The sequence below is a fragment of the Galleria mellonella genome, unplaced genomic scaffold (assembly GCF_026898425.1).
Source record: "Galleria mellonella isolate WM207_F2 unplaced genomic scaffold, CSIRO_AGI_GalMel_v1 utg117, whole genome shotgun sequence".
In the NCBI taxonomy this organism is placed as follows: Eukaryota; Metazoa; Arthropoda; class Insecta; order Lepidoptera; family Pyralidae; genus Galleria; species Galleria mellonella.
The window spans coordinates 34,109-106,197 of record NW_026441980.1 but is presented as its reverse complement, the minus strand read 5'-3'; the positions used below and the strand labels follow the sequence as shown (position 1 = coordinate 106,197).

The 72,089-nt window shown below is 37.2% G+C and overlaps 3 protein-coding genes across 4 annotated transcripts; 2 read left to right on the top strand and 1 right to left on the bottom strand.

The window, feature by feature from the left end:
• The first annotated feature begins 23,655 nt into the window (after positions 1 to 23,655).
• On the top strand, positions 23,656 to 50,468 carry LOC113521816 (radial spoke head protein 3 homolog B). 2 transcript variants are annotated; one of them, XM_052897303.1, is made up of 9 exons: positions 23,656 to 24,176; positions 38,236 to 38,329; positions 40,529 to 40,684; positions 41,169 to 41,297; positions 41,488 to 41,691; positions 42,436 to 42,598; positions 43,338 to 43,424; positions 43,817 to 43,951; positions 49,278 to 50,468. In XM_052897303.1, the coding sequence occupies exons 1-9, from the start codon at positions 24,049 to 24,051 to the stop codon at positions 49,289 to 49,291; spliced, it is 1,110 nt and encodes a 369-aa protein (XP_052753263.1). In that variant the 5' UTR covers positions 23,656 to 24,048; the 3' UTR covers positions 49,292 to 50,468. The 2 variants fall into 2 exon arrangements, with proteins under 2 accessions (XP_052753263.1, XP_031769523.2); XM_031913663.2 differs by lacking the exon at positions 23,656 to 24,176 and adding an exon at positions 34,874 to 35,946.
• A 124-nt stretch (positions 50,469 to 50,592) lies between these two features.
• On the top strand, positions 50,593 to 56,534 carry LOC128201191 (PR domain zinc finger protein 13). The gene is made up of 3 exons (XM_052897390.1): positions 50,593 to 51,294; positions 54,614 to 54,896; positions 55,119 to 56,534. The coding sequence occupies exons 1-3, from the start codon at positions 51,190 to 51,192 to the stop codon at positions 55,715 to 55,717; spliced, it is 987 nt and encodes a 328-aa protein (XP_052753350.1). The 5' UTR covers positions 50,593 to 51,189; the 3' UTR covers positions 55,718 to 56,534.
• Positions 56,535 to 63,731: 7,197 nt separating this feature from the next.
• Positions 63,732 to 67,870, bottom strand: LOC113516603 (40S ribosomal protein S4). Its single transcript, XM_026901029.3, has 5 exons — positions 67,722 to 67,870; positions 67,135 to 67,393; positions 66,269 to 66,366; positions 65,243 to 65,414; positions 63,732 to 64,029 (listed from the first exon to the last, which is right to left on the bottom strand). Exons 1-5 carry the CDS (start codon positions 67,722 to 67,724, stop codon positions 63,770 to 63,772), a joined length of 792 nt encoding a protein of 263 aa, XP_026756830.1. The 5' UTR covers positions 67,725 to 67,870; the 3' UTR covers positions 63,732 to 63,769.
• Positions 67,871 to 72,089: the final 4,219 nt, after the last annotated feature.

Here is a 72,089-nt window from a genome sequence, read left to right as displayed (position 1 = left end):
GTTATGAATTTCAATACAAACAAAATTATATTTGAAAACAATGAACATGTGACAATCTTATTAGCGATTATATGTGGAATACGATAAATTATATTGTTTCAAAGGTTTCGTGACGACTTAAAAAAATATGCTACTAATTTTACAGTTCGATATTACATCTTAAACTCAAAATGGCAGGAGCCACCATAGGAGAAACTTAATACAAATTCATACAAATTAAGATTCAAAATTATTCTAAGTGTAAATCTATCCTAGATCGTCTACCAGACAATGGTTCATCCATTTAGTTACGAGTATTTCAAGGGTATATTAAGGTTTCTTCAGAATCGGCAACACGCATGTGACACCCTTAGTGTTACAAGCATCCATAGCATAGGTTACAGTACCGTTTACCATCAGATGAACTATATACTTTGAATATGAATTCACTTACTTGCTGGAATAATGTACATTTTTATAGGTGTTACATTACAAGAAAATTAGTCCAATCTTATTCTGCCACACAGCAGGCGTGCAAATATTAAAACCTATTATACAAAAAATAAAAATAATTTCATCATAATAACATATACATAATTGCAATTATATTTTGTCACTTTTTGTACATTTATATACCACTGCTTAGTTGCCATGTTGCTGGTATAAAAAAAGATTTTCGAGAAAATAATTTATAGGTACCTTTTTAAAAAGCCGACAACACACAGGCAACTTCTCTGATATTGCTATTGTTTATGGGTTACAGTAATTGCTTAGTCTTCACATAAAAAAAAATTTTTTTTATTCAATTTAGAATGGCAAACAAGCTGACGGCCCACCTGATGGAAGGTGGTAACCGTCGCCTATAGACATGAGCAGTACCATGGACATAACAGAATATACTGTTTCGCCCATGATAACCCTCATGCGTTGCCATTCCTGAGGACTCAGGTGTTATTCCTCTGTACCCAGTAAATTCACGCCATATCCCACCCTTCAAACCGAAACACAGCCATGCAAACACAACTGCTTCACGGTTGAAACACGAATGAGACAGAGGTACCCAAGCAATCGACTTTTGTACAAAGTCTCCCTCTGGTGTATTGCCAAACATGCTCCAGACCGAAACATTATTTGCAGCGTCAATATCAGCTCTGTGTAGATATTTTGGGGTAGTTAAACACTACTCATATGTCACGGGTGAGGGGCGGGCGGTGCTGCGCGGGGAGGAGAAGGGTGGTGGAGCAGTTAGTGCCTAACTAACTATAAATTACAAGGTCACCAATTAAGATAACACCATCCGACACACCTCGCCACAGAGCAGATTGCGGCCGTCTCGCGTGTCCGGGGCACGAGTCGCCCGGGCCTGTGCCACTATTGTTACTGTGCACACTATTACACTCCTGTGCACTTAGCATAAATCATATTCTATTATGACACAGAGCTCAAGATACTCTGACGATTTACAGCTGTTCAGTCTGCTACTTCTGGTCACAGCCATTAAGGTTCCAACAATCGTTTGTACAAATTGTAATATTATGAATAATTTGTAATTCTGTAGTTAGCCTCATGGGAATATAGATAGATAGATACTCTTTATTGTTTCCTCCAAAAGATCACAATAGTAAACTTATTATAAATATAAACAATTACAAGAATTAATCACAATGAGAAAACAATGAGCGACCTTATCGCTAAAAGCGATCTCTTCGAGGCAACCTTTGGATGGAGAAGTGTAATTATAAACAGTTTGATCGGAGGCACATTTGAAAATTCTATTATTTCTAAATATGGAGACATAATATATGTAATTTTTTTGTACGCATGTAAGATGCGACGTAAGGACAAACCACCTACGCCGGAGATAATGTCTACAGAATTATATTTATTATAATACATTTAAAAAAGAGAATATTCATGACTTGTGTATGGATGATTGGAAGAAGTTGTTCTTGTTAGAGGATGATTTGAACACAAAACGTCTAAATAACTATAAAGGGGCATCCACTCATATTTCCGAGTGTCCAAGACAAGCTGTGCTTGTATGCCTTTCGAAGGTTTTCGAAAGTTGAGATATAGTAATTGAAATAGCAGTACATATCGCCTTATAAAAAGTTCTCAGAAATTGTAACACAGCAAGTACCGTGGGGGGGGGGGGTTGTTAGTAATGCGGACTATCAGTTCGATTGCTAGGAATATACTCCGTCAGGTCAACCTCCACGTGGTCCCCCCTGGAAACCTATCGTAATGAATTCGACAATACAGGTGTACGCTCACTATCGGCTAACCTGCCTTTTCATTCTCACCTATCATCCCTCACTGGTGCCCCGCCAGCGTATCCCGTTAGCGCAGGCGGGGTTACCATTCCATTATCATCCATAAAAAAAGCAAATACCATGGGTATCACAGTATAAAAGCTCTAATTTTCAAAATACTGTTCATGGCTGTAAGTGACAATTTTCTCTAGTCGACCACATAGATTTTCTTTTACACAACTTTGAATGGCAGATAAGCTGGCAGTCACCTTATGAACATTGATAACAGTGATTTCCACATATAGGTGCGGATTTTCATGGACCACTACATATTTTTGCCTTCTGTTTAAGAAATGTATTTTTATATCGAAAATTTTGTTGGAAAATAGATACTAGATGGCGTTGTTGATAATGTAAAATTCGTGTTAAGGTTTTCTTATATTTTGATGACCTGCCTTAGAAAGAATTAATAAAAAATCCAATCATTCCTACTGTATTGTGTTATTTCATTCGACACCATCGGTAGCAGATTTTTGGCTCACGGTACCTAGTTGTTCACCTTCTTTACTCCTATTAAACCGCGGCTACTCTTAATATTATATGTATTTGATTCAAAGAGCATTGAATAGTTATTAGGAATAACGTGGCATGCTAATGCTGCCAGCATTACACGCATGTGAATATCGATAAAGCGCATATAAGAGAATACAATGACGTTTTAAAATATTACCTTGTAAGCTATGAGGGGACAATCGACTACAAAAGTAGCGATACGGTGCGCGCGGCGCGGCGCGGCGCGGCTGAGCGCGCTTGCCGGCGTTGCCAGATGGGGTATTCTTTCGCAATTTCAGGTAAAAATTTTATTATTCGCATAGTTCTGAAGAAATTAAACTGTTAGATTTTTTAAGAAAATACAAGGTTACGAAGAATTTTGGGTAATTTATTTTATAGTTTGGTTTATTCTAACCGTAAAATAATATATAAATCCAAAGAATATACCAAGGAAGGTAGCAACATGAGGTGAAGAAATCGGCGTAGAGAATGACCTTTTTTGTCGTTTGCATATGTGTTCCTAGTACACCTAACTATATTCCATGATTTAATAAAATATAGTTAAAACTGACACAAATGTATGATTGCGTAAAAACGTAGGGTACTGTATCAATTTGAGGAATATATATTTAGAATTTGAGTAGAAATGAGAAATTACATGTGGCAACGCTGGCGGCGGCTCATTGTGGCGCAGCTCCGCGGCTCCGTGGCGGATAAAGCTCGTAGCCATAAGTTACATGCGTATGAGCGTCGGTGAAGAAATAAAAGGAAGCGACGGCGGAACAATAGCGCGGTCAATACGGTAGCCGCGATTTGCATATCGCGCATCGGCTCCCGCGCCGCACCGCCGGCCGCACCGCACCGCACCGCGCCGCACCGCGCCGCACCGCGCCGCCGGCCGCCGCATCGCACCATCTCCCAGCGCCACTCGCGGTACATAGCTACCTCCTATTTTTCTCCGACATTCCGAATTCCCATAGTATTAATTTTCCTAAAAGTCTTCTTATTTTCATTCGTGAAAGAAGCTTATGTCTCCATTATTTACCTATCTTTAGTTAAACAAAATATCCTAGGGATTACAATTGCATTTAAACAGACTTAATTAAATTTTATATTTCATAGCCATTTGACAGCTGTAATCTACTTTTGTTTAACTGATAAATTTATTATCATATTGTAAACGAGGAAAAATCTAAGTTCGGCATAATGAACAAAATTTTTATGCTGCATATATCTACGTGTTGAGACACTAGCACAGAAATCTAAGGTTATTCTTTGTCTCATATGGATATATATATTTCTCCCACTAATAATTTTAAAAGTTTAATAAATCAACATAAATGTACCACAGTAGTAACTTCAATGTCCCTATTTGTCGCGTACCCGTATGCTGCGCTTGGCGAGCGTAGTGGCGTCGATTGCGCGCCGCTCGATGCTCGGCGCGCAAACAAAATAATTTATCCTAGTTTATGGTTGCATGGACGCACTAACCATATTCTCTCCAGCTTTTATCCACTGCACTCCACCGTCGTCATTTTGCTAGAGCCTGCAGACCCTGTGCACTCGATATCGTATCGACTTGACCAAAGAAAGGATTTAAACTTTAAAATTTTAGCTACTTTTTGGAGTTTTATTGTAATGGATTGAAATGTTTCTTAGTCAATAATAAATGTAAGTAAATAAGTAATCTTTACTCTTCATAGATCACACAATAAAGTAGATCGACAGTGCTTAAATATATGCAATAATGTATAAATATAGTATTTTAAACTGACGTTTTTTAGAATGGCAAACAAGCTGACGACCCACCTGATGAAAAATGGTAACCGCGCCTATAGACATGAGCAGTGCCATGGATATAAGAAAGTATACTGTTTCGCCCATGGTTCCCTCCATACGTTGTCATTCCCGAAGACTCAGGTGTTATTCCTCTGTATCCTGTAAATTCACTGCAATATCCCACCATTGAAACCGAAACACAGCCATGCAAACACAACTACTTGGGGGAAAAGGGATTGTTAGCAATGTGAACTATCAGTCCCATTGCAAGCAATATACCCTATAAGGTCGACCTCCACGTGGTCCCCCTGGAAACCATCGTGCTTAATTTCCGGTGTATTCATCACGATGGGCTAACTGGCCTGCCCTTTCATTCTCACCTATCATTTCTCATTGGTACACCGCCAATCTATACCGTTAGCGCAGGCAGGGTTACCATTTTATTATCATCCATTGAAAAAAAAACACAATTGCTTCATGGTAGAAACACGAATGGGACAAAAGTGTCCAAGCATTCGACTTTATACAAAGTTGTACCGTTCCGTTGAAGTAAGTTAACATCCAAAGGCATACGATAGAAGAATAAAAATCACGAATTGCTCCACTTATTTAATAAGTCATAGCATTTATATAATACTAATATTTACTATCATCAAAAACAATAAACAACTAAATACGATGTTGCCAAAAAATCAAAGCTGCTAATAATTATGCCAAATAGAATAACTACTAAGGAATGACAAGAACTTCAACAGCCAGTTTAAACACAGATCGCTAAATACAAGAAAAATATAAAATAAAATGTAGAGATAGCCTGTACGTGGATGGACATGATTGGCACGTATCATGTAGGTACGTAGGTGGTCACGCGGAGACACGTGACTCATTAACATGCATTTGAATTGAGTGACAGCGGTCGATCGCTTGGAGATTTTCCAGAATAATTGAATACGTTCAGGCCGGTCCTTCAGGCGTCCGCCGCGTCCTATTTATAAGAGGCACCTAACACTCACCTTGCCATGTTATCCCTCCCCCCCCCCTATCTAACCTTCTGAACGATTCCCTGAAATTGATATGTCTCTATATATTTTTCCCATTCGTGTTTCTACTGTGAAACAGTTGGGTTTGCATGGCTGTGTTTCGGTTTTAAGAGTGGGATATTGCAGTGAATTTACAGGGTACAGAGGAATAACGCCTGAGTCCTAAGGAATAGCAACGCATGGGGGGTATCATGGGCGAAACAGTATACTCTGTTATGTCCATGGCACTGCTCATGTCTATAGGCGACGGTTACCACTTTCCATTGCTTGTTTGGCATTCTAAGTTGCATAAAAAATGAGATACAGGTTATAGTCATCCTGCTATAAAAATCTAACACTATTTCTTCTTTATTCTATATTTAAAACGAAAAGAACATGGTTGCACAGCAGTTGTTATTTAATGAGTATGTTTAATTGTGCATACCTTTCTGATGACGTCACTTAATCCACATCATTTTTACAGTTATACTTCTTGGTAAAAATGGGTCGGTGATGTTTGAACAGTTCAGCCTATCCAACCATCGCTGACCCAATAATGTGGGAATTTATAAAACTGCTAAATACTCATCTACAGTGTATACTTATATATGAAAATTCTAAGAATTATTTTATGCTGTTTTTTTATGTACTATGGTATAAAACAAGCATACGGCCAGTCTGATGATAAACGGAGTTACCGTAGCCTAGGGATGCCTGTAACACCAGGGATAACCTTTAAGAAACCTTAATACGCCCTTTTCCCTGTTGGAAAAGCCACGACAAGAAGATTATTCCACAATCTGACTGTTCGTGTCATATTATTTCGTCAATGTTCTGGTTTTAAGGTGTGAGGATGGATTCCCTGCCGATGGCAAACTGTATGCAGCAAAAGAGCTCTTTAGACTGTGCTTCTATTCTATCGTACATTGCCTGACAGTCAGTCACAACTAGACAGTAATATTGGTAATGCACTTAACAATTCTCAGGTAGTAAAATTGTCGTATTAGTAAGTGGTGACGGTCGTCAAACAAATAGGTGCCTAAAACAACGAATGGTTTTGTCTCAGTGTCCCGAGCAATTCCCAAAATGGCTCCAGTCTAATGTATAATTCAATGGATTTGATTAGCGAGAGTTTTTCAGTGGTGGTCGGGTCACGATCCATATGTATGGGGTGCTCTAATAAATTGGATGGAGCCGTGTTTTTACTGCACCTCGGAACAGCGCGCGCCGCGCACGAGCTGCGCCGCCTGCCCGCCGTACCAGTACTGCCTGGGATACCTTCGTATGTATTCCTCCATTCATAGTCCTCAATACTGTTTACACTCGAAGATGCATGTATATATGGTACTCAGGCAATTCCTCTTAATTGTACACCGAGTATAATAATTTCTCAAGTTTCTAACGAAGAGAGAAGCACAATTCAAAACAGATTTTTTATGATATTATGTTCAAAATTTTGGACGATTCATACAATGGAAACTTTAAATTTTAAATAACCATATACATAATAATTTTAGAAGTACTTACAACTTTCATATCTAAACAAAAAATAAAAACGCTGTTTTTTTTTTTATTTTAAAGAATATTTCAGTATAAATTACACTGAACTCAGAAATGAATAGAGCTGTATGTAAATTACTTACTTGTAACTGTAGCAATAAAGTATCTTATTTAAATAAATAAAATTATTATTATATACAAAGACACCTACTTTCTACTTTTATTTTATTTATTTTATTCTTTATTGTACTGTAAAACACATACAATTAGCGAGTACAAGGTCTCATGATATTCATTACCAACTTACCATTAGGTAGAAACAGAATGCGATTCATGGGTCACAAGCGATTGATTTAAATTAACAATTCAATTACATTATTGAATTAAATCAATTACTTGTGATCAGTTAAGTACATTTACTTCACTATTACCATTTCATATCATTACTGTATTAAACTTCTTACCGATAATTAATTTCATATAATCAGTCATGAGAGAAAATAAATAATATAGCTTGGAATGGAACATTTGGAGGTAATCCGCCCGCTGAGCTCGGCGGGAGTTCGCGCCCTCACACTACCACGACACCACCGCACCACCGCACCGGCGGACCGGGCTGGGCAGGACCAGGCCGGTCGTGGATTAAAACCATAGATATTTAGGTCACCACACATACCCACAGATCAGGACATCTCGATTTCTAGTATAAAGCATTCCGGACACTCGAATATATTAACCCCTATGAGTATCTGTAAACAAACGTTCATATGGTAACGTTAATTTGGAAGCTCTATAATCTATCTAAGAAACTATGTACTTTATATTCTGTTTTATATTTTTATAAATTACTCATGTTTCCATATACAAAAGCTGTGTGTGAATATGTATATAAACACAAAGGCAATTCTATCTACTCTCCTTTAGCCAAAGGTTGTCTGTAAGAGCGATAAAACCGCCTTTTGTACCAATATATTACAATATATACTTTTGTATATAAAAATATATACAAAAGTATATATTTTAATCTGTATTTTATGCCACTGTATTTCACTTGAATCGTTTATATGTCATTATCCATTTTTATGTTTCTGGTGCAATAGAGAGTTAAATAAATAAATAATAAATAAAGGCAAATGAAAGACAATGGGAGGGAGGGATTGTTAGTAATGTAGACTATCAGTCCCATTGCTAGCAATATACTGTGTCAGGTCGATCTCCACGTAGACCCCCCTGGAAACTATCGTGCTAAATTCCAGGTGTATTCATCACGATGGGCTAACTGAACCTGCGTTTTCATTCTCACCTATCATCTCTCACTGGTGCCTGCCAGCGTATAGCGTTAGGGCAGGCGGGGTTACCATCCCACTATCATCCATTAAAAAATAATAGAAAACAATAGGTATTCATAAATATTTCGCTAACATATAGTTAATTACAAAAATAATTTGAGCGTAAAAATAATTTTTTTTTTTTTGTATAAGTCCCAATTTTTCTTTCTATATATCTGGCAATATTAATGTTAACCAAAGATCCTCCACTATTAGTATATGACACACACGGGTCACAGCCAGTCATCAGCGCACGGTCGACCCCCTACCAACAACCGTCGTACTTTAATCAAAATTCTTTCTCTCCAATACTCGTTATGTATCAATAATCATTTTGTAAGTAAACAAATTGTAAATTAAAATGTAAAGACTAAGTTTTATGCTTATGACTGTAAAATAGTGTTCGTATATATTTTACTTCTATTACATGAAGTACTTACTTTGTAATTTCTTATGTAGTAAAACCGAAATCATCAAACCCTTTCAAAGAAATATCCTGAAACGTGAACGTAAAAGCGAAATTGTACATCGACTATATGTATAATATTGTTCAAAATTACCCTCCCTTAACCAATTTTTATTTCTTCTAAATTGCGTCAATTACATTTAGGTATCCAGATATTATGTTCCCATGTTCTCAATATCTAATGCAATAAACCCCTCACTAGCTTGATTGATTTCGCGCGTTTTATTTTTATTTCACGGCTGAAATAAAACGCATATAAACCACGGACACTAACCACAAATACCTACATAGAAAGATATTAACAGACTGTCTATCTATGACTATCTAGTTAGTTTTACCTAACTAGATAGTCTTAGATATTCTATATTATTTTTAAACGATATCACGAAGTATGCATGCGATAACAAAAACTATATATACGATATAGGAAATGAATACAGCAATAAATCAAGTCTCGTGGAAGCAAATGAGTCATTAATGTACATATCTCGTGAAGGTTAGGGCCCGCCGTACGCGAAATGCGTAAAAAACGAGCGCGCGCGTGCACTAGTCTCGTCGCGCGCCGTGCCCCCCTCACGGGATCTTTTCCGGAACATTCGACAGACAACAACAGGGATTTAAATATATTATTCTCTACTGTTATATATAATTGTAGCTATCCATAGGCTTAATAAATAAAAAAAGTTACGGTAAAGCGCTTTATTAAAATTAGCTCGAATTGAATTGAACATTTACGTCATACCAAGAAGCAAACAGATATCACTTTTTGTCTCAAATCGGCGTATCCATATGGATCTATTTTTTCTTCAGAATGAATAAAATATTATATGAAAGGACAAAAAACGTTAGATCTTATTATAATTTCAACTAGGGAGGATACGTTATATTTAAATAGCAATATTTAAATAACTGTAATACTGTTTTGACTAGTTTCGACATGGTGAATATGTATGTGTTTTTTCAACAAATCCCGTAACTTCTGTGATGTTTCTCATAAAAAAATATTCGATACAAACATTAAAGCTCGCGAACGGAACACAGCAATCGGCGGGCACGCGGCGGACGCCGCTCGGCGACTTTTTTACGACGACAAAAGAGCACGGAAGTTATGTTTCGAGAGCATTACGCACAGATCATTAAACTCCATTCTCCTCTCCTAAGTGAAAGCACAACTATATTTATTACTGTACGCTTTGACAACCCTGTCCGGCGGCGGTGTTCGCCGTGGAACGCCCCCGCGACCCACTCGCCACCCGAATAGCGACCATAATGTCTGCTGTGAAGCCTCAAATTGAAAGTTATTCGTGATCATTGAAAGACGTATTTATTGAGGGCTGTCGCACGAAAGAATTATCTCGTGGAAAGTTATATTGTCATTATTTTATGACGTCTTCATCGGGACCCCCGCGCTCATCGGACACGCCGCCCGCGCCAACGGCCGGGAAATGTGTAAATTCATACTAGACTTGTTCTAAAGAGGGCAGAATGATGTTATTGCTGTTTGTATTTATGGGATTACTACAAGCAGAAATCGCCCAATACAAACGCCACGAACCATATAATACACAAATGTCGTATAATTATAAAGTAAATATAAATATTTTTATTAACATAAAAATGACAATAAAGTTAAATTACTTTTATATTATACATGTAATGAAATAATCAGGAATAGAGCATGTGAGCGGCGAAAGTCCGTTACAATTAGGCGAGCCATATGCTCGTTCCATATAAGATAATAATAATAAGTATACATATAGGTTGATATCAAAATCATAACGAAACTGAAGAGCTTTCATTACAAACATCAGTCAACTATGCCAATACAATTTTAGTCTGCCATACGGAGACTGCGCGTCTAGCCATCGAGATTCTTAATTTTTGCCGTATTTCGACTCATGTGTATTTCATTCGTCGCCAATGTTATTAGCGTCACATTCTACTGTGTACTGCACCTCTGCCTGTATATCGTCATAGTCGTACAATACTGACGGATCTGACGAATATTACATATAAAGATCCGTCAGTATTCTACGACTATGACGATATGTGACAAAAATATTAAATGTATATTAATATTAAAAAGAGGTAAGGTTTGCCTTTTTGTTTAATTAAAAATACTTAGCCGATTTTTTAATTTCTTTCACATGTAGAAAACTCAACTATCAGGGAGTAATATAAGCTAAGCAGTGGATAAAGACCCCCCCCCCTCACTAGAACGAGTGACGACCTCAAATGCATTGCAGGGAGGCAATGGAAGCATGTGGATCAGGACCGTTCTTTATGGCAGACTATAAAGGAGGCCTATGTCCAGCAGTGGATGAATGGTAGCAGAAATGATAATGATCAATATGAAGCAAAAAACCGATTCAATTGTTTAGGCATGATTAACAAACATTATTGTTTATATTGTTACGATTCAGACCAATTTATTATTGTCCTATTTCTATGTGACATTGTTGATTTGTTAAATCGTGGTATGTTTGTGATTTTGTACTTATATAAACTATATATGTATTTTCGTTTGTATAAATAATATCCGTTATTGGTTGTATTTATAAGAGACTTAGCATGTAAGTTGTTTTTTAAGAGCTTTGGATTTCTGTATAAAAAAAAGTTTATCATTTTCAACACAATGGAATTTTGTTATCGAATTCAATTGAATTCAAATTATTTTAGAGACTTGCATATTCATATTTTTTACACTTTTTTTTTCAAATAAATGATAATGCGATGATAACGCCCAGCACACTGTCGGTATACCCTGGCGGAGCACTAGTGAGAAATGATAAGTGAGGATAAATGCTAATCCTTTGTCGAATTCAATAAGAACTAACCAGGACGGTTTGCAGGAGGAGCCGCATGGAGGTTGACCTGTTAAAGTATATTACTAGTAATGAGATCATTAAACCCTTTTTCCAACAATCCCTTTCCCTCGATAATAAATAAATATGTACGATAACAGTAGGTACATAGTAATATCCAACGTATACCGTTAGTGCAGGCGGGCTTACCGAGCCATTATTATCCGTTAAAAAAATTTAAAAAAAAATTTTCAATAACAAACATATTTTGAATATGGTGAATATGGTACACACACCATTATAAAATCTATACAGTATTTAACACAGAGAATAACTTGATACTTGACAGAGTTAAATCGAGGAAAACATATATTATGGAATTAATTTGCATTCTAAACTTGTGCCTATATAGCATTTTTTTATACAACTTAGAATGGCAAACTAGCTGACGGCCCACCTGATGGAAAGTGGTAACCGTCGCCTATAGACATGAGCAGTACCATGGACATAACAGAGTATACTGTTTCGCCCATAAAACTCGCGTTGCGTTTTCATTCCCGAGGACTTAGGATTTATTCCTCTGTATCCTGTAAATTCACTGCTATTCTCACCTTTCAAAATGAAACACAGCTATGAAAACTCAACTGCTTCACGGTTGAGACACGAATGGGACAGAGGTACCTAAGCAATCGACTTTTGTACAAAGTCTCCCTCTGGTAACGTGAGCGGCGAATTGTAATAACTGTAATAATGTGAGGATGATAGCAGATCTGTTGGTCTATCGTGATCAATTCATTAATAATTAACGATTGTTTCTAGGGGGAACCGCGTGAAGGTCAACCTGTTAAGATATATTGCTAACATCCGGGTTATTAAACTCCATTACTAACAATTCCTTCACCCCTCTCCCTCCCTATAGTGAAAGGAACGCATGTGAGTGACAACATCATCCTTAAAATGATAGTAGAAGATGTCCATGCACCTGTGACAGGGCATTCCGTCAGAACAATGACTAAAACATAAAATAACCATGCCCTGGTCGGTTGTTGTCCTGACCGAATTGATTTATTATATTATAACCTTTTTTACTATATATATTATAATTTTATGTCTAGTTTTAACAAAATAGATCTTGTTGTCTGGCATGAAATGGATTTGAATTTGAATTAAATAAAAATAGGCTACTAGATAATAGATAAATTAAAATCTATAATTGTAATAAATTGTCATCTATCACCAAATGAAAATAATAACATGATTAAATTAACGAAAAATCTTTATTGTTCTCCACAAAGAATGGTACAGATTAAATAAGTTAACAGTAAGTACACAAAAAATCTAAGTTACAAGAAGCAAGTCAAAGAAAAGACAATAGGTGGCCTCAAAGCTAATTAGCCATCTCTTTCAGGCAATCTTAGAATAGAGTGGATTAATAATGTAGAATCTGATTAAGACGTAACAATAGAAAAAAAATAGATTATATTGTTTTGATTTTTATAATATTAATGTAATATTATTTTATTTATAACGTAATTATTTATCCTGTGAACTAGATATTTATCTTCATAAATCAAAGATTTATGTACCGCGCCCTCTAGGATTTTATATTAGAACGACGAATAACCGCTATCGCAACTTCTTTACTCCTCAATGAATTTTTTTGAAATATCATAGATGGCGCTCACTATTTTAAACAAATTTGATAAAATTCAATAAAAATAAATTTAATGTCATTGAATGACATAAAAATTGTATAAAATAATCAAGTGTTCTCAATATTTTAGGATATATTACATGATTGAAAAATAAAATGTTAGAAAATTAATTCAAGTTGTCAATAGCATTTCTAACATGTGTTAATATAATATAGCGTTCATAGATGGCGCTGTTCAAAGAATACTATATTAAAAAATAAAAACGTTTTTATTAAAATTATAAATAGGCATCCAATATACGAGGTCTGTCCGGAAAGTTCGTATAAAAGTGTTCTGGAATGCGAGAAAGAGGAGTGGGGAGGCCAGGTAAGCGCAGGACCCCTTCCTTATGTCCCTAACAATGCTTCAGTTCTGGTCTGACCGCCGTGCGGTGCGAACTGGCTTGTCACGCCATCTGTGAAGTTACCTCTTAACGAAACCCCGTCGGCATGGAGCCCGCTTCCGTTGAAGAGCAGCGCGTCGTAATCAAGTTTCTCTCGAAACTCGGCAAGAATGGCCGTGAAATTTTTGCCGATCTCAGAACAGTTTATGGGGATGATGCTGTGAAGGAACCAACCGTCCACAAGTGGCTAAAAAGATTCAGAGAGGGCCGAGAAAGAGTTCGATGTTCGGGGGATTGTCCATCAAGAATTCGTCCCTCCAGGCCAGACAGTTGATGGAAAATTCTACGTCGATGTGCTCAGACGCCTCAAAGCTCGTGTGGCACGAGTTCGTCCAGAATTGGCGCGAGAGGGGCGTTGGATTCTTCACCACGACAATGCCCCTGCCCACACCTCTCTTGTTGTCCGTGAGTTTTTGAGTAAAAATTCCATTACGGTGACCGAACACCCCCCCTATTCGCCGGATTTGGCCCCGTGTGACTTCTTCTTGTTCCCAAAAACCAAATTGGTACTTCGGGGGCGGCATTTGGGGGACATAAATGAGATAAAAAAAGCTACGACGGGGCAGCTGAGAAACCTACAACCAGAGGACTTTCAAGGAGCCTTCTCACAGTGGAAACGGCGTTGGCACAAGTGCATTATGTCACAGGGGGAGTACTTTGAAGGGGATAAAATTGATTTACCTGAATAATTGTAAAATAAAATTTTTAAAAAACTTTTATACGTACTTTCCGGACAAACCTCGTAATTATATTACGCACCAAAAGTACCTTAGACAAAACAGTGTATTTTATAATATCAATGATGCTGTTTATGTTTAAAGGCGACGCAACGATGGCTTGACACTCAAATTTCATAAAAAAATATATTCAGGCGAGGGATAGGCAGCAGCGTCTCTCTTAAAACATCTCTAAAGCCTAACTGCGGTTGCCAACCCGCTTGCTAAGCGTGGCAAGTACTAGCAACCTCCCCTAAGAGTGAGGCTAATGTTCAACAGTCAGTGAACAGTTAAGGCTGATATGATGATCTAGGGTCATACGGACGCGGTGACAGCTGCGGACGTGTATTTTTAGTTCTCGTATTCATTTATCTTTTAAATTGTTAAAAACAAGTATATTTGGATTTCAAAAGTAATCATTCTGCTCCTTAAAGTGTAACCTTTAAAACTCTATATTCCATTATTCTGGATCTGAAATAGTTTTGATATAGTGATCAAATTAAGTTATTCTAACCGTTAAATTCTACTCGACTTAGTGACCGTGAATTGTGCTTAGTGACCTTGTGAGCTTCAATGTCAATAATTGTTCAGTAATTACTCACAACCGCACTCACTGCGCTGTATATATATTTCATAATTTCGAAAAAGTTTTTAAGTTGTCGCTGGCGCGGAGGTGCAAGCGCAAAGTGCGACATTGACGGAGGTTGCGGGTTCAAGTCTTGAAATTCATCCTTTGATTTTTTTTTATTATTATTGTTGTTATTTTTTTTTTTTTTTTACAATGTCGTCAGACAAAATACAATGTGCTGGATGCCTTAAATTAATTGAAAACAAGAGATATCTTTGTTGTGGTGGATGTAATCAACACTTTGATTTGGATTGCGCAAATATATCCGAGCAGCGCTTTTATAACACCTTAACGAAGGAGCATAGAGACGCTTGGCGGTGTGTGATGTGTAAAAGCAGGCAACCTAAATTCGACAATACGAATACTCCTGTTCGAGCAGCAGTAGATGGTGTTACTGTGCAGCGCGGAGGAGCAGTTCCGGGCTCACCCTTGCATATGGATATTTCTCTGGCAGAGCAGTCAATATTAAATGATACCACTCTAAATACCACCAGCGAAATAACGGATATACAAGCGCTTACTATGGAGATACGTCTTTTTAGAGATGAAATGAAGTCGACACGGGCTCAGTTAAAAACTTTAAATGAGACATTGACTGCAATCTCGAGTAGAGTTAGTGCATGCGAGAGTCGTATGGATAAGATAGACGAATGCATTAATAGCTTGGAGAATCGGATGGGCAATATGTCCGGTGTGCAGCAATGTGACACATCACTTCTCGCTTCTATTAACGAGTTAAAAATGGACATCAACGATAGAGATCAAGATCTTTTATTAAACGATATAGAAATATCTTGTATTTCGGAGCAAAAAGAGGAAAGCCTGTCGCATGTTGTTACGACTCTCGCTGTTAAGCTGGGTGTTAATTTGTCCGATCAGGACATAGTGAGTGCGAGACGTGTGGGACGCATGGCAGAGTCTCTAGAAGTGAGTTCGGAGCGCCCTCGTCCTATTGTGGTACGACTGGCGCGCCGTGCTATCCGTGATCAGCTTCTACAGGCTGCGCGGGTACGCCGCGGTGCCACCACGGAAGGAACGGGACTGCCAGGCGTACCGCGCCGCTTTTATGTAAATGAGAGGTTGACAAAGGTTAACAGACAACTATTTCGACGCGCACGGACTTTTTGTAATCAGTGTAAATGGCGCTACGTGTGGACAAAGGAAGGCAGGATATATGTGCGGCAATATCACGATAAAGGTTCTCCACGTTTGCGTTTGCGGACGGACGATGATTTTGTTCGAGTTTTTGGTCCGGAAGCGGTTCGTTCTATTTTTTAAATCTCTACGTTACACATATTTAGTACTCTGCTGTAATTACATTATATTCGAAATTTCTAAAAATGTACAAAAAACATTATTATTTGTTTATAATCTATATTTTATTGTTATCAGTGTACAAAAGCTTGAGGTAGTGTTAGTTTTATTTCTTTTTTATGGTATTTTGTTACATTTATTGCATGCTTTAGTCAATTTTTTTACAATTTTGGAGTATATTTATTTATTGTTTAATAGCTTGAGTGGTTTTGTATATATTTTCCTTTTTTATACACATTGTACGGCTACTCCGCTATTTACATATAAAAGTAGGGTGAACCAGTGTGTCGCAGTGATAATATTCTATGATCTTGAACCGTTTGTATCGATACTACACATGTACCGATTATTGTTTTTTTACACCTTTTACTTATATTTTAATAACTTACTATTTTCTTTTGTTTACAATTATTTTGAAGTATGTGTTGTGTCTATTTATCTACTACTATTTATTACATTAATTAATACAAATTTACCAAAAATATATTTACAAATGTACAATTATGACTTATATATATATGCATGTGTATATGCGATGCCATGATGATGAAAAGTCAATTTTTTAAGTTAGCGCTATATAATGCGGGATCGTTGAACACGGGTCATGATGATTTCCTTATTGCAATGAATCGTTTCGAACCGGATATTGTGGCGATAAACGAGACATGGTTGCCGGCAGGCCAGGAAGCGCGTGCCCCCACGGTGCCAGGGTACCGGCTAAGGAACACGCCGCGTCCGCAGTACATGCGTGGCGGTAGAGGGGGTGGTGTAGCTTTTTATGTTAAGCAAGGCATGCGCGTGCGCTATGTAAAGCATCCCAATGGAGGTATTGAGCAGATGTGGCTATCGACAATAGTAAATGGTTATCGTGTTATTGTAGGTACGGCATATAGACCACAGTGGTTAAACGTAGACTTATTTATTGATGCATTAACCGAATCGGTAACATATTTTTCAAACTATGATCACGTTGTGCTGCTAGGTGATTTTAATATCAATTTACTCGATAGTTCGAATAACAGTGTAATTAAATTCAACCAATTTTTAAGCTGTATGGATCTGAAACAGATAGTAAATGAACCGACACATTTTTCATTTGGTTCCGATACTTTAATTGATCTTGTATGTACAAATTGTAGGATCCGTGACATTTCTGTCACAAATATTACTGGTTCACTTGGTCATGCGATGATAAATGTTACTCTCACATTAAGGAAATCTAAAATTCCACCTAGATCCGTGACATATAGACCCATAAAAAATATAGACATAAATAAATTTAATGAGGACCTTCTTACACATGATTGGGCGTCTGTTTCGTGTATGAGCACGGTTGATGATATGGTTGATAGATTTAATACGCTTATTATGTCCCTTTTCGACAGGCATGCTCCAATAATAACGAGAAAATTCAAACGTCATCAGTCGCTTCCTTGGATAACTGATACAATTAAGTGCATGATTGACTTACGCAACAAAGCACATAATAAATATCGTAAGTCTAAATTGGAGAGGGACAAAAAATATTATAAAGACCTCAAAAATACAGTGTCTATGAGTATTGCTGCTGAGAAGAAAGCCTATTATAATCATTATATTAACTCTAATACGAGTAATAGTAAAGTGTTTTGGAAGAATTTGAGGGATAGAATATTAATAGATCCTTGTAAAAGTGATTATCTTCCTGACAGCTTTAACGACCCTAACAGTATTAATGAATATTTTCTAAGAGTGCCCGGACCTAAAACAGTCCCTATTTCACAGTTAACCTATTTTGAATTTCATCGGTTTAATGCAACGACGCCTAGTTTTAGATTGGAACCTATCAGTTCAAATGATGTTGCCAAGTATATTTTGTCCATACAATCAAACGCAATTGGGACTGATGGTATTAGTCGGGACATGGTTTTGCTTACCCTACCACATACTCTCTCTATTATTACTGATATAATTAACAAATCAATTGTAACAGGTGTGGTTCCTCATCAGTGGAAAAAGGCATTAATCACTCCTCTTCCTAAAGTTGACCATCCAAAGGAATTTAAAGATCTGAGACCTATTAGTATATTGCCTTTTTTATCTAAAATCTTGGAAAAAGCCATATACTTTCAATTATTAAAATACATTGAAGTCAACAAGATACTGCCGCTTTTCCAGTCGGGGTTTCGAAAGGGCAGAGGCACTGTCACAACATTGCTTGATGTGACAGACAACATATTGGCTGCTCAAGATGATGGTCAAGGCTCTATATTAACTTTACTTGATTTTTCCCGCGCATTTGATAGTCTCAATATTTCATTGTTACTCTCTAAATTGTCATATTATGGGTTTGATCATCACTCGATTAATTGGTTTAGGAGTTATTTAGGAGAGCGATTTCAGGCGGTTAAATTGCTGAAGGATGATGGTACTTGTATGATATCTTCCCCCAGGTTGGTGAAGCGTGGAGTTCCTCAAGGATCTATACTGGGCCCACTTCTATTTATTATATACAGTGCCGACCTCCCTAATGTTATTAAGAACTGTAACTATCATTGTTATGCGGACGATGTACAACTGTATATATCTAGAAATCAAATTGGGATATCTAATGCCGTTCAGAAAATGAATGAAGATTTAGATCGCATCGCTGCATGGTCTAATAATAATGCTCTTGTTCTTAATCCTTTAAAATCAAAATATATGGTAATTGGCTCGAAAAATCAAATTAAGAAGGCATCGAACAATAATCTAGTTGTAAAGATCGGTGATACAAATATTGAACATGTTTGCGAGGCAAAGAACCTTGGTGTGCTTTTTGACAGTAATTTGCGTTTTGAAAACCATGTGTTGGGTTTGGTCCGGAATTGCTTTTATCGACTTAAAATATTATACAAGATACGAAATTTGTTGTCAGAAAGATCACGAATTACACTCTGTGAGTCTCTTGTGTTATCCAGATTAAATTATGGTGATCTGGTCTACGGGCCTCGTCTCCTTTCTTCATCTCGTCGAATGATACAGAGGATTCAGAATGCGTGCTGTCGCTTTTGCTTTGTTATTTCACCTCGTAGTCACATTACACCATATTTGAATGAAGCATCTATGTTGAACATGGACTCACGTAGACGATTGCACCTTGCTGTACTTATGTTTGATCTTCTGAAATTTAAATCCCCTGAATATCTATATAAAAAACTCAAATTTCCGACTTTCAACAATTATTATGGATGTAATGTGTCTCGATCAACGCGGCCCCCGTTGGCGGTTCATAACCATAGAACAGTCGCTTTTACCGGATGTTTTCGCCACCAGGCGACTAAATGCTGGAATAACATACCCCCTCCAATGAGACTAGCTGCATCCAAATCAATTTTTAAAAAGTTGATAAAGCAACATTTATTAAATAAGCAAAAATTTGGATTAGTCGCCTGGTAGCGACTGCTTTTAACATAATTACTGTGGTGAATTATTATTTATATATGTTAAATATTATGTTTAATTAATTAATGAAATATATTATTTATGCATCATCTATATAAGTATGTATCTATATAATATAATTTTACCTTTTGCTATTAAATTGGTTACACAGGTTACACTCTGGGTTTGTTGCACGCGTCCGTGTAGCCTTGCTTCAGGTTGCAGCTGAAAATCAGTGCTTTGCTTTTAAGCAAAAGTATCACTGAGCTGTAGCCTTTTTGGGTCACTGCGACACACTTGGTGAAAACATATCTCCAATATTTATTTTATGTTTTATATGTTGTTTTATATTTGAAAAAATGTAAATAATCAAATTGTACCATTTTATTCATTAATTTACGTGTGTTAAATGGCTCAAATAAAGTGTTTATCTATCTATCTATCTATCTATGATGATTGTTTATTTATTTAGTTTGTGAAAAGTTAGTCTACTCCGTAGATACATACGTACCATACGTGTATTAAGGGGGAGGGGTTAGGTACGCCGTGCCCATCCCAATACTATCCTTTGCATAGTGCCCACCCCAGGATCCGAACGAAGCTAAAACATATCTGATTGTACATGTACACCTTTTACAAGGGGCCCGGACATCCTGCAAAATAATCTTAAGTATGCCAATATAATTACATATTTATTTTAAATTATATTAATTTTCTTAAACATCTTGTGTTAAAATGTGTACCTACATTTATTAATAAAAATCAGACTAACTACTTTAAATATAATAAAACGTTATAATTGTTATTATACCAAATTTGGTCATAAAATATTCTTGTAATGTATATAGAATACTAATTTATATTTTAATCAATTTTATAATTATTTATTGTCATGATACTTGAATAAAAAGTAATGAAATTGTAAGAACACGTGGTCTCGCTGACTTGTTCACTCGAATTCGGCCCTGTAGATATAAAAGGTTGTTATTTGGGTGGGGAGACACTTCTTGTCCAACCGTTGAACAGAGCGGAGCTCCCTGACGTATCAAGAGTGAACAAGTATAGTGAACCACGTGGTCATTATATAAAATATATCACAATTATTGTTGATGGAAGTCCTAAAGAAGCTATATTTAAATAAGTGTCAATGGACTAACAGAAGTTGGGTATTTATGTTATATTATTTGTTATATATCAAATATAAAGTAAAATAAGTAAATATATGATTTAATAGTATGATATCTAAAGTAAATGAACTAAGTGAACTTGTACTTCATTTCTATTTATTGCCAAGAGGCTTATAACCTTTATATTGCTAAAGAATATATTATATACATCTGTATATGTAAAGTTAGTATTACGTAGTACCCCACATATCATTTTATATATGTATTAAATATTATAAATAAAAAAAATGCCTTTTCTAATACCCGCATGTATCTGGCCAGTACAGCAATTTTGATTTATCTCGAAGAAGATTGTCAAAATAATGCTCACATTTCCAAGCATGTTTGAGAAATAGTATTTTTCCAAAGGCACACCACGCACTCGGCTGTCAAGTGAGTTTACATAGGTGGCTATTAATCACGACCCATGTCTCTTGCGGTAAATTATTCAGTTCCACCGATGGAAACAATAAAGGAATCCTAATGATTTTACTCGATATTTAATGCGCAGCACCAGAAGTAACATTAGCAACCAATGAGATTTAAATTATTCACCTACTTTTTATTCGACCTGAAATATAAATGTAAAGCAGTGGATGGTTTCCAATATTGAAGTTTAATTAGCAATAAATATATTGAATACTAACAGTTTCCCGCGACGTTGCCCGCTTCTAACTACTTATGTAGTTCCCGTATAACATTCCCATTGGAACCCTTTATGAATCCAGTATTGTATTATACTAAATGATAATTACATACTTAATAACTTTATAAAGTTTCAGCCAATTCAACTGATCGGTTATTTTATAGCATTTTATTATCCATCAAAAAAATTTGCACATATGATGGAAAGTCCTTGTCAGCCCATTATCAAACTTGTGATACTATCGATGATGTACATCATATTCTATTAGTGTCGTATTAACACGAAGGAAAGATAAGAATTCATGCGCCACTTTAACTTAAATAAATTGAATGTTGGTCTTATTCAATCTATGTTAGCTGAACTTAAACCAGAATTTTTTTAATATCTCTGGAAATTATTGATGCCCATTAATTCTTCTCTTTCCGCGTCTAGGGAAAGTAGATAAAGTTTTGTTTGAGAAATCAGTTCAGGGTACAATAGGACTGATATACCTGAAGAAGGTAAAAGCCCTTAAAATAATATTAAAAAATATATATATATCTAATATATAAAATTCTCGTGTCGCGGTGTTTGTTACCAAACTCCTCCGAAACGGCTTTACCGATATTTATGAAATTTTGTGTGCATATTGTGTAGGTCTGAGAATCGGCCAACATCTATTTTTCATACCCGTCAATGATAAGGGTGACCCACCCCAAAATATATTTTTTTATTTTTTTGACAATTTTTTTTAATTTTATTTTATTATAATTTAGCATTGAAAAATACATACAACTTTAAATTTTCATCGTTTTACGATCAACCCCTGTATTTTAATCGCGATTTTATATTTCGCAATAAGTGGTAAAACGTTTACGGGGTCAGCTAGTAATTATATATATATATAATTATATATACTGTTTGTTATATTTCAATCGGTATATATAATATACCGATTGAAATATAACAAACAGTAAATGTTAAGTGGAGTAAACCGCAACGCATTAGTGAAAACTGAGTTCAAATCGGTTAAGCCGTTTCTAAGATTAGCGTACAAATGTACAGACAGACAAAAAACTTAAAAAAAATCATTGTTTTGGGTTCTATCTTCCATGTACAGACAGCGGTCAGTTACTTTATTATATGTATTGATTAACGCCTAGTGGCTCTAGTGCAATGCTAGCGATTTGTATACGACTGTATTTCACCACAGAGCGCAGTTCTAATTCATGGTATTCCATCGACTCTGCAAATATTTTAAGGTCATCACACTTCGTAATTTCTTTACACCAGGGGTGGCCAACCGGTCGAGCGGGGGGGGGGAGGGATTGTTAGTAATGGGGAGGTTAGTCCCCGTTGCTATCAAAGTATCCTATCAGGTCGACCTCCACGCGGTTCCCCCTGGAAACTATTATGACTAATTTATCGTTCAATTCGTCACGATAGGCTAACTGACCTGCCTTTTCATTCTCACCTATCATCCCTGACTGGTGCCTGCCAGCGTATACCGTTATCGGATATTAGCAGGGGTTACCATTCCATTATCATCCATTCAAAAAACCGGTCGATCGCGACTATTAGTTTAGTCGATCGCAGCAAGGCAAAAATATAATATTTTGCTAATCTAGCGGAAGATGCTCAGACGCAATGCTCACACTAATATAAATAAGTAGTTACTGAGAATAATTTTCAGTTTTATGTTTTCCCTCTTAATAAAATTAAATAAAAATACTACAATACTACATAATAATGTACTGAACTATGTTTTTTCATTTGTGAATTCAAGAAGTATGTAATTAGTAGACCGCACAGTTTCGTCAGTAAATAGTAAATTTTGGGTCTAGTCAAATCGGCCACCCCTGTTCTACACTGACGTCAATTACCAATACTATAATTATTTAATTATGCTTCTAAAAAGTTTCCGACTCGTACAAACAAAGGCCGCGACTCCGAAGGCCGACAGGACAGCGACGTGTCAGAGTTGATGACCGGGAAGGCCTGTGTTTAAGCGTCGCTTAGCAACCGGCGCTTGTTACCGCTGATAGCACAATAACAAGCGACACAGACAACAGGCGCGCACACGGACAGTGACTCCTCGCCCGCATCAACACTAACCACTAAAATAGATATTGTGCTGATAGTGTCTAAAACGACACTAATGTACACAGTACATTAGTGGCGAGTGACAAATCGTCGCATGTCAATGATCGATTGCGTTCAGTGTTTTTCGATTTTCGAATGCGTGCGTGGTGAGCGCGGCGTGACGGCGTGACGGCGCGGCGGCCGCGAGTGTCAGTGTCACACGTCGCTTCTCCTCCGTTTACTCGCAACCATCTATGTGCTGTTTCCTGCTCGCGGCGTGCGAGGAGTGCTACTTGGTGGTGGTGAGCGTGGCGGACAGGTGCTCGCGGCTGCGCGGCCATGAGCGTGTCCGTGCGCTCGGTGCTGGTGGAAGGGCCGCAGGCGGCGAAGGCCAAGGGCCCGTTTACGTATGCTAGCACGCCGCGCGCTCTGTACAACAATGTCAAGCTGAAAAAGGATCCGTCCTGGTGAGTTTTTCTACCAATTTAATATGACAGATATTAAAACGAGTTGATAAGTAACGACCTAGCGAATGTAAAATGTTCATTGCATTGTCATAAAAGAAAAATCAGTCTATGAATGTGTGAATCTATTGACAAGCTCTTAATATCAGGGAAATGGTTCTACAAACATATGGCTTAGGAGATCCAGTTTATTTTCTCTTATATTATATATTTATAACTCTATATAAGATACACATAGTTATGTTACAATATACATAATAGTTTCCCAAGCCCTCGTATAGACTTTATATTATAGGGCATGAAATAAACAAATATGACATTGAACGTCAGAATGGCATGTGAGTGTAGCGATAAGAAGGTACCTGTGGGGCGCGAAAACTATATCTTGCAAATACTAAACACGCATAATTTTCTAATTCCTGTGTTTTAGTATTCCCCAAAAAATATTTTCTGGGCTGTAAGCTGTAAGTTTTAGGTAAGTAAGTAAGCTTTAGGTATCAAGTAAGAACCGGCGACTGTCTACATTCTTTCATTTACCCGTTTAACATTTATCAAAAATATGGACCAATATGGAAAAAATCTAATAAAATATTGAAATGAACTGCGCGTTCACCGCAAAAAAAGACACCGTTTGTCGTATCTCCTCACTTTCGGGGCACTTCCCTTGATAATAAGTCGAGTCTGGGGATTCTTGGCGTCGATATATCTAGCGACGTCCAGTTTTGCGGTCATCTGGAGGAAAAAGCTAAGATAGCTTCCAAAAAGTTGGGGGTGCTCAATAGGGTGAGACGGTATTTCACGCCAGAAAACCGCCTAAAACTGTATAAAGCTCAAGTGAGGCCACACATGGAATACTGTTCTCACCTGTGGGCAGGAGCGCCACAGTACCAACTCCTTCCGTTAGACCGCATTTAAAGTCGGGCAGCTCGAATTGTTGACGATCGGCGTCTTACTGTCCGGCTCGACCCACTAAGGCTGCGTAGAGATGTTGCATCTCTGTGCATCTTCTACCGAATTTATCATGGGGAGTGCTCTGAAGAATTGTTCGGATTGATACCTGCTGCGGATTTTCACCATCGTACAACCCGCCATAAACTAAAATTTTATCCCAACCATCTGGACGAGTGGCGGTCCTCCACCGTGCGTTTTTCAAGGCACTTTCTCCCACGCATAACCATTCTTTGGAATCAACTTCCAGCAGTAGTATTTCCGAACCGATACGACAACATAAGCTTCAAGAAAAGAGCATATTCCTTTTTAAAAGGCCGGCAGCACACCTGCAATGCCGTAGGTGTTGTGGGTGACCATGGGCGGCGGTAGTCACTTACCATCAGGTGAGCCGCATGCTCGTTTGCCCCCTGAGTTGTAAAAAAAAAATAAATCGTCCCAACATACTGACACTAACATACCAACTTTACCCGTTACTTCGTTTGTGCTAAGTACTTACATCAGTTTTTATTAACACAACGTCTTGAGTCATGGGGGGTGGGATTGTTAGTAATGCATAATACTAGTCGCATTGCTAGCAGTATACCCTGTCAGGTTGAACTCCACATGGAAACCATCGTGCTGAATTTCAGGTGTATTCATCACGATGGGTTAATTGACCTGATCTTTCATTTCTTCAAAAACGTCTATAGTCTCTGCCCTTTGTAAAAGACTAGTCGTCATTAGCCTAATATATTAGCAAGAAATATTACGCAGCAATCTGCACACAATAATTTCAAATATAGCTCCTCAAAAAAAGAAAAAAAAACGATCGCATCAAGGGTGACATGAAGACAAACTTCATATAGGAAAAATATGGATTGCTAAAAGAATTGGCAAAGTCAATTAATAATAAACAGAGGTAAAGCGTAACATTAAATATATACAAAAAATACTAACAAATTGGGAATCTACTCCTTTTTTAAGTTTTTATGAAGCATAAAAAAATTAGAGAAGAAAAAAAAACAGAAAAGAGTTCCGTGGTACTTCATTCATATTTTCTATTCTATTTAAATGTACCTTGTAGATCTTATTGTTAAATTGTTCTTTTTATTCCACTCGTTTCTGATTGATGTAAAAGTCACTTGAGAGTACAATCAAATTGAGAATTGCCGTATTGAACTGGATTACTTTTTTGCAATGTTCATCATATCCAATTTCCTTGTTATCGCGACATCAGCTATTAATTTGGTTTTCGTATCCATACTTACTAAATCACTGCAGACAGACGATAAAAAATTAGTACCGTGTTAGTAACTCCGCAGCGATAAGCGCTGGTTTACTTTGACGATACCAAATCCTTCATATTTAATGCTATTTGCATAATAGATCGCAGTGCTGTTTCATTACATGCAATGTGGTCACGCTTCATTTCGTTTCGACTGGGCCCCGCGATGCTTATCATGAACACAGTACACAGAGCTTCTGCAACACATTACATTGACATGATAATGCATTGTGTATCGAATGCAATCAAACGGTGGCATAGAATTAACAAGGATACATTTTATACAGCGCGTCATGCAAGTTGCGTCGTCTGATATCTCGACACAGACGGTTTTGTACAGTCTTCTTGTAATATAAAGATAACCTTGTATTCACAATGTCCTTTGTCCTTGACATTTTAGACTTAATCAGATCAGAAAATTCTTAGTTAAAATCCTTACAAATCTTACTAAGTATATGATATCATATAAAATGAATGGAAAAAAATAACTCATCCGCCATTTTCATCTAAATAGATTACACATTGGATTTTTTGAATCTACATTGACTGATCCCCATTAATTCCTCTCTTTTTGTGAATAGGCAAGATCTTATCTAAAAAATCAAGGCTAGGGCTATTGTTTATTTATTCACATTTCCTCAGGGAAGGTAAAAAAGCTTAGTCTTAAAAAAACACAAGAAGTATTGATTTTTTTTATAACTATATCTTTAGTAGTTTTGAGTGTGCAGTTGCCCAAATATCTATAGAAACAATCGCAGTTATAATATTAGTGAAATACTCGTAGCAGGATTTATAAGAATAACTTGTCGATATATTTGTATATTTGTTACTTAATCGTTGCCGTGTGACAAATATAAAACATTTTTACAAACCGCTATTCGTGGAAGAATAGTTTCAAACTTTCGGTACACAGATGGAAATAATTTATACCTATTAAGATATTATGTCTATGTATGTAATACAAGAGACAGGACGAAATCGTGGGCTAGTGCAAGTATTAATAACAATGAGTGACAGCTATTTCAGCGATAACACCGAGTACATTATAAGTTGTGTACGGTGGATGAAACCTTGAACCCGAGCTATGATCGCGTGCCTCGTCCGCTTGACCCCTCATCAGCCCCAACTCCTCGACGCCTCGCCCTGGAGACGATGAACCCCTCAAGGTTGCCGCTCACTTATTTATGACCAATTACCTAATATTAAAATTTTCATAATCATATTATTGGACGACGTGCGTTGCCGCCTTTTTAGCTGTAAATAACAGTAACAACTAGTCGTACCTACGCAACACTGGAGTTATTCATATTGAAATACTAGACTAGAATTTAGATTATAAAGATAGACTGTCTCCATACAAATTATTTAACATATTAAGAATTATTATTTTAGATTAAGCTAAATAGGTAAAGTTTGTAGCTTAAAATATTATTAGTATGTTTTCAATCCTTTATAATATTTAACTTTATTATTATATTTAATAATATTATTCATTATTATTGCCATATTTCAAAAAATATAGTAAATAAAAATTCATAATTCTTTCATATTGTTTTTTAAACTTAATAAAATTTTGAGGTGAAAATTGAAAATAAATGTTTGTGGATCCAAGTATACTTTAAATATGGACGGATAATGTCAATAATAGTGACGGCCATTTTCTTTTTTTGTACTTAAAAATTGTTTTGATATGAATATCTCAGAATCTTTGTAGACTTAAAACAAGTATTATTGTCAGAATTAATAGAAGTAAACGCTATTTTAATACCTAAGTAAGGATATAGAAATTATAAATTGATTAGTTGACATTCAAAAATTATTAAATTCTATTTTTTTCTTAATTTTAAATTGTTAATGCTTTATTCTACTGCCCTTAATATATACTTTTATAATTGTTAATGTGGAAGTAATCAATGGTGACAAAATAAATGTGGGGGAACTACTATGTGAGTAAAGTATGTCAGTTGCAAAATAATCATCTAAATCGGTTCAAAATTAGTGAAAATATTGCGTACATAAGACATATGCAAGTAAATTGACCTCGTTTTGGAAGCGCGCTTCATTGGCAAGAGAGCTACACGCTGTAGCTACGAGCTGTAGCTACGGGCCGGCCTGTAGCTCGTAGCGTCGTACACTGTAGAAGGATGGTAATCACTATTGTTTAAAGCTACTGCTACAGAATAATATTTACTTTATACTTATATCTTAAGGGCGCCACCGCGTCCGGTGTTACAAGTATTCATAGGTTACGGCAACATCAACAGACGGGCCGTATGCATGTTTTCTGCCATAGTAATATAATTTTTTTTGAGGTAATATAAAATAAAACAACTGTGATACGAGTTGAACTCTCACGCTGAAGTTTCCTAAATATAACGCTCGGTGAAATAAAGTAAGTTTATGTACAAATGTGTTTAATATTGCTATTTGGAATTTCTTTAATTGCCATAATCAGTTAAAAATTAGACTACGTAATTATGTTTTTGGATGATTTTTTGATAATTTCACAAAAATAGCGCTAATTCGAGACTTTGTTTTATTTTATCTGTTAATATTCACATCGCCGTTATCTGTCCACTGCTGAACATAAGTCTCTCCCTATAAGAGGAGCTCTGCCAGTAGTTGCCATGCTTGGCAACTACTGGACCACACGGTAGTATTCATTATATATAGTATTTATTATATATCTTTAAAATCCTATTTCAAATTTTTTGCTTCACAAACTTCAGAACAAAGGTTGAGGAGAGATTTTTTTTAATATTTTCAATTAGAAGTAAAAAATCAAAGGCTATAAAAAATAAATAACGGTTTTCTCTTCTTTATCCTTGAGATAATATTTTTGCTGTGTCAGCAACTACATAAACGTTACTTAAATTATAATGCCATAGATAGATATGGATACATATACCATATATAATATATATACATGGATAGACAAACAAACATAGCTCGAGATCTAAATCATTAAATTAATTTAAAAAAGCTGCTTAAGAAGGTCTTTTGAAGCTTACTTTGAAGGTGAAATTAAAATAACTACGTGTAACATACTCGTGTGTACTCGCATAGATTACAAGTTCAAAGGAATCTTACTATTATGGAACCGATTTTGAAATTAATTATTAAACTACAATAAAATCGATAAATGTAGCTATTGTTATACAGAACCGTGACTTTTAAATTTTATTTTCTCGAAGCATCAAGCACATTAATTTTTTTTAAGTGTATGTAACATACTAGTTCATTTATGATACTATCTATTTATACTTTTACAACTGAATCTGGACAAAAATATGTATACAAAATACTAATAATTTTTATTACATTTACAAATATTTTAAAATGAATTATTTTTTTTAATAAGATTGTAATTTCGGATATAATATTTCGCCATTCTTCAACCAAAAATGATTAATTCTTTTAATTTTTTCTATTAAATTTTTAAATCGAAAGATTTCAATCAAATTGATTTTTTTATTCTCGCACGCTCTCACCCTACCTTCAGTTTATCAATAACAAAATATTCTGCAATTTTAGCAACTCTTCCGTGGCCTTACTACCTTTAAATATGCCCAAATCTGGCCATCGATCACCGCCAGCACATAGCGTGAGGCGATTGTAAAAACAGCGTTTATTCTTCAGAAGAGCAATGCCCTTAACCTTGAGTGCCCCGAGGAGGGTGTGCGGGGCAGCGCTCGTGGCTCGCGCGAGCTGCCCTCCGTAGCCAGCGGTCAGCAGGGGAGCCGCCGTTTGCCCCCCGTCGCCTCGGCAACCACCGCGGGTTTCCGCTCGAAACTCGCATTCAAATTAAAATTACTACTTCTTTTTAACTTTGACGATATATATACTGGAATATTTTACATATATTAATATAAAAATTCAGATGTACTTGTCATTCTCGGTTTACAATTTTATAACCTAATCGCATGCGACTTTACCACGTGCGACGGATGTCAATTTTTGTGTGTGATCATAAGTTATTTACATAGTATAGTAGCAGCGGTCTTAATATTGTACGGTCATTTATCTAAACTGAAAATTGCAATAATATTATGTCACCTATCGTAGTTACACAATATACTCTGTTATGTCCATGGTACTGCTCGTGTCTATAGGCGACGGTTATCACTTTCCATCAGGTGGGCCGTCAGCTTGTTTGCCATTCTAAAATGTATAAAAAAAAAGTTATCAGCACCATAATAGTCTTCAAATTCGTTAAAATGATAACATAATTCGTGACTGTGTCGTCTTCACTCCCCCAATATGGTATATACAGTGGCCTAATACAGGCTGTGTTTAGTTGATATCATTTGTGTAATGGATAGTGCATTAAATTCATACAAACCGGGGAGGACGGCGGCACGGGCGATGGCGGCGCGAGCGTATTATAATTATATGAATGGCATTCGTATTCGTTACACGTACATACACTGACACATTGACACAGGAAAACCCCTACACAAATCTACAGGCACACTTAAGTACATAAAAATTCAACACCTAAAATAGTAAAAAAAATACTCTTCTAGACAAAAATGTATTAATTTTTTATTACAATGCAATATATACTACAAAATAAATATGCTAACGACAGTCCTGTATAGGGGGAAAGGAATTGTTAGTAATGGGGTCTAAGTGCTAACAATATATCCTATCAAGTCGACCTCCACGTGGTTTCCCCTGGAAACCATCATGGTTAATTCTAGTGAAATTCATCACGATGGGCTAACTGACCTGCTTTCATCATCACCTATCATCTCTTACTGGTGCCCCGCCAGTGTAAACCGATAGCGCAGACGGAATGACCATTTTATTATCACCCATTAAGAGAAAAGACAGTCCTGTATAACTGAGTACTGCGACAATGGCCAGCCATATTATTCAGCAAGTTATAATAGCAAAAGCTCTGCTCGCCGCAGTGACGCACGTCCGGGCCCCGGAGCCTCGTGCGTTCGCCGAAACAGCCGACAAGGTCGTCTGACCATATCGTGTGCCATTTACATACAGCACCTATCATTACGTGTAATTGAGGTTGTTCGTATAATCTGTATATAACTATAAAAGCTTAGCGAATTACCACCCTAGCTGGCACACTGGCTTACCTTACACCTTACCTTGATTACCCTTTCACTCCCACGTTGAAGCAAAGATATTACCCCTTCTGTCCTGTGACCACAGCTGACACAACCTACCATCACAATAGTCATCGCTCTCTTGCATTGGTCTTGTTGTATCAGCCTTACCTATCCACTGCTGAATATCACCTCTTCCAGAAGGGGGGGTTTTGTCAGTAGTTGCCACGCTTGGCAGGTGGGTTGGCAACCGCAGTTTGGCTTTTGATGATGTTTTAAGAAGAACGCTGCTACCCAACCCTACACTATAAGCTCCCTTAGCCGGCTCTTAAGACACCCATGAGAAAGGAAGGGGTAGCCCTTTCTATGCCGGGACCTACACGGCACTGATGTATTGCGTTAATTCTTTAATCATCATCATCTTCCTGCCCTTATCCCGATTATTTAAGGTCAGCGACATATAATTTTGCTTATATTACACAAAATTTTGGCTTCTGGTTATACGAGCGACCACCTGCCCTTCTTGGAATACATTTCTTGGTGGTATTCACCATCTTCAATATAAAGGAAAGGATTGAGGAAAATAATGGAGACGTTAAGAGTGAGTAAAATAAAAAAAAAGTAAAGAAAGAAGCAAAGATTTCCGCAAAAGAACCAAAATAACCGACATAGCTTGAAGGATAAGCAAGCTGAACTGGCAATGGGCTGGTCACATAGCTCGAAGAACTGACAACCGATGGGGAAAAAGTAGCGGCCCCATACGGACTAACGAAGCGTAGGACGCCCCTCCTCCTCCGCACTAAATGGAATGACCGTTCTTTATGGCAATCTATGGGGGACACTTATGTTCAGCAGTAGTCAGATAACGGCTAAAATTATGATGAATAAAAAGGCGGTAAAAAGGAATAAAGGATATATGAGGAAAAGGTAAAAGAGGACGCTGCAGTTGCGGAGAAGACACTGATCAGAAACTGCAGGTGCTCGGGAGACTGGGGTCACATTCCCGTGTGCTCTTTCTCTAGAACCGGACAGATAACAAGAGGAAAACTCCTCTGACATTCGCGCCTTGATCCCTTAATCGCCTCATAAAAACGCCAAGGGTGACATTTTCGTATTCTTCCACCAAACGGAAAAAAATAATTAGCTTGAAATGTCGCAAATATTTGATTTACGAATCCAAAATTTAGGGGTCAGATTCCTTATCAAATGTAAATTTCAATTAAGAAAGGCTTTTTTTTAAATGCTCAAGGAAATTTTTAATCATTCTATATTGAAAATAACATTCCTTAATGATTATTGTTACAAAGCGACAATTAATATTTTGTTTCGAATAGATTGTTCTCCATCCAATAAGTATCTATACAAATTTAGTGCCCACAGTTCACCGGTGACACACTTTCACCACGTGACTCATTGTAATCGTCATTAAAACGTTGCCATAATCAATTATACGTTTATATAGTTACCTACTCATGCCCTCGACCATCGATGACAGAAAGATAGATAATGAAATTGTAATTTCATTTTAGTAAAAATGTTTATCACCCCATCCATAAATATTTTCACATAGCACCAAATTAGAAATAGTTTAATTTCTAATTTGATCTTTTTTATAGGAACTCGAATCAGGTGTTCTACAATATGTATGCAGTTGCTTGTCTAAATCGTTTAATAATATATTTTATAATTCCGTTAGTCCCTCCGTGGGTTCGGAGTGCCATCTGCACTCGCCCCATTTTCATTCGGTGAATCTGTAAAGGCCATCTGCGGCCAACAGCAACAAATAGTTCGAAAAAAGGACGCAGCGATGGCCGCGCCGCTTTACCTGCCATACCTACTCGTAGACAGATCCCGCTCATTATGTATTATATTAGTCTACTTGTTACTTCATTTCGTTACTTAACTTAAACTGTGACTGTATGTGAATATCAATATATCAATTTTTATGATTTTGTCATTATTTATTTATTTACATTCTTAGAACATCCTACTCTTGTAAACTAAAATTTACTTTGAAATGAGTTTCTTACTTATTCTTCGCGCCTGAATATCCTTATTAGACGATAGACGTTATAACGAAAAAAAAAATATATTTATAAATAATAATATTAATATTTAAATAAAGAGTAAAATAAAATTGACAATTGATCAGATGGTAACATACGTTCCACTTGTGAGCCCCTGAGAGCAAGCCCTCAGGCGCGCAGTGTGTCAGCGGGAGGAGCAGGTGCCAGTTCCCACGGATGCGGACGGCAGCGCTCTCACAGCAGCTGCCGAGACGGGAGACGAGAGCTCGCATCTAGAGCAATATCTCTCTCTACAGTACTAGCAAAAATGCTAACTTTGTTTACACGACACTATATTATAGGGTATTTTATTTTGTACTATCGTTGTATAATCGTTTCTTTTTTTTTTGTAACTTTATTCTAAATAATAGGTAATATATAGCAGTATGTATAATATTATAATTACAAGATCTATATATTAGCCCAATAAAAATATAATATATAAGTAGCGTTCATTCATTATGATGAGAAATGAAGAATCCAATCGACCTGAATGCAGATATCCGAGCAGTATGGAAATGGATGATGACCTTTTTTCCGCCGTCAATGTCCAGAAAGATTCAATATATCGTATGGGTATCGGGGCGGTATCGATATTTTATTTATTTATTTAAACTTTAATGCATAATAAAATTCTATGTACATTATATGATATTGCCCATGTCTGATTATCTTAATCTATTAACCAATCTGTATATTTCAATTGATAGAAATTGATGGTAACCCTGCCGGCGCTTAGTTTCCGCTAATGGGATATTATATCCAACAATGAAGTCATCTAGTGGTTCTTTTATCTGTCCCATGTAGTTATTCCTTGGTCTTCCTCTTACCCTTTTGTCCTCTATTTTTTCTTTTACTTTAAAAAATTGTCATGTCGTATAAGGTGGCCCAGCATTTTTCCTCTTCTATTCTCTATTGTTTTTATTAATGTTCGTTTCTCCTTCACCCTTTTCAAGACTTCCTTATTGGTTGCTTTTTCTACCCAGCTTATTATTTCCATTCTCTTCCATATATGGGATAGAGTTAGCTGGAAGAAAATGCATGAATTAGTTACACTGACAAGAGGAAACTCAAATAAAAATAGAGAGTCACCATGTTATTCAATTCCAATCCAGTGAATGGAATATATTTACCTGTATTTTCTAACTGGCTAAGACACTATCATCGAATTGTGCTAAACAATGCAAAACCATATAGGTAACCTAGTATTGTAATGTTTACTCAGTTTCGTAATTCCACGTGGGCGCTTGCGCGATTATATATGCCGCATTAGTTGGGCTCAACCATGAAATGTCGTAAGTGTTGAGCGGCGTCGTGGCGTTACCGCCGTGTGGCCACGGCGAGTGCCGGCTGACCAGCGGCCGCCGCCGTCCGCCGTCGGCACGCGCTCAGTGATCGTTAGCCGTCCGCGCGGCCGCCCGCGCCACCACCGCGCCACCTGCCGCCCCACGCACCACGCACCACGCCGCCCGCTCCACCACGAGCACGCGCTAATCAAATAAACCTACATACGAACACCCTGCTGGCCGGACGTTACTATCGCTCCTTTTCATACGCACCAGTAAAACATGTGACAACATGCCACAAGTTAACATCTCTAGCGAGGATTCCAGCGCGTTTACCATCATCAATCACGATGAGAATAAGCACGAAGACGACACAGTGAACGAAAAACGTGTCACCGACTATGGACTACCTCGGAACGTGAACGTGGTGAAACCACTGCAGCACGGCGATGACGACCACGCCACCAGCGACATGGACTCCGCCGCCCCCACCGGACCTCAATCCATTTTAGATCCAAAATTTTCGCGAGCACTCGACTTTAAGCTTCGCAGACTAAAAGAGAAGGAATTTTTGCAGGCTAATCTTCGTAGACCCACTCGGTACCGACCTCGAAATGGCATAATAGCTGCCTCCAATCCAAATATTAGTTCAAAAGACCAAACTTTCCCAGGGAAAATGATTAGCCAATCGAACCCGCGAATAGACATCATCGTCCCCGACGATGAGTACAAGCAAAAGATCTCTCCCAAAATGGATAAATCTCCATCACCGGGGCGCAAAAGTCGGGCCCGCAAAGTATCAGGGTCCAACGAGGGTGAGAAACCCAGGTTCATAACGACAGTAAAGACGGGACAGTTTCTCCTACCCCCGCCTGAAGTAGCCTCTCTTCTTGGGCTGGAGACTTTATATCCGCAACAAGAGAGAGAAAGAATAGTGTACTCATATGCAAGCAAACCTAAACCGGTCGCTACTAGATCGAAGCGATCTTTACCGGACAAAAAAGAAAACATTCCCAATGGGGCATCGACTACTGGGAGCCTGGCCAAGCGACCCAATGCTAGCAACGTATTTAGTGGAGTGCGGGCGCTCGTGGCTGGCGTGGTGGGCATGAAGCACCTCCTCGAGAAAAGCGATAAGTATGTTCACAGATCTCCTCTATGGGCATTTGTATCAACTGATTACAATTATTATTATCATCCCGAAATCGATTCTAAACAAACAAGCACGCAATACCTTACAGATTAATGATAATATTATTATTATGTGATTATTTTATCGCAGTTAATGAATGACCACTAGTGATATGGAGGTTAATAAAGGCTTATCCGTATCAATTAAAATAAGGATCGGTAGAGGTATAGCAATCGGGTGCAGTTTCACTCACATGTCATGCATCGGACGGTCCGATTTGTTTCACAAGTAGCCACTATTCCACCACCCACCACATTTCTAGTAATTCCACCGTGCAATCTTACAGCTTTTTAAAAGTATTTGAACACTCACTTCCTTTATATTAAAAAAAATTCAAAGTAACATTATCAATTATAATTCTATTACTGAATATAGACTACTGATGATGACTAATATACTCACGAGTACTTTAAAATATCGGTCGTTATAGAAAAAATATCTATCGCCTATTTATTTAAAGCCTAACACTTGTCCTGGCCTTGTACAAGTGAATAAGGGAATGTTACTCCCATTTGCCTGGCACAACCTAGTCGCGTCTGCCTGCACGCCTGAAGCTGCTGTTTATTTTTAAGCGTCGTCTAACACTTTACACAAAAACTATACAACTGAATATAATGAAAAATGTTGTCTCCTCTAAATACATAAAAAATGCGAATTAATAAACGACTTCAAGATCGACGTCGAATGACCCCATAGAGTTTAACTCACGCATCTTCCAATGGTTACGGGTTCGCACCCCGCTCTATATAGCATTTTGTCTAGGTGCATTTGAGTAGGTGCATTTGTTTATTTATTAATTTATTTGTTTTATGCACAATTAAAACTTTGTACAAGTGGCAAACTTAATGTTATATGGCATTCTCTATTAACTAACCATTAGTTTAATCAGGTATTTGTAACTGAACTTATAATAAAAAGTATGCTATGTAATATAGGACATGAGCCTAACTTATTATAATTATTGTATTGTTCTGGACATTTTTAATAATATTTATAGAATTCATAGTCACAAGAGTTACAAACTCTGCTTAGTTCGCTACTCTCGGTATCTTAAGATCTATTTTTTACCGTCTACACTATATTTTAACTTTCAAACCATATCGTAATCATGCACGCCCAGACTTTACACAGAAGCCGTTAAACATCTATGCTTACATGGCTATATATCGGTTTGAAGGTACGATATGGCAGTGAAATTACAGGGTACGGAGGAGGCATAACACAATAGTCCTCAGCATTAGCAACACATGAGAGATGTCATGAGCATTACAGTGTATTCTGTGGTGTCCAGAGTATTGTTCATGCCTATAAGCGATGTTTACCACTTTCCACCAGTTTAGCCGATGGCTTGTTTGCCAATTTAAGCAGATATCATAAAAAAAAGAAAAACTAGTGAGGCAGATTCCATACAGGCGATCGCTGTAAAAATCTTCCACTAAATTACAAAAGTAATAAGTTTATTCAAATAAAGATTTTTTTTCTTTTTCATAAGTAGCTATCTCCATGCCACGTACGCCTACACGTGGAATTAAACAAATTGTTACTAATTTTGGTGACGGGAATGAACTCTAGAGAACAGACAGCTGTAGCGATTGGGTATAACAGGTGACACAGTCCAATTCTTGATATCGGGGTCAGGCTGTGACGAACAATTTGTCGGTCCGGTGTCCCATTTCCCACAACCGCCGCACCGGCCGCCACAGTCGCCACCCCCAGAGCCCCCACCACGGCCACCATACGCCCATCGGCCTTCCTAGTTAACACCACTAATTTACTTAAAATCCGATCTCATTTTCGACATACTTTATTAGTTTTTTTTTTCTTTCGAGGTTTTCAACTGGTTGTTGCAACATTTATCACCTTTACTGTATTTATGTATAATACATAGTATAATCAAGAAAATAAATATTAAACTATTCACAATTAATTAAGAATACTTAAAGGAATTGTTATAAAAAAGAATCTAGATAGAAATACCGTCACTAAAATTGTTCACGGAAGGTTCAGTTGAGGATTTCATTAGGAATTAAGGATGAAGTTTGTTTTTGTATTAATAACAATAATAACTAATCTCTTCATTACTAACAATCCTTTCCCTTCAATTGAAAAATTCCTTTTCGCTTGCGCATGAAATGGAAGGATTCTAGAAGAGCAAGCATTTTCTCGCTTATAAAAAATAATTTAATATATATTTTATATATCAATGAGACAAAATATCTTGTGTGTTATTCCAGCGGCAGCATGGCGGCGACAATGCCGTATTCCAACATGATGCACGACAAGCGCGTGGTCCGCGGGAGCACGTTCGCCGCACACCAGCACGCTGCGGTCAGTATACACCATAGAACACGATAAGGAACACTTACTTACTCTCTAGCTACTCACCCACTACCATCCGAGGTGACAGGTAATTCTTGTAATTTCTGATAGTAAATAAATTAATATATGAAAAGACTACCTCCGATACGTAAATGAAAACTCAGATTTAATTCTTAATTGCATTAATTTGGTACTAGTCCACGAACCAGCTTTGCTAGCTAAGCTAGTCTTGTATAAATTGTTTACTTATGTAAACAAAGTTACCGACTCAGTTCGTGTTAAGTAGAAGCCATTATGCAATAACGTTAATTATTAAACTACCTATTAGACTTTCCTGTACAAATTGTTGCCAATAGGTACCTACTAAGCAACTAAGACGACCCTAAGATGAATTAAACTCCACGATACTTTTAACTGAAGTAAATCATGCGCATAACTATATTGATTTAAAAAAAAATTATGAATTGCTACAGATATAAGACCTTTTACATATTGTACATCCTTGATAGAGAACTATTAGTGGACTGCAGTCGTCCGCTATTAGAAACATGAGGCACTCTAATTATACACAATCCATCCGTTTTATATAGAAATGTTTTATAGAAAAATCGATTTAAGTCTGTGATTTATTTTAAGTGCAGTCCTAGCATAGAATAGGCCACCCCTTCCTTTCCCGTGGGTGTCACGAGGTAAAAGTGACCTTAACGGTTGAGGGATGGGCTACAGCGTCCCTCTTTAAAAGTCACCAAAGCCTAACTGCGATTGCCAATCGACTTACTAAACTTGGCAACTACTGGTAAAATCCCCCAATAGGAGGCCTATATTCAGCAGTAAGCAGTTAACAGTTGATACGATGATGATTATTGTTATTTTAAGCGATGTTTTAAAGGATTTTATGACCTTCCCAAACATTTGCTCTGTTTGGTAAATTACCAAATTTCGAACACCCACAAGACGCGTGTTGCACGAAAGCGGTGACATCCGGGGGTTTGCACGCGGAAGGAGTAAAAGACACGCGAGCCGACAACGTGACCCCTGTCGGCAATTAAAAGCAAACATCGAAATCAGACATTTATTTTACGTTTTACAGCGTTTACACAACTTTATTGACCAAAAGATTTTTTTTTACAAAAAGCGGACTTAATGCTAGTAGCACTCTCTACCAGGCAACCTTTGAGATGAATAGGAAATCACCAACGCGATACTTTTTTTTGGAATAGAATTTATTCAATTTCATTTACATTTAGATACAGAAGCATAACACCTTAGTCCTCAGGAGTAGCAACGCATGAAAGTTATCATGAGCGACACTGTACGCTCTGTTATATTTTTTAATGATGATAATGGAAACCCCGCCTGCGCTAACGGTATAAGTTGGCGGGGCACTAGTGAGGGATGATGGGTATAGTTAACCTATCGTGATGAATACACTTGTAAATCAGCACGATGGTTTCCAGAGGAGGCCACGGGAGGTCAACCTGTTAGGGTATATTGTTAGCTATGATAGTGATAATCCGCATTACTAACAATCCCTTCCCCCTACTCTGTTATGTTCATGATACTGTTAATATCTATAGTCGACGATTACGACTCTCCATGTGGTGTGCGTCAGCTTTTTTTCTATTCTAAGTTCCATAAAAAACCGTTTATTTATTTGTAAGTGGAAGTAAAGTGGGATTTATTAACAATTATGTTTGTCAGAATCAGCAGTATCTCTCTCTAAGAACGTTTAAACCCCTATTTAAACCCCGAATTTAAATGCCTACCATATCTGTATTTTTAAAATTCATATTAGGATAATTTAATACATTATTGTCACTTCGACAAGTACGTGAAATTGACGTCTCGCGAAGTTCGACAGAGGACTCTATGTACAACAAAACCAATTTAGGAATCACTGAGATCAGAAGACGTAACGCGTTTTGGTCTTATAAACGTAATGTTATAAGGTTGACTGGTAGAGAATGCTACTAACATTAAGTCTGCCTTTTGCACTATATTTTCTTTTGGTCAACAAAGTTATTTAAATAAATAAATAAATACGTAATATTTCAATGACCCAAACATGAATTTAACAATTCTGATGGATGTATTGGAATTTGTTCTTAAGACTCCTGAACCGTAGGTAAGCATTGTTCGACTGAGCTGAACTGAACTAATGCACTCGACTAGTAGTAGGGTGTTACAGTAGTCGTGAACACTATGCAGGGCGATGGCGGTGAGAGCGCAGCAGCGCGAGCGGCGCGCACTCGGCGGCGCGCGCTGGCGCGGCGGGCGGCGGCGGCGCGCCTGCGGCCCGGCACGCCGCCCCCGGCGCCCGGCCGCCGCCACCATCCCATACAAACCGACTACTACCTGGAGGAGGTAACGTCTTCAAATATTTACATATTTTTATTTTTCCTATTAAAATTCCAGCTAGTTTCCTACCTAGGTTTTTTCTAGAGACTACAGTATGGGGCTCTTCAAAAAGTACTTTTGAAAAGTAGTAATTACACACTTCAACATTTCAATACAAATCTGATAGAGCAATGGCACAAAATCGTCTATACGAACTTTACATTAACATAACTATTTCTATTTGTAATACAGTGTCTTCAGATGTTGCTTGTTTGGTTTTTCGTGACTCGAAATATTTTAATTTAAACGTCAAGAACATAATGTCTGTATAATATTTCAAACCTTCGATTGTCTCAGAAGTTTTCATCTTTACTGAAGTATAACTGATTTTAATCAGGGTTGTTTTTTAATAATAATAAATTGCTTAGAATGCATATTGGTGACTAAGACCTACTAATTATTTAATTAAAATAATAAATTTACTAATTTAATAAATCTATGTCTTACACAGCTATTCGACAAAGGCGTGGAGATGGAAGTGGGAGTCCAAACAGACCTCTTCGTGGACCGGCCCGCCACTCCTGTGTACGTACCAGCCAAGACTGGCGCCGACGCATTCACGCAAATTTACCCCGGTGATGTAAGTACACAGTAAACTCGTTAACAGATTTATCAATAATTTGAGATTTTTTTATTGTAAATAAAAATTAAATAAAAGAACAAATATGTAACAGTTTTAACAAAATCAAAATCATCAAAATTTAAAGTTTCAGAATTCAGGCCCCCGTTTTTAAGGAAGATTTTAAAACACTTCGTTTATTGTATGGCAGCTGTTCGACTTCGACCTAGAGGTGCAGCCGATCCTGGAAGTGCTGGTAGGGAAGACGACGGAGCAGGCGCTAGCAGAAGTGGCGCAGGAGGAGGAGCTGGCGACTCTGCGCGAGCAGCAGCGCCGCTACTGCGAGCTGCGGGACGCGGAGCTCGCCGAGCGGCAACGGCTCGCGGCGCAGGATCTGCGGCTCCACCAGGAAAAAGTAACGCTCGCAACTTAACTACCACACGCACACTTTGTACAGAGTCACTTGCATTTGTACTTATGTCTCTCTCGTGTTCTTTCTACCAGAAAGCTTGCTTGGTTGCTTTTAGAATTGAAGAGTGCATTTGGTAGTCAAATTACTACATATGGCGGCATTGAAATATTGGCCTTACGCTATAGCTTATTTATAAAAAAAAATAAAACAATACAACGCATTGAATGAAATACATACACAAGACTGAACCGCTTGATGCCCTTTAAAAAAGTGCTGCGGTCAAAGGCGCATCCTATGGTTGCAATAAGTAATTTTCTAATCTTAGTATTTTTCTAAAATGCAATATGTCACATAAAGTGGTTTATTATTTGATTGAACATACTATTAAAATTGGTCGAGGGACAGATAACAGCGTCCCTATTAAAACATCAAACAAAGCTTAACTGCGGTTACCATCGGCTTACCAAACTTGGCAACTATGCGCATTACTCAGAGACGCCTATGTTCAGCAATAGTTAATGGCTGATGACGATGACTATTAAAATAATATAATCTTGGGCTATCTGTACTTAGTCAATTTAATTACCCGATAATAGAGACCTCTCTGACTATCTCTTCTTTGGTTGATCCAAACCGTAAAGACGGTGTTAAGTATCGACATCATTGTACAAGTCAGGTGAACGTATTAAGACGTACGAGTATAAGACTACAGGAGCCTGCAATGTAGGAGGTATATTGCACATACAGGAGCGGCGCGTGGCAGAGGCGCGCGTGGCGCAGTCGGCGGCGCAGGAGGCCCGGGAGCGCGCGGCGGCCGGCGTGCTGGTGCAGGGCTACGTGGCCGAGCTGCTGCCCAGCGTGCTGGCCGGCCTACGCGACCACGGCTACCTCGTCGACCGTGTGCACACAGGTACCGCCCCACCCTTTTTTTATTTTTTTTTTTTTTTTTTATAAAACTTAGAATGGCAAACAAGCTGACGGCCCACCTGATGGAAAGTGGTAACCGTCGCCTATAGACATGAGCAGTACCATGGACATAACAGAGTATACTGTTTCGTCCATGATACCCCCATGCGTTGCCATTCCTGAGGACTCAGGTGTTATTCCTCTACCTACCTCCCTACCCTACCTCATCCTCCCACTCACCACACCCTCCGTGCAAGAAAGTCGGCCATCACGGTGCCTAGATATACAGAATCTACGTAACGAATACGCAAGCAAAACAGGTGACAGCAAATGAGAATTAACTGTCCATTTAATCTAGGGTACGTGCTATATAAATCGAATCTGATTTTAGGAGTATACTCGTATTTTCCCAAATACTAGCCGTTTGATTTTTTACAATACAGGATCTCCTATTTTAAGACTGGACAATATATGTAATCACGTAACAAATTATAGAACCGTATTTTACGTGGTCTTCATATCATCACTCTGCTTACCAATGTCTGTGGGTAATCGAGACATAAGAATAAGGCCATAGCCGAGGAGTTGCAGACATAAATGATGAAAAAGAGAGGAATAAAAGCTATACCTGGAAGAAAAAGGCTCTTATTATACTTGTACCCCACTTCGTGTTACTATCGTGACCAATTTTTTTTTTCAAATATTTTCTTTCTCTTTTAATATACTCAATTGTTTCATTGCAGGCGTAGAAGAAGAATTCATGCCGTGGCTGGTAGAAGAAGTGTCAAAGGAAATTGAGTCAATTATCACCAGTCGAGACGTTATTACAGGTTAGCACTTAGACTATAGTAGATCCCTCAATAAATTTCTTCGTAATCTTACTGCCAGGGAGATTGACGATTTCTCATTCGTAGTTCTAAAATATATTAATGTAACTTTAGTAAGTAACTATAGAATATCTAATTATTAAATTACTAGGGTACAATAATTATAACAGTAAATTTGCTAGATAGTGGGTTTCTACTAACTCAAGACTGTCATCTCGCAAAGGTCGCCAAAACACGAGTGATGCCCTCTGATTTTACAAATGATCATGGGCTGGGATGACCATCAGGCGGATTATACGATTGATTACTATCCTCACCATGTGAAAAGAGCGTTTCTATTACTCTTTACTGCTAAGAGATCAGTAATGAGTGTTTGTATGATTGTGGCACCGCAGAGATCGTGCGCGACGTGGTGGAGGCGCGCGGCGAACTGCACCGCGGCGCGGCCGAGCGCGAAGACCGGCCGAGCGCTACGCCAGGAGACTCGCTCACGCCGCCCTCCGCGCCGCCAGGGGACGGCCTCGAAGACGGTCAGTATTGATATCTAATAATTACGTTAGTCACAAAGTTATCTATTATTAGTAATGGAACTGCCTTTACTACCAATGTACCCTGTCAGGTCGATTTCTTCGTGATCTCCCTGGAAACAGGTATGATTAACTCCCGGTGAATGCGAAAAGGGGTCGACTAACCTAACCCTATCATCTCTCAATAGTATCACGCCAGTTGCCAATAATGCATGCGAAGTTACCATTCCATTTTATTCCTTTGAAAAAATTATACAGCTGCGATCTATTTTAAACAAGTTCCAACCATTAGATAACTACGAATTAGATATCAGAGAAAAACAGTCTTCAAAGTAATCTGTAGAAATAATTTTTTTTTCTGTCTCACTTACTCGTGTAACCGAGCAAACTATTGTTGTATTAATTGTCCACTGCTGAAGATAGCCTCTCCCATAAGGACCAGTAGTTGCCACGCTTGACACGCGAGTTGGCAATCGAAGTTTGGCTTTTGATGGCATTTTAAAAGAGACGCTGCTCCCCATCCCTCAACCATAAGCTCTCTTAGTGACACCCACCCGAAAAGAAGAGGTGACCTATTCTATGCCGGGACCTACATAGCTACAAATAATTTGTAAGCAGTTTGCTTGATTGTCAGATTATAATATCTACCGTGATTTGAAGAGATTTGGTGATGAAATCACTGTGTACTATGACATGAGATCTTCATGTCACGAGTGAATTGTGGCAAACGTTCATGTGTTGCGGTATCCCTTTCTAACAGGCAGACCTAGTACTGGATTGCTGTCCACTTTGTATAAAAAAATTAACGACCTGTGGCAAAATACAAGACCACCAAGAACAACACTTAACTTTTAAGCAATATTCAAGACGGAATAGCAAAAGTTTAGTTTGACTTATCGTTTGTGCAATAAAGGAGCTACTACTTTTATTAAATTATGGACACCTAAAAAAATCAACCACTATTTTGCACCACCTTGTCTCGTTCCTCTCTCTCTCTCCATGTTTCATAATATGTAATCATGTCAAAAGCACATGTCGCAGTGCAACCTGTTCCCGACCGCCCTGCGCCCTGCGCCCTGCACCCTGCACCCTGCACCCTGCGCCGTGTCCACGCAACACTGGCCCTAAATGTTTTCATTGTAGTATCAATTCGCGACACCTCGCCACGTGCTCTCGGGACGCGCGCGCACACGATTTGAAACGCACTTAATGAATGGTGTCATTACACTACAATACTATTCACATTTATACACTTTCGATGAAATAACGACCTTCTCCCAATCTACATGCAGTCGAAACTCGGAATTGTTTGTTTATTAATAATACTTTTTCTGCACTCGGCCCGTTTTGCACTCTACCGCCCTGACGATACGCACGATTACCGCGGCGCACCACAAACGGATTTGACTAATATGAAGGGGATCTAAATAATGCGCTCGAAGTCGCGGTCGCGAACAATTAAGATTGATACGGTGTGATGACATTATAATATGGTTTTGATGCGGGGCGCGTTTGTATGCGTTAGTTAAGAGTTTTATTTTGTTATAACTAATAAGTATTTTAAACGGCGGAGAGGACAAGCCGAGTTGAGAGTTTGCACGTGCGGCGCGCCCCGCCCGGCTCCACGCTCGGCCTACAATAACATTAATACTTTGGAATAAAATCGTAAACTAAAATACAATACACATTGACAGTCATCTTTTATACCTTAGAACACACTTGACTATCTCTCGAATTGCGTACTGAGCTAAAATGATGTATTTCGCATCTGCATTGATATTAATCAATAGTTAAATGATCATCCGCTTGTTTACTATAGAAAATAACCGCCCGTGAAGTAGAGATACCGTGTAATAAACATGTAGAAAGGTTTGGATAACTGTAGCTTGGAAAGATATCAGAACACAGAGTTTTTTCCCTCCGCCATCCGCAATATGATCGACACTAGTTCTAAGTTGTTAAAGATTTGGACATAATAAGGTTACGACTCTACCATACAAATGTATGGTAGAGTCGTAGCACCTTTAGTGTAGCCCTGTCTATATATATAGGATAATAGGAAAGTCGTAATTAATGATCGAATGATTAATTTTCTACTATCGTCAAAGGTTATAGCACTAACTTCATCCTCTGAGATTGATTTACACACCCTCGTCGCTAGCATGAAACATGGTTGCACATGCAAAGCAGCACCTGTCAACTTCTATCATCAACAGCGTTTATTGTTGACCAGAATATACGTTAAGTAATTTGTAAACAAGTTATTAAATAAATGTCGAACGGCAACATATGTACTCGTATTGTGGCCGCGTGCGCGCCGCGTGCCGCCCGCCGCCCGCCGCCGTCGCACTCCTGCGCATCCAAACATCTTACACCTAGTAGTCCTGTACAGCTGTACCCGTACTTATATAGAATATATGAATGGAGTAATATATCATTAGCCCAGAATCTAAAAAGGACTGATTTCTAATTTTATAAAATAAAATAGGACTACCTATTTTTTAGTGGTTAGTTGATTAGGGTTATTTTGTTGAACAGTGACTCCGTATCTATGTCTAATAGTAGTTAGTATTGCGAACTGTTTGGGCGCCAAACACTAGGCTTCGAGCGGCGCTCTATTAATTTGCTTGAAGATGCCTCATTTAGAGGTGAAATAAAAAATCAGCAACACACGCTTATCATCCCTGGTGTTACAAGCGTCCCTTAACTACAGTAAGCCTGTATATATATATTTATATATTTCTTCTCTTCGTGCTTATAATGTCCGTACTGTATAATTGTTTATATTTATTTAGTGCGTACCATATGGTTTCTTGCTCAAGTACGTGCGACGTGGCACACGTGCATCGATCGAATGTGCGATAACATTGGAAATGGTCGAAAGCAATTGCAATTGGTAATGTATCGCGGCGGGCGGCGGGCGGCGGGCGGCGGCCGAGAGATGGCAATTCAATATAACGTGATAAGAGGGCGCGACTATCTGATGAAGCCAGATTTACTAGAGCCGCTAATGTTTACAATTTGCCTAATCATCCTGGTGTGTTTTACACATGGCCAGACGAGGTTAGGGCTCTTGTTATAATCTGATTTGGCTGTACAGCAACAGGCAAGGGAATTAAATTAAGTGCTGAGTGTAGGTAGCTAAAAGTAGTAGATACCTACCAAAGTATTTTAAAAAATTATTGTTTTGTCTGTAAATATTGTACGCTGGTTCCGTAAGTGTTTATAGTGTCTAATTACAACTAATGTGCCCGCGGGAGCCATTCGTAGGCAAACACACGAGTAAATATATTTGTAGCGCTGTGTGTGCATTAGCAAAGAATGGCAAATATGTTAACAGGTACAACAAACGAAACTTTAATGTCAGTGGCACACGATCCAAAATGCATTAACATTGTTTGATTTCCTGAAAAATGTAATTGAATTCGCAAAATAACAATCTGACGTGTAATTATTAAGTTGTAAGCTTTATAACCATCGCCATTGCGTTCAAGTTTCACTAGTGAGCAGTGAGCACTCGCAGTGCGTACCTATATTTGTGCAGCTGCATCGCCCCCGCGTGCCCTCTATGGACCAATCGCTTTGAAACTATTTTACATCGCCTCTGTTCAATACACATTATGTAGTTCATAATGTAAAGCTTAAATGTTTGGAACACTTAATAAAACATTGATAAAACAGAATTCTCTGTCAGGGTACGGCGACTAAATCTCCTTGTACCTAATACGTTTCTATATTGTTCTGGTATAAATATATTTTTTACTATAATTTTGCCATAACTGAAGGAGCTGCTTTTTGCAGAGCATAAACCTAAATTATTATAAGATCGTTTGGCGACCTCTCCAGAGCAAAAAATGTATTTTTTTCCCGAGTTGCAAAATTTGTAGAAAAGTGCAAGTGTTATTTGTTATGCATCATGTAACATATATGTTCAAAGTTCCACCAAGTAGGTGCTTACAAGGTAGGTAAGTAGGTTAGCTACTTACGTACTAACAGTTACGACCAATAAATATGTATACGCATATATCGAGCAATACAACGTATCAAACCAAGTCGGCGGCGCAAGTGATTTTTTAATTTAAATCCGTAGCTCCAACAAATCGCTATATCGCTTGTGCAAACAACGACTAGCATACGATGTTCATTACGACGCCAGGTCGTGCGAGCCCGGGGCCGGGGGCCGGGGGCCCGGGGCACGAGGCCCGAGTGGCGGGGACAGGCGAGCGGATTATGTGTTTATAGTATTGAACAATACCACTGAAGTTTTTAAACTGGGATCATGTCAGGCGTCCGTTATACTTAGTTTATACAATTATTATTTGCAATTCGCCTGCACGGTCTTGTACCTACTACAATTTTAGTACGCGAACAGCAACGCGTGCGTTTTTTCTATATTAGTCAAAATTAGCCAACATAGACTCTGGCAGTAGAACCGCGAAACGATTGTTAGTAACAGAGACTTGCGACCTCATTTTTAACTATATACACTGTCAGGTCGACCTCCACGCGTTCTCACTAAAAACCATCAAGGTTAATTCTGATCTTGATCTTCACTTACCTCACCAGCGTCACCACTAGCGCAGTCTAGGTCACCATTCTATTTTCATTCATTTAAAAAGAGCTTAGTCCTCAGGATCGATAAGTGCCTAACGAAAGAGACTACGCGCGCCTCTTTATATTATACTAGCTTTTCCCCGTGACATCGTCTGCGTGTTCGGGATATATTCACTGACCGGGATTGAAAGTAATATAACCTTCTCCATGTGTATATACCAAATTTTATACTGTTTGGTTAAACCGTTAAAACGCTAATAGGTTGTTACCTATTAGCGTTTTAACAAACAAACAAAATTTTAATGTCTAAAAGTAATCATATTTACAAGTAAGGGTGATGCGTATAGTATCACTCGTGCCTGTAGGCGACGGCTACTATTTTCCACTTGTAAACCTTTTGCTTATTTTCATCACCAAGCACTATAAAAATCTTTAAACACGCCAGCAATGAAAAAACATATTCCATAGTGGAATTCAATAACAGCCATATTTGGCTGGCCACGACAACTCTACACTTGTAAGAGTGTAGTAGCGGTAGACTTGTAAGGCTAGACGCCAACAGCGATGAAAAATCGTCTCTATTACAAGTTCTGTTGGATCTTCAATCCTTGTTTTCCCAATAAAACCACAATTTAATATTTTAAATAGACTATCTCGGGATTTAACGCAACGCAATTGTAGCCAAATAGTATGTACATACCTGATTTTCGATACCGACATTTCGACGTCGTGTTAGGTCCTAATAATGCTAACTATTCCGATCTTTCTATTTCAGCTTTGGAAGAATAGCAGCGAGTTACTGCGAACGAGTGAGAGAGTGCCGTGAATGGCCGTGTGTCCGCGTTTGCAGAGATAGCTGCAGTGCAACAAACAATAAACGGAAAACTAAATGTGATTATTAGATGTAAAACAGAATGTGCGGGGCCTACGCTACGTGGACGATTAATTTATAATTATTCGGAATATGTGACGATGAAATTGAAATTAACAGTATTGAATGTGTATTGAAAACAATTGTTAACTAACGACAAGTTAGGGATTATGGTACTATAATTGTCGACGTGACATTTATATTAAATTTGTATAGTAAACGATACTGATATTTATCCATTAACAATCGCTTTACACAATTATAGATACAACTGTATATAGCAAGTACTTATAACGAGGAAGGGGAGGGCGCAATAGTAGAGAACATCAGCACAATTTTGGGTCATTCCTAGAAACATTAGGTAATATTGAATGCCAATAGGCGCTGTGCTCATAGAGTAGGTATTATCATTATGTCTGTAGCTACTTGTCTGCTCATCGTAGAGGTAGTGACAATCGTATAACAACATTTTAAAAATATTAATGTTGCAGGTACTCTTACCGAATTCAAATTATTTGTCAATATATATTGTTTTTATACTAAATTTAATTGATACCTACGCCACGACTACGTCAAGAAGAAAAAAATACAAACACTAAATAGGTAAAAAAAAGTTCAAATACCACCTGGACAACAGAAAATAAAAATAATACTATCATGGACAACACAAAATATACAGCGTAGCTCCTTACTGACCAGTGCAAAGGAAAGAGGTGTTAACGTGAATAGCCTGGATGCACCTACTGTAACGAGTCGTAACTCCATCAACAAGCTTAGCTTAAAAATTAGCAACATGTGCAATTACGAGTATAGACAGACAATATTTTGTATTAAACATAAAAATAAGATATATTGACTAATACAATTTGGTACAAGAGGTGGACTTGCTTATACGTAATTTGTAATTTATTTTTAATTATTATCCAGTTGGTTTTTTTTACCAACTGACTTTATTTATGTTATTTATGAATTTCTAAATTCTGTTGTTTAAGGCTCGGATAAAGTTTATTTTAAAAATTGTTGATTTTATTCGTTGTGTAGTTTTTAGATATTTAGAGTATGCATTGACAATATGGAATTAAATTCTTACATTGATATTTGTTATTATTATTTTTATCAGAGTGTATCTATATTGATAAATTCATTGGCGTGATTGAAGATTACTTCTTTGTGTATCTAGCCTCGTAAAAGCACACCTTTTATATGTACTTTCAGACATATATTTGTGAAGCTATGTTCAGATCCTGGACAAAGTTTATAGTACCTATTATGCGTAGTAGACACAACTGAAAAATATTCTTACCTGTACAGGTAGTACTAATATCTATATAAAAAATAATTGCACAGCCAGGGAATCGAATCCGCAGCCATCAGAAAGTGAAAAAGGTAAAAATGAACTAGGTGTAAGAAAATACCCGCATACCTTAAATACCAACTTTTATTGCGTAGGTACGTACATACACGTGAGACGATTATAAGTAGGTAGGTGTTATACTCCGATAAAACCATTTATATAAAAAAACTGCACTCGGCGGCACGTGACACAGCGAGCGGTGGTAACAATAATGTAATCACTGGCCGATTTGCGGAGGGTGTCACGCAGATTTAAGAAGTGACAACAAGTGCTAGCGCGAACCCTCCACCCTCCGGGCGACGAGCTGCTATATAATGCGCACAACCCTCCGGCGGCTGGCACTCATCCCCGCAACCTGTGGCGTGAAGCAAGTGCTACACGTGTCACGTGGTGCTCGCATGGTGCACGCGGTAGTCGAGGCACGAGTTGTGGCTTGCGGCTGCAGCGTTGCAGCGCGAGAGCATGCCGGTGGTGGCGGCGCGCGGCGGCCTCCCGCGCGGGACTCTCTCGCGCGCATTCTCCGCCATACATTTGGTACAATCAGCGCAGACCACTTTTGAAGACGTTGTAAGTTTTAATTATTTTTATACCAACTAACCTAACCTTAAGCATTAGGGGAGAAGGGATTGTTAGTAATGCGGACTACCAGTCCCATTACTAGCAATACACCCTGTCAGGTTGAGCTCCACGCAGTCGCCCTGTAAACCATCGTGCTGAATTCCAGGTGTATTCATCACTATAGGTTAACTGACCTGCCTTTTCCCGCCAACTTATACTGTTTTTTTTTTGATGGGTGAAAATGGTATGGTAACCCCGCCTGCGCTGACGGGATACGCTGGCGAAGCACCAGTGAAGGGTGATAGATGAGAATGAAAACAGACCAGTTAGCCCATAATGATGAATTCATCAGGAATTAACCATGATAGTTTCCAGAGAGAACCGCGAGGAGGTCGACCTGATTAGGTATATTGCTAGCAATAGGATTCTCAGTCTCCATTACTAACAATCCCTTCCCCCCTCCCCAACGTATACCGTTAGCGCAGGTAGGGTTACCGTTCCATTATCATATATTAAAAAAAACCTTAAATTCAAATAATTTATTTTACCAATATGGGTACATACGAGTACATTAGATGAAAATATTTTTTACAAGTTTATTGTTCCACATTCTATCATATCGACATGTACAATATATTATAAAATTAATATAAAATTATTATATTAATTTGTAATAATAAAAATAAGGTCACATTCTAGTTTAGTCTAGTCTAATATTTTATTTATTTATTAAAACTTTAACGCACAGTGAAATTATGTACATTTGGCGAACTTAACACCGGACGGTCTTCTCTAACAGTCAACCATTCGGCAAACCAAGAAGTAAGTAGGCGGTGCAATATTAATATTTATTTATTAAACTCTTAGGTTGCTCCAAAACATAAAATAAACATTTTGATCATTACAATAGTCATGTCAAATATTCTTCCGCTTTTTTTTCTAAAAGACATTTAAATTTTCTATTTCCTTGTATGCCTTTGGGAATTTATTATATATTTTAGAAACCATACCAAAACAACTTTTATCAAACAACGTGACGTGAGGCTGAACGTTGAGTATTTTTTTTTATTGGATGATAATGGAATAGTGACCCCGCCTGCGCTATCGGTACACACTGGCGGGGCACCAGTGAGGGATGATAGGTGACGATGACGCACGTCAGTTAGCCTATCGTGACGAATTCACTAATGAATCAATCACGATGATTTCCAGGGGAAACAGCTTGGAGATCAACTTGATGGGGTATATTTCTAGCAATGGGGATTAATGTACCCATTACTAACAATCCTCCCACTGATCAAACCGATTACCATCCAGTGAACCGTATGGGTTATCATCCTCATTGTACAAAAAAATGATGTACAAGCTTAGCTTTTATTAAGTGATCTGCAAAATAACTGTAATTATGAATCGTGATGATAGTACCGACCGTTAACTGTCCACTGCTGAACATGGCCCGCCTTTTTGAGGAGTTTTGCTAGTAGTAGCCACGCTTGACAGGCGGATTAGCAAGCCCAGTTAGACTCTGTCATGTTTGAAGAGGGCCGCTACTCCCATCTGTCAATCATTAAATTCCCTTAGTCGCCTCTTGCGACACCCACGGGAAAAGAAGGGATGGCCGATTCTATGCCGGGACCACACAGCAAAAATTTGTGTGCCCAAATGCCACAAAACCTTATTCAAATTGTGAAGAACTATTTACAATTATTTATGTGTGTTATTATTATTGAATAAAAATGTATTTGTTTTTATTTGTAAGTCGTAATATGTAAAGCGTATGGGAAGAGGCGGTTGACTCCTGACGGAAACCCTTCCGCATGAGCTGAATTCCTTCCTGATCACGATGTAATTTATTTACTATGATAAAAGAAGTAGAAATAAGAAGATTCTAAAAGTTGATAACAAGATTTCAGATAAATATAATAGATAAATATCAGATATACACCATACGACATGAACAGCAATGGAAAAACTAAAGAGATAATAAAATTAAGGACAAAAATATGTTTTTGTTCATATGGAGCGAGGTGGATATACAGGACAGAGATCGTGAAGTGTAAAGGCGATGACAGATAGATGTACTGTACAGATGCCTGGTATAAACATGACATGTAGTCCAATTTACAAAAATAAAGCGTGGTACTACTGCCTGTACGACCTCACTCCCCTGGCGAGACCGTAACCACGGTCAGTAGATGGGAACTCTAGATCTGACTCTTCTGCCGCTGCGAGTTTTTGTGATTTCTTCTTGGTCGTCCTCTGGAACCGAAACTCCCCTCGTCATGAACGCTGGTTTCAGCCTATCAATAAAGACGGTGGTTGCCTTGCCTTGACTACCTATGGTATAAAATTTAGGCTGTCTACTACTTTGTTTGGTCAAGCATAGGTTATTTCAAGGGTTTCCTTACACGGTCTTGGCGAGGGAGTACACGTACAATATTTTAATTCTGCCGTTGATGGCTATTTCTTTTAAAATCTAATTTTTTTCGTACTTCCTATATATTGTGCTTTACACGCATAACCACTTACGATTTCGTAAGGATGAAGGGTGGTATTTTTGTTCTGTTACTCGGTATTTGCTCGCCTGCCAAGCGTAGCAACTACTAGCAATACCTTATGGGGATGGCCTAAGTTCAGCAGAAGACAGTTAATCGCCAATTCAATGATTGATGTGCCAAACACTAGGAATAATGTTTCATTTAACAATTCCATTTTAAGAATGTGCCGGTCTTACAATAATGTTCAGCGTGGTGGTGCTCATCAGGATGGTGAAAAGCTTGATATATTTGGTCAGAAGTTCAGTAATTTTCGTCACGATGTTTACGTATTATTTTCCTCTGTAATTAGTAGATAGTTTCTTTTGTTGTAACTTCATATTATGAAGTAATATGTACACTGTGGTATGTGTGTTTATGTATGTGTGCGCGCGCGCGCGCGCGCGTTTGTTTGTGTGTGTGTCTGTGTTTGTATGTGTGTATATATATATATATATATATATATATATATATATATATATATATATATATATATATATATATATATATATGATTATCCATTTTTTGTTGTTTAAATTATATTGTGTTTACAGACTTTAGCTGTGTGTTTATGTTTTGATCATGCCGTGTACGCAAAGTTTTGGAGGATTAGCTTGAACAAAACATAATTGTAGTGTATAAATTAATGTAACTATGTTAATTCTCTGTAATGTGTACCTATTGAAATAAAAAAAAATAAATAAAAATAAAATATATTAAAATATTGCACTATATATAAAGCTCTAACGCTGAATAAACACGATACAGTGTAGCATGCATAACTTTATTGACAGATGTACATAGACGTGGACGAGTCGGGTTTGATCTCGATCGAAGGCGAGTGTGCGGGCGGCGCCGCGCCGGCGGCGGCGGCGGCGGCGGCGGCGGCGGCGCGGCTGGCGCCCGACGTGCACGCGCGCACGGCCGAGCTGGCGGCGGCCGACGTGCGCGGCGACGTCGCTCTGCGGCTGCGGCTGCTGGCCGACCTGCAGCCGCACCAGGAGCTGCTGCTCTGGTTCGACGACCGCGTGCTGGCACTCGCCGACATGCCTTTTCTCGCGCTCCGTAACATTAAAGGTAGTTACCGTTAAAAACGTCAATAGTAAATGTGATCATAATAGCCCACTATTTATTAGATATATAGTTATAATATATTGTCTTCTCTTAAACAAAACTTCTAATTCTTAAATTCTAGCAGCATAAGATTTGTAAAGAATAAAGTTGCCTATTATATGTAGATATTATGATTTTTGCTTGTTCATCTTGGGGCTATTTTGCACGAAAATATAATTTTCCTAGGAAAGAAAAACTACGAGTGCCACGAGTGCGGTGCACAGTTCGAGCAGCCGAACCCGCTGAAGGTGCACCTGTTCCTGGCGTGCGGCCCGTACTCGCCGCTCGCCTTCTGGCGGCAGTTCGGCGCGCGCCTCGCCGCCGCCGCCGCCGGCCGCGCGTCCTCCTTCCGCCCGTACGCGCCGGTGACGCCGGCCGCGCCGCTCGCGCCGGCCGCGGCCGCGGGCGCGGCGGAGGCGGCGGAGGCGGCGGCGCGGCTCGAGGCGCTGGCGGCCGAGTGGGGGCGCGCGCGCGGCGGCCACGTGTGCGTGTACTGCGGCAAGCTGTACTCGCGCAAGTACGGGCTCAAGATCCACATCCGCACGCACACCGGCTACAAGCCGCTGCGCTGCCGCTACTGCCTGCGCGCCTTCGGCGACCCGAGCAACCTCAACAAGCACGTGCGCCTGCACGCGGCCGGCGGGGACGGCGCGGCCGGCGCGGACGGCGCGGGCGGCGGCGGCGCGGCGCGGCTGGCGTGCGGCGTGTGCGGCAAGCGGCTGGGCCGGCGCCGCGACCTGCTGCGCCACGTGCGCGCGCGACACAGCCCGTGCGCGGTGCCCTAGCGCTGCCGGCGCCCGGTCGCGCCCGTCCAATCTCTACTTATTGACCACTACATTGTAGCGTCGATTGGCGACTCGTAATACCTAACTAAACTAAGTACGGAACAGCAAAATGTTTACTGTTTATGTTCAGAAATTTAAGGTATAGAGATTTTTCATATTGTAGACCTTTTGTTAGATATCGTTTATTCTAAGTTTCACTCGATTCGAAAAACTTATTTTGAGCGCAACGAACAAGTGAACGAGATCGACTCTGTTGAAACTTTGTCCATTTGTTCTAGCACACACTGTTCACGCTAGCTCTGTTCCTGAGACCACAGATAATATAATACTATACTAGCGTGTTTTATCTTGACACGCCATTTAAAAGTCATTTACGTCATTATTTTGCCTACTTCTGAAACCACGTATACGAAATAGTGAGATATTATACTATAAACATAAATATTTCATGCCCAATGACCGGAACAAGCTAGTCGCTATGAGTAGCAGCTGTTCACAAATATGACGCACCTCGATTTTAAGGAAACCAGCAGCTCGACCCACCTCCTATAGCTGTTATATAGCAGCAGAATCATAAAGAATAGAAGAGTTAAAAGAATTTGTAAACAAATGTATTGAATAAAGATTATTTCTATTGTATATCGGCGATACGACCGACTACACGCCGCGTCAATTAGTCGAGCCATTACGTGGACCATGTGATACATAGGCAGCATTTTGCTAACGTAATATTAAATAAATATATTTATATTATAGTGATAATTTGTTAACTAATTGTAAATTATATTAAATCTACATTTGTACAATAAGCACTTAATCTAATCAAAATAAATACATTAGTTATAAATAAATGACACATTTTTCAATTCAATTAGGTACTCCGCAAATTTTAACTTTTGTGATAATTTATCAAAATATGGCTACAAGGAAACATTTTGAAACAGAACTACAGGCCAATAAAAAAATGCGTGCTCATTGTGTTAGTAGATGCAAACCTACTAAGATCGTGTTCCACAGAACAGACACACTTCAATTGTGGCGAAATCTGTTATTTTGATTTAAAAACTAAACTAGTGAACCTATTTTGATAAAATTTCTATGGAACCAATCTGTAAGTATAATAATAATAATCGATTTATTTTTTCTTCACAATTCATCACAGTGAAATACAATGAGATATTTATATTAATCGAATTATAATTGTGAGAGACTGGTGCCTGAGATAGATAAAAGAATACCAACGCTGTTGAGATGAGAGCTCTGAGAAGTATGTGTGGTATTACATTAAAAGATGAAGTGAGAAACGGTGTGATTAGAGAGAAGTGTGGACTGCACAACGATGTAGTGACAGAAATCCAAAAGGGAATGTTGCATTGGTTTGGCCATTTGGAGAGGATGGATGAAAGAATGAATGAATGAGTATACTTTATTTGCATTATACAATATAAGGAATAAGCAAGACAACAAATATAACGATACAATAACTAAACAAGACAGGAGAGGAGAGAGACATCAGGATTAAAAAGAATATTATGTAATAAAAAGAGCCAGAAGCCATTTAAGCTGAGAACGACAGTGCAATAAATGATCAAATTTGCGCAGACCAAAAATAAATCGTATGCAAAGGTTTTGGTGTCGTTCTAATTTATTTAGCATATCAGCATTAAGATCTGGATAAGCGACGTCTGCATAGTCAAGAATAGGGAGTAGGAGGGATTGAGCTAGAGAAACTTTAATGGCTGTAGGGAGAAAGATCATAAATCTTCGAAGCGGCGCAGAAGCAGCGAACATCGAATGAATCACGAAAAAGATTTATTGAGCAAGAATGAATAGATATGTCGGTAGGGGCTGTTATATTTAAATAAAACTTATTTAATTGCAAACATATTTATTAACATCAAGAGAATGAACAAAGGTGAGAAAGCAACCGGAAGATCCGCTAGTACATACATGTTAACTAATGTCATCTGTCAATTAAGATGCGTTCCTTTATACATATTTAAACTAGGTACGTTCATCTTACACCTCCCCTTCAACTTTAAAACAAAACTTTTACAATCAATTACAAAATAAAAAAACATTTTACAAAATTACATTATAAATTGAGTCTATCTCTAGGTTTTATAATTCTTCCACTGCGAGTGTGACATGCTTTATGAGGGATATTTGATTGGTTACTATTTTCAGATACAATATTTGGCACATTATTACTAACTTTGTCATTTAAAGAATAATCAAAAAAATCTCTCTTAAAACTATGTGTTTTTGTGTTTGACCTCTTAATGTGATGAGAAGTGCGCCTAAAGGGCTTACAATTTTCTCCCCTACTGATCCAATATGATCTAGGTTCTTTAGACTTCTTAATAACTACTCCTTTTTTCCAATAACTATCATGACCTGTCCTATAAGTTACATTTTCTCCTTCCTTAAAATTTGTTTCACCCTTCCTTATAAATCTATCATGAATTTTTTTAGTTATAGATTGTTTCACAGTTAACAATTTATGAATATTTTTCTCTATTTTAGGTTCTAACATGCTTTCTGTAATAGGTACACAAGTTCTCAACTGTCTACTCTGTAATATTTGAGATGGTGATACTTCTAAACTAGATAAAGGTGTACAGTTATAACTTAATAGAAAATCTCTATAATCTACATTATCCTCCCTCGCTTTCTTTAATAGATTTTTAGCAATATTTACTGCCTTTTCTGACATGCCGTTACTTCTAGGATAGTGAGGGCTACTGGTAGTGATACAAATATCTTTAGATTTATAATACTGAATACATTCATAAGATTTAAATGGATTGTTATCTGCTATAATTTCAGTAGGGTAACCAAACCTTGTAAATACTTCCTGAAAAGCATTTATAACAGACTTTGAACTTTTATTTATTATTGGTATAATTTCCAACCAATGTGATAGATAATCCACAACAACAAGGTAGGATTTCCCTCCATACTCCATAATATCAGAACCTACTTTTGAAAATCTTAATTTAGGTATCTTATGCATTAACAATGGTTCATGAGTATTTGCAGATTTAAATTTCTCACAAGTTCTACATTTAGATATAAAGATTTGAATATCCTGAGACAATTTCGGCCAATAAAATAGCTGTCTAGCTTTTTTAATACTTTTACTTATGCCTGGGTGACCAGAATGAACTAAATTTAATACATATAATTGTAAAGATTTAGGAACAATAATTTTGTTAGTATAGAACACTAAACCTGATTCTACATAGATATCCTCTTTAAATTTAAAATATGGTTTACATTCTTTTAACAATTTATTTTCTTCAGGCCATCCTTGATAATAATATTTTATAATTTCAGATAACACTTTATCTTTGCTAGTCTCAGATCTGAACTCAGACTTCCTTTCACTACTCATAGGCAAATGCAATGAAACTGAATGAACCATGTCTAACATTTCATAGTCCTTCTCTGTTGTTTTCATACTACATCTAGATAACATGTCTGCAAAATGAATGTCTTTACCTGGTATATAATTAAGATTTAATCTATAATTTAATAATTTAAGACACAAACGTCTAAGCCTTGGAGATCCTACTTTAGTAATAGGCTTTTTAATAATTGAAATCAATGGTTTGTGATCTGTTTGTACCTGAATATTTTTAGCACCATATATATATTTATGGAATTTTTGTGTACCAAAATAAATAGCTAATAATTCCTTTTCCGTTTGACTATAGTTTAATTCACAATTGTTCATTGTTCTGGATACACAAGCTACTAATCTTAAACAGTTATTGTTATCTTTTTGAAACAAACAACTACCTATTCCATTCTGAGATGCATCACACTGCATTATAATTTCCTTTTTAGAATCAAAAGCACTCAAAGCTGGAGCCTCTGAAACTTTCTTTTTGAGCTCTGAAAAATTTTTATCATGTATTGGTAACCACTGAAATAAAACATCTTTTTTCAATAATTGACATAATGGAGCCATAAGCTCAGCCATTTCTGGTACATATCTTCTAACATAATTGAATGACCCTATAATTCTTCTTAACTCAGCTATATTTCTAGGAGCTTCTAGACTTAATAAAGATTTGACTCTATCCTTGTCCATTTCCATACCCTTTTCACTGAATATTTGTCCTATATATTTAATTTCTTTTAACTTATATTGCAACTTGTCTTTATTAAATTTAGCTTTTATTTGTTTTGCACGTTTAATAACTTCCCTAACAGTTTTATCATGAGCTTCCTCAGTTTCTCCCATAACTAGTAAGTCATCGAACCATGTTATTACATTAGGTATATCGCCAAAGTAATTTTGAATTTGATCTTGAAATACATCAGGTGAATTTGAAAGACCATACGGTAAAACTAAGTATCTATACACTCCAAAAGGTGTCGCAAAACAACATTTCCATGATGCACTTTCTGTTAGTGTCACATGATGAAATCCTTCCGATAAATCAAAAACTGAAAAATACTTTTTACCTTTTACTTTACATGCTATCTCATCTACAGTTAATAATACTTGGGGTTTTCTAATTATTTTTTTATTTAACTCACTGGGATCTAAACACAATCTTATATTTCCATTAGGTTTTTCTACTAAAACTAGCCTATTTATACATGCTTCTGAACTTATCTCTTCAACTTTAGTGATAGCTTTCCTCTTAACTAACCTATTCAATTCACACTTCAAAGGATTATATAATTTATTTGGTATCTTAGGTGCCGCATGACAAATTTGCTCATGTGGTAATGTAGGAATATCCACTGGTTTAGGAAAATTTCCATGACCTTCAAAAATTTCCATATTTTCTTGTATAAACTTAAATTTCTCATCATTACAATTTAAATTTACTGTATTAATTCTTTTAACTAAATTCAATGCAATACAACCTGGTAATCCTAGTAACATTGATTTACAGTCAACTACCATGAAATCTTCATAACATTCAATTGCTTTATATTTACAGTGTAAATTTACCATACCCACTGGTTTAATTGTGGAGCCTTGAAAGGCCTCTAAACTTTGGTTACATTTCCTAAGTTCAATATTACTTCCTAGTGACTTATATATATTTAATGGCATTATACTCACATCTGCCCCGGTATCTAATCTACAGTTTACATACCTGTTCTCAATTAAAATGTTCTCTGTCCAGTGTGTCTTTTTATTACCTTTTACTTTGTTTCTCGTTATACTGCAACAATACAATTTAGAATTAGAGTCACTGTCAGAATTACAATCTACATTTTGTACCTTTTTCTTCACATTACAACTAACTGCAAAGTGATTCTTTAATCCACATTTATGACATCTCTGCCCAAAGGCTGGACACTCCCTCGGACCGTGGTTTCTCTTACAGCGCCTACAATTAAATTTTTCTATATATTTTGTTTTATTTTCTTGATATGCATGCTGCCTTCCTTTATTTTTCTGTTTCCCATTATATACTTCTTTATTTCCTTGATATACTTCCTTTTCCTTCTGTTTTAAACTATTTCTTTTCTTCACTATATCTATTTCTATATTTGGATTCATCTCTTTTGCCTGCTTTTTACTAATTTCACTTGTACGACAAAAGTTGGTTGCCTTCTCAAGTGTTAAATTGTCTATTCTTAGTAGAGATTCCTGTAAGGACTTGTCGTATATGCCTTGCACTATTTTATCTCTTAATATTTGGTCCTCTAATGATTCTTGTCCTTCTACATTTTTATACGAGCAATTAGCAAGCAGCTGTTTTAAATCTGTGAGAAAATTATGAAAACTTTCGCCTTCTTTTTGTTTCCTTTCATTAAATTTATATCTTTCAAATACTTGATTTGCTCTTGGACTTACATAATTATTAATAGCTCTTATAACATTTGCATAGACTTGCGATTCTGTTTCCGTAATCGGCAATGTATGTAGCAGTCTTGCAGATTCGATTCCCATCATATTACGCAAAAGTGATAATTTTACTTTGTCCTGCGAGTCATCTTTTCCAATGCTCACTAAATAATCCTCGAATGCCTGTATCCATACCTTCCACTCTGAGGCTGCATTAGGCGATCTTATGTCGAAATTTGGAGGCAATTTAACCGATCCTTCCATGATGGCGTCTGCTTGGCTGAAAAACTTCTTTACGATATTTAATACTTGATACAATATCGTTTACACTTTGAATACGATAATTGCAACTTCAACCATGACTACTACTTCGAATACCGCTACGACTGCGCCATGTTATATTTAAATAAAACTTATTTAATTGCAAACATATTTATTAACATCAAGAGAATGAACAAAGGTGAGAAAGCAACCGGAAGATCCGCTAGTACATACATGTTAACTAATGTCATCTGTCAATTAAGATGCGTTCCTTTATACATATTTAAACTAGGTACGTTCATCTTACAGGGGCTGCCCTAGACGGACTTATGTCGACCAAATAGGCGATGTGCTGAAGAAAAGCCAAATTAAAAGAAAAGTACTCGTAACCGGCGAGCGTGTATGAGAAGATTGATGAATGTGGAGGAAACGAAAGATTTGTTGAATCGAAGCATTTGACGTTCCATTGTTTCTGCCTGCTCTAATGGAAGACAGGCGTGACAGATATGTATGTATTAATTTTAATTATTAATTGAAGAAAAATATAAACGATTTAGAATTGGCGAATAGCGACTAAAGATACTTTTATTATTATTTCAGCCGTTAACTGTCCACTGCTGAACATAAGCCTTCATCATAAGGGGAGTTCTGCCAGTAGTTGCCACGCTTGGCAGGCGGATTGGCAACCGCAGTTAAGCTTTTAGAGATGTTTTTGAGGAATGCTGCTCCCATATCTCGCCCTCCTTAGTCGACTTTTACGACACCCACGAGAAAGGAAGGGGTTACCTACGCCGAGACCACAAGACCAGATATAGGGACAGCAAAATATGACAGAAATCATTTTCAGCCGACTACGGCAAAGCAAAAGGGAGGATTATGGTTACGTTATCCTAAGTCTATGGTTTTGGCCGGTACTCCGTACTCATAACTTCTAAACAACTTGTCATTATAAGCTGTCCGTTGAGTGTATGTGACGTCACATTAACATATTGCTAACTGTTGCCCGCGGCTTCTCTTGCATGTATCAAAAATTCAGGTCAAATATGAGCCAAAAGTATTTTTTTTTTTTTAATTTTAAACGGAACTGTAAATACTTTTCACAAAATTATTATTAAAATTTTAATAAAAAAATGTTCAAAAACAAACCAAAAAAGTAGGAGTCTGTTAAATAAACAACATACACGTAATAATTTTAATGTCAAGTTTAATGTTTAATACCTACATACTAATAGTAATGTTCGGGGGGAAAGGGATTGTTAGTGATAGAGACAGAATCCCATTGCTAGCAATATGGGTATATTGGGTTGGGTAACCAAGTCGACCTCTCGCGATTCCCCCTGGAAACTATCATGGTTAATTCCTGATGAATTCATCATGATAGGCTAACTGGCCTGTTTTTATTCTCATCTATCACCCTTCACTGGTGCTCCGCCGGCGTATCCCGTTAGCGCAGGCGAAGTTACCATACCATTTTCACCCATCAAAAACCGGAGTCGTACGCCAGTGTTTCTCAACCCTAGATCGCAGGCAGTATTGTGATGTATCGCAGGAATTATCCAAATAGCATTATAAGCAATTATATATAATAAATATCTTCCCATCAAGTACCAGCTTACTGGGGGGAAAAGGAATTATTAGTAACGGCGTTTAACTTACCCATTGCCAGCAATACTCTATCAGGTCGACCTCCACGCGGTTTCTCCTGAAAATCATCGTGGTTAATTCTAGTGGAATTCATCTCGATGGGCTAACTGACCTGCTTTCATCGTCACATATCACCATCACCTATTAGCGCGGGCGGGGTTACCATTCTATTACTCATTAAAAAAATCTCAACTGACTGGCAAACCTTGAACCGAGCATTCAAGAATATACCTTACAATTTTATAATTAGAACAGGAGGACGGGTAACGGGATGAATGAAGAACAGCGTGTGTTTTAGATGTTTATTAGTATAGGGGGCGGCGCGGCTACTGGCCGGCCACCTTGGCGGCGATGCGCTTGTCGCGCTCCTCGGCGATGGTGAGGCGCACGCCCTTGCCGCGCGGCAGCGAGATGTACGCCTTGGTGCCCTTGCCGATGATGAACACGTTGTTGAGGCGCGTGGCGAACGTGTGGCCCGTGGAGTCGCGCACGTGCACGATGTCGAACGAGCCAGGGTGCCGCTCGCGGGACACGATCGACCCCACGCGACCCAAGTTCCTGCCGCCCGTGATCATGCACAGGTTGCCTGCCGAGCCACCGCGTCAACACATTACTCAGTCGGCAGAGGACGGCATCGTGACGGGCAGCGTCACAGGTGCCGTTCATTACATTGTTTTCTGTCAGTTACCATTAGCCCACTTTCTACTGAGAAATAAGCATGCAATACTGTCTACATATTTGATAGATATATTTAAATATCGTGGTGGTACGAGTCAAGTCTCCTAACTGGGGAAGGAAATTGTTAGTAATACGGACGAATGAGTCCTTCCGCTAGCAATATACCCTGTCAGATCAACCTCAACGTGGTCCCCCTGGAAACCATGATACTGAATTCCAGATGTACGATCACAATGTGCTAACTGACCTGCCTTTTCATCCTCACCTATAACCCCTTACTAGTGCCCCGCCATCGTATATCGTTAGCGCAAGCGTAGTTATCACGCCATTTTCATCCATTAAAATAAATAAATATCTTTAAGACAAATTATTTTGAAAAATGTGACCTCAATCATTGAGGGGTTTTTAGTTTTCTTTTAATTCCCCAATGTATGATCAGCATTTGAAAACATTTTTAAATGTTAAATTAAGGTTAACTACTGTTAAAAAAAAAATAAACCCTGTATTTTGTGTCCTAACTACGTCTAAATGGGGGGAAACGGATTGTTAGTAAAGGAGACTGAGAATCCCATTGCTAGCAATATACTCAATCAGGTCGACCTCCTCGCGGTTCCCCTGGAAACTATCATGATTAATTCCTGATGAATTCATCATGATGGTCTAACTGGCCTGTTTTCATTCTCATCTATCACCCTTCACTGGTGCTCCGCCAGCGTATCTCATTAGCGCAGGCGGGGTTACCATACCATTTTCACCCATCAAAAAAAAATACATCAAAATAAATATCATTCTGCAATACTGTGAACTTGACAAATAAATATATCATCACAAAAACTTGCAAACATGAATTCAAAGTAATATTATAAAAATAATATATATAAAAATATATATAAAAAATATCACCAAATATTTATAGTGACAGTTTTGATAATTTCATACAGGATGGCAAGTTTTATACACAAACTCTGTTCATATGGTATAGTTATTAATTAGTCAATTTAATACCTTAGAGCAAAGCAGTAAATTAAACATTTTAACCTATTCCCTCCATGAGGTATGACTTTCAACATAATCTAGTCAATATCCAAGAAGTCTTATTTAATTCATAAGTTTTTACTTACCAGATTCAAATTTTATGAAGTCCATGATCTTAGAGGTAGCAATGTCTAGTTGTATGGAATCATTGACTTTGATGAGAGGGTCAGGGTAACGGATGGTGCGGCCGTCGTGTGTCACTAAGAAGGGAACATTCTTGGGTCCGGTCGCCACTCGCTTCACTTTGCACAACTTGTACTGTCAAATAACAATATTTCTTATAAATTAAATTCTATTTACAACTGATATACTGTGGGCGTACATTATACAGTGATAGTCCTCCACATATATTCTTGTGTCATAATAGAACATGTTGAATCAGATGTTTCAAATGCACAGATACATCTAAGTATGCTATGCAGCACGTACAAGGAGGTACGCTTTGTGCTCTTGTGGATAATGTGTTTATAATGGGAAAGCTTTAAAAGTAGTTTAATCATACTCTACAGCAGAGAAAAGTAGACACACACCATGTGAAATATTAACACTTTGCACTCCAGCCTAGTAACTCATACGAGGACATAAATAACTTGTTAACTTATCAATAACTTATTATAAACATAATAATCATATTAGAAACACTATAAAATAAACATAGACCAACAATTTTGCTTGTAATCTAAGTGTGTGAAGGGTGCTGAGTCAGCAAGACAAGCATGTCACAATAGCTGCGACAGTGGCTTTAATATTAGTGTTTTAATATAGCAAATATGGCTACAACAGAGTGCAAAACATTAAAAAAAATCATATATTTTAATATCAAACAAATTTAAACTTTCTGATAAATGCACCTTAGATATATCATAAATATAGTTTAATGAAATCTAATAAATATTTTGCATTAGCATATTTTTTATAAAAAATAAACAATTATGAAAAATAAAGTGCATACTTAGAAAAAAATCTATATCACACACTAAATTATAATCTACTTAAATCTCACTTTAATATTATTACAGATAGACACTACTTCACAAATTTCTGTTAAGGTCAGCAGTTCTAGGAAATAATGTATAAAAACTGTATTAATAATTAAATAAGCAATTAAATACCTTTGCTTCTTCAGGAGTGATTCGGTGAATTGTGAACCGCCCTTTCACATCATAGATTAGTCGAAACAGTTCATTTGTTTTTTCAATAGAAACTACATCTGAAATATGAATATTAAGATTTTTAATTCAAAAATTCTTCATCTCCTCGCCCCTCCCTTCACTACTTCCTACACCTCTGTGTTAGGCTGACTGGAAGAGATCTCTTTTACAGATAAGTTCACCTTTGCTTATATTGTTTTTAATTATTTTTATTACTGTATATTTTAGGGCAACAAAGAATATACACAAATGTCCAACTAGGTATTTACTTCTCAGATGGTTTAGCTTTATCTGTTTACATATATTATATACATATAAAAGGTATTTATAAAAAAAATATACAGAAAATAAGAGTGTGGGAGGTGAGCGATCGAGATAGAGAGGATAACAGCAAAAATTTATGTAAAAAGGAACATCACTGTCATTGTTGTGTGGTCAGTCGGAAACAGGCGAAATAACTATATACAATTTAATTAGCCTACTTGATGAAAAAGGAAGTGATGATGTTTACAATGACTATGAGAAGAATATGAACAATATTTATTTACAGATGCCACAATAACAGAGAAACATACAGATCATCTGATAGTAAAGAGATACTGGCTGCCTGGACGCCTGCAATACCAGGACTGTCATAGTTGTATGTCCATCTTACAGAATCTCACATTACACTGACTTGTTTAGACATAGTAACCAATTGTAAGAAAATTAAACATTAGTTTTGATGATTTGTAACAATATTGATCACTTTAGTTCTCACACTTTTGACTTTTATCTTGTTATTAAACAAAAAGGAAGGGACGTATAAAGACCACACTAAAACTTACCCATGAATCCAGCTGGATATGTGGGATCAGTTCTCACTTTGCCATCAACTTTGATGAGACGCTGTTTAACAATCTTGAGTACCTCGTTACCGGTGAGCGCATACTTCAGTCTGTTTCTTAGAAATATGACGAGTGGCAGGCACTCTCGCAGTTTGTGTGGACCGGTTGACGGTCGCGGCGCGTACACACCGCCCAACTTATCCAACATCCATGCTTTGGGAGCGTTCAAACGCTTCAAGTGTTTCTTAGGACCGCGAGCCTACAAGTAACAATGATTACATTATAACCTCAAAAACTACTGTGTGGTAAAAATTTATAAGAAAGATAAAGTGGGATTTAAAATTAATAATATAGTACAAAACATAAAAGAAACACCATACATATCATATAAAAAAAACTTTATACTAGAAACGGTCTGAGAAAACAAATTTTGTATTTTTGTTGTATAAAGACTCTAATGGCTATAAATATTATCAGATATAGATTTCTCACAATTCTGTTTCAAAATAAAGGATAAGTTAAATGATCTATATTGTATTTTTATTGTGATTTCACTGGATTTAATAAAAATTTACACCATAACTCACCATGTCGACACTAACTTAAACAGGAAAGAAAATTGAAGGGAGAACTGTCAATGTCACTGTGTCCATAGTAGCGATACCTACTTTACTTATTCGATGACTAAATAATAGACTAAGCAATCATTCGAATTATTCGATTGATTTTCCAATTATTTAACTACTAATTTTATTTATCCAACTACTAATGTCAGCCGTCTACTAATGTCTAGAGACATTCCGACACTAGTAAATGCGAGTAAGTACACAATATTATTGATTCAATACCAAGTACTAATAACATCAAATTAATCCTACGATACTTACTTGGTATCGGAATAAAAGTATTTGATATCGATTCGAATCGATCAGACTGACATCCGAATTTATAAAGGCATCAGACCAGCCATTTTTGATAAATGAATGTCAAGAAATCTCATCAAGGCGATGAAATTTCTTGACTTTCTTTATTAATCAAATCCAATAGTTTTCCTTATAAGCAACCCATTTTCAGAATGGGATGATATAAAATATGTATTTCTTTGTTTGTATGCACAACAATATTTAATTGTAGTTGCAACATCGGTTCCAAGCGAGTGCTCGCTTGGATTTTTCTAAGCTGAAGCAACAATATCGCAAGCAAGGAACAAAAAGTCGCCAAAATACCTAGAGCAGTTACTGTTTTTGGGCAGTCTTGATGCTAAAGAGTTTTTGTTTAATGTTATTAATAATAAAATATATTTTTTGTTAATTAAATATAAATTAGTTACTTTACTGTTTTTGCTCTCATAAATTTTAATTATTGTCCTTTAACATTTATTACTTTAGTTTCATTAAAAAAATTCTAAAAGTATACTTTACGTGTATTTGTATTTTTTTTTATACAACTTAGAATGGCAAACAAGCTGACGGCCCACCTGATGGAAAGTGGTAACCGTCGCCTATAGACATGAGCAGTACCATGGACATAACAGAGTATACTGTTTCGCCCATGATACCCCCCATGTGTTGCCATTCCTGAGGACTCAGGTGTTATTCCTCTGTACCCAGTAAATTCACGCCATATCCCACCCTTCAAACCGAAACACAGCCATGCAAACACAACTGCTTCACGGTTGAAACACGAATGGGACAGAGGTACCCACGCAATCGACTTTCGTACAAAGTCTCCCTCTAGTAAAGTAGTAGTATCAAAAAATTATTTTAGTACTACTGATATAAGTAGGTATCGATAATTTGATAATATCGGAACCTCCCTACTAATGTCATCCGACTAGTAATATCATTCATGTGCCAATTTCATTCAATAGTAATCGTTGATGTACGAGTCGCTACAAACATAATTAAGTCGACCCGATCATTGGAATCTCTTTTTTATAAAGCAAGAGTGTTACCAATTAAAATTTAATAAAAATTATCAATTTTCGATAAAAGTAAGTACAGTTTTTATAAAAAATTGCGAAAGTATAATAACACGTATTATAAAATTGATATTTCAGTATTTGGTAGCGTTTTTTTTTTATCGTCGTTTTTACTAAAATGGTAATTTAGTAGCAATGGATACAGACTGTGGAATGAACTTAGTAGTAAACAGATTCAGAGAAAGGACTTTGTTGTATTTAATTACTAATATGTAAAATTGTTCGAATACAGAAATTAGTATATTACTAATTTAATAGTTGAATTAATAATTTTTAGAAATTTCAATATCGTTCGAGTTCGCGCATCCCTAAACCACAGAGCAAGTAATCATTACGTTATAAGAGTTGGCACTGACCTTATATTACAGAGATAGAGACAGATATTACAGAGAGAGAAAAATGAAAATTATTTTATCTTATTGAAGTAACAACATAATGAAAATTGCAAAAAAATATTAATCTCCATAATGTTATACCACCACCTACATATATGACTACATCTAATATATCGATATCAATAATTGCCATAAGAAACCTATTTCATAACGAATGAATGAATGAATGAATGAGTATATTTTATTTGCATTATACAATATAGGAAATAAGCAAGACAATTTACAAATACAACGATACAATTGTATAAGTACAGTACGGCGGTCTTATTGTTTAGAGCAATCATTTCATGACAACCTTAAGGTAATGGTCTAATTGTTCTACACGTAGGTATGATAGCACTGTATAATTAAAAAAAGTATCTTTTGCAAATTAAAAATATATAAAAAATATTAATATTATATTTTAAATATTATATTTTAAAATTTTACGACAAACTTGGATAGTATAACGAGTACCTACATATATTAATTAGTTTATTTTACTCTGTAATAATTTTTTTTGACAGTTGAATAATGCAAATACTTTTTAACGCGTTAAACAATAATTAGAAGTATTGTGCTAAGTTATTCAGACTATGAAAAAACAAATGTATTAATTTCTAAAGAATATATACCTACTATATTATATGCCTATAAAACAGATATTCCTATTTGTAGTTATAATAAATATTATAATTACATATAGCTATAATGTAACAAATTATTTTTATCTTAAAAGATAACATTTTAACGGGATACCGTATGCTATAAATTATATTTGTGTTTAATTATTCATACATAACTTTAAGTACTATTTATCTTCGTAACTTTTTACTACTTATAATTCCATTTTAGTTTTTATAACTAAATAGTAAAAACTATGGTCGAACAATACTAATGGATTTTAGTTAATTTTAAAAGTTCATTAAAATATTGTAATATATCATAGAAAGTTACTATATAAACGAATAAATTAAATAATTAGACAATACATGCAAACTTTAATTATATTTAACTATATTCATCATCTGTTTCATAATTTCAGCCATTATCCGTCCATTGCTGAACACAGGTCATCCCCATAGACAACTATAAGGAACGGTCCTTAGCCACCTGCATTCACTGACTCTCTGCAATACATCCTACACTGCGTTTACCCGTACAGGGTCGCTACTCAAGAACTTTTCATCCCTATCGGTTGTCAGTTCTTCGAGCTATGTGACTAGCCCATTGCCACTTCATTTTGCTTATCCTTCGGACTATGTCAATTACTTTGGTTTTTTTGCTGATATGCTTATTTCGAATTCTATAACCCAAAAGACTTTAAGAAATGCTCTCTACTTAGCCCACTGAGTAATTTGAAGTTTTTGCATACAGGCAATCGTATAGGAACATGTTTCGGTTCCATAAGTTATCACTGGCAACAGGCACTGATTAAAGACATTCATCTTCAAACTTTGAGGTATTTTGGATAAAAAGATGTGATGTAGTTTTTCGAAAGTTCTCCAGCCGAGTTGGATTCGTCGGGTCGAAGTTGGACTTACCTATTCGAACAACTTATTCTACATATTCGTCGACAATTTCAAGCGTAGTGTTCTCAATCGTAACCTGTATAAGTGTGACATAGACATTAGACATGATTTTTAGTCTTGTCCATGTTCATCTTAAGACCTACTAACTGTCATTGTTATATTCAAGATGGCCATGTTAGAATACAATTTGGTAACATAGTTACATATAAAAACGTCATTCCATCAACGTTTTTCTAATTGTCACAAGCCTGTCGGTTTGAGTGAATCGTCAATTTCAATTTTTTTTAAACATTCATCCATGGTAGAGCAATAGTGTTCTGTGTCCATGGTCATACATTTTGTAGTCTAATATAATGGTATTTTATTAAATTTAAGCCACAGACATAATAATATATATGTCTGAAGTTAAACGTACTGTTCCTGGATATAAAATAAATTAGGAGGAAAAGAAGTTGCACACGTTTCTTGTAATTACACTTTATATATTTATCTCTTTAAATGCAGTATTATAGAACAAATTTCAGTTTATATTAGTGATCTCGCTTTTGCAATGCAGATTATAGCATAAAATTGTTTTAGTCGATGTATATAATGATTTGCTGCGTCTTTTGCAACTTATAATTTTAAACGCTAAGAAAAAAAAGGTTAAATATGTATTTTTTTTTCTAAAAACCAAAACTTCAATTATACTATATAATTAAATAACATATCATTTGATTTTACAGATTCTGTTGTTTTTCTTGAAATCACTCTTACTAATAAAATTCAGTGGGGTCTGTACATTAAAAACCTTGCAATTAAATTATATTTTGCGGCGTATGCGAACTTAATTTAGTTGCAATATTTTGAAATACTTTAAAGCGCGTGTCTATAGATAATGATTACAATCATCATCATTATATCAGCCGTCGACCGTCCACTGCTGAACATAGGCCTCCCCCATAAAAGGTGTTTTGCCAGTAGTTACCACGCTTGGCAGGCGGGTGGCGATAATAGGTAAGCTTTACTGAAGTTTTAAAAAGAATGCTACTGCCTATCCCTCGGCCATTAAAGGGGGAGGCCCATTTT

Bases quoted from the DNA above. Each gene is read 5' to 3' on its own strand.
- LOC113521816 (XM_031913663.2), top strand. From the start codon at position 35,102: ATGCCACAAGTTAACATCTCTAGCGAGGATTCCAGCGCGTTTACCATC. The intron at 40,685-41,168 runs GTAACGTCTTCA...TGTCTTACACAG, and splicing joins CCGACTACTACCTGGAGGAG to CTATTCGACAAAGGCGTGGA. The intron at 41,298-41,487 runs GTAAGTACACAG...ATTGTATGGCAG, and splicing joins CGCAAATTTACCCCGGTGAT to CTGTTCGACTTCGACCTAGA.
- LOC128201191 (XM_052897390.1), top strand. From the start codon at position 51,190: ATGCCGGTGGTGGCGGCGCGCGGCGGCCTCCCGCGCGGGACTCTCTCG. The intron at 51,295-54,613 runs GTAAGTTTTAAT...CTTTATTGACAG, and splicing joins AGACCACTTTTGAAGACGTT to ATGTACATAGACGTGGACGA. The intron at 54,897-55,118 runs GTAGTTACCGTT...TAATTTTCCTAG, and splicing joins CGCGCTCCGTAACATTAAAG to GAAAGAAAAACTACGAGTGC.
- LOC113516603 (XM_026901029.3), bottom strand. The intron at 66,367-67,134 runs GTAAGTTTTAGT...TTCATATTTCAG, and splicing joins ATATCCAGCTGGATTCATGG to ATGTAGTTTCTATTGAAAAA. The intron at 64,030-65,242 runs GTAAGTAAAAAC...GTGGCTCGGCAG, and splicing joins CTTCATAAAATTTGAATCTG to GCAACCTGTGCATGATCACG.